Raw genomic sequence first — 72089 nt, forward strand, 5'->3', positions numbered from 1 at the left:
TGAAAGAGTTTTAATATGTTGTTTATCATTGAAATCAAATAGATAAAAATAAATCTTGCATGGTGCATGTGACCCTAGGTGAAAATTTTTGAATTCAATGGTATAATCTTGTGTTTTTCACGCTTCCGTTCCTTCAATTGGTATCAAAGCCACTATATTTGCCATTTAGATTGTTGATTATATAATTTAATTGTGTGTTTGATCATGAGATCAAGAGATTCATTGCTGGTTGGATCATGAGGTGTGGCGGCACACATGGTGGAGCCACCATTGGTGGCAACAATGGTTCCATGGGTGGTTCAAGGTTTGGCTTTTAATTCTGCAATTGTTGTATGATCTAAGGCCTATTCTTTGACTAATTAAAGTGTTTAATTAGTTGTTTTAATCACACAATTAAATTATGATTCAAATCAGAATTTTAAAAATTGTTTGAATGTGATTCAAATCTGAATTTTAAAAGTTGTTTGAATGTGATTCAAATCTGAATTTTTAAAGTTGTTTGAATCATATTTAAATCTGATTTTTTAAAATTGATTCAATAAAATTCAGATCTGATTTTTTAAGAAATATTTGAATGTGATTCAAATCTGATTTTTTAAAAAATGTTTGAATGTGATTCAAATCTGAATTTTTGAAGTTGTTTGAATGTGATTCGAATCTGAATTTTTAAATTTGTTTGAATGAGATTCAAATCTGAATTTTTAAATTTATTTGAATCATATTCAAATCTGGATTTTTAAGTTGAATATGAGATATTCAATTTAATTTAAGTATGTATGTTTTATTTAATTGTTAAATAGTGATATGCATGATGGATGATCATGGACTATAAAAGACCAATGTGATTGGATTTATTTCTTTTATGTTTCTTTGGGATTGTAAATTAATTAATTTATTTTAATTTATTTTGGGCATGTATTATTAAGTTTGTAATAATTTTTGGGTTGTAATTTCATTTATTTAAGTTCTTGTAAATTCGCCTTGGTATGCTAAGGATTACTATGTAATATTGGATTGCAAGAAGTTCAAGGAGGTCAAGAGCATTAGTGGGACCAGTGGGAGGAATTCAAGATCAAGTGTTGATTATGTACTCCTTCAGCAACTCTTGTAAAATGAATGAATGAAATGCACCTAGAATGCCTGATTCAATTCTTGGTGGCTCGAATTGAATCCCTTAGAAAGTCCATGATCATACCATATTTATCGCTTATCCATGAATGCATGAGATGTATGGGAATGTATGCAATTATATGATATATGCATGCTAAATGGATAATGTGCAAAGTGAGACCTTAATAGTAATTAGGATGGCTATAAAATCTTCCAAACAAATGATTAAGTTGGAAATGGTATAATTAAAGTAATTATAACATAAGCCCTCCATTGGGGCAATTATTTTAAGAAATTTTAAATAGTTGCATGAGATGCAATTAATTTAAGAGATTTTCTTAAGAATAATTGTTAAGCATGAGATGTTGTAAATATGTAAATGGTTTGGTGGCCAATATTGGATGTACCTGAGGACATTAAAATTATTTGCATAATTACTGGCTCAATGGGATCAACTTAACTAATGCAAGATAAGTCAATAATGGATGTACCTGAGATTTTGAGCATTAGGGGCTAGGTAAAGGATTGAACCTCACATGAGATGTGATGGGCAAGGAGTTGCTCACTTATAGTTTATTGTAATTCCAATAATGGATGTACCTGAGGATGATCAATAGAATTATAAGAATTCAATCACCCACTAGAAATCCATCCAACTAGGATTTCCGTTTTCTACTTTGGAAGTGTAGGATTCTCTAAGTTAGTGGGAGGACCAATTTGATTAAAAGACCATAATCATTTTGGTTAATTACATGATATATTTACTAATTAATCTGGTTATTTTCTGCAGTTAATTTTCTGATAAAAATGAGCACAAAACAACCACCACCATCCAATATCCTTGCAAGCATACTTGATCACAACAGGTTGACAGGACCTAATCTGTCTGATTGGCTAAGAAATTTGAAACTTGTCTTGAACCTTGAACATATAGGATATGTTCTAGATTCAAATGTTCCTGGTCCCTTACCTCCAGAGGCCACTTGAGAGGAACATGAAACTTTGGATAAGTGGAAGGAGCATGATATGAGAGCTAAGTGTTACATGTTTGCTTCCATGAGTAATGAGTTACAGAAGCAGCATGAAAACTTGCAGAGTGCAAGTGAGATCCTTCTTCACCTACAAGAGTTGTATGGTGAGCACAGCAAGAATGCTAGGTATGAGATATCTAGACAGCTATTCCGTATGAGGATGTCTGAGGGACAGAATGTTGGAGATCACGTCTACAAGATGATTCGGCTGATTGAGCAGTTGGAACATCTTGACTTCCACATGGATTTCCAACTACTAACGGCTTTGATCCTTCAGTCCCTTCCTGAGTCTTTTGGGAATTTTGTGACAAATTTTCATATGACTAAACAGGAATGCACATTAGCTGAATTACTCAACATGCTGGTTATTGCCCAAAAGAATATGCCAGGCAATAAAGGAAAAGAGGTGGCTTTGGTTGCATCTTCTTCTGCTGGAAAGTCCAACAAGAAGAAGGGCAATAAGAAAAAGAAACCTCAGATTCCTAGTCCTTCTAAGAAAATAGCTAAATAAGAAAGAAAGACCAAAGCTGACAAAGGCAAAGGAAAGTATTCCCACTGCCAGTAAGAAAGTGTTTCCACTGGCAAGAGTATAGCAATCTAAATGAATGCAATGCCATGGTGAAAACCAACTCAAGTTCAAAATATATTTGGCACTTAAGGTTATGTCATGTTGCAGAAGATAGGATTGCAAAACTGGAGAAAATGGGGATTTTATCCTCATTGGGCTCTGAGCCTACTCCAACTTGTGAATCTTGCCTTCAGGGCAAAATGACTAAATCACCCTTTGTTGGACAAGGGCTAAGAGCTGAAAATATTTTGGAGCTAATACATAGTGATGTATGTGGTCCATTTAAAGAAATGGCTAGAGGGGGCTTTCATTATTTTATTACCTTTACTGATGATAAATCAAGGTTTGGGTATTTGTATTTTGATGAAATACAAACATGAATCTTTTGAAAAGTTCAAAGAATTTAAATCTGAAGTAGAAAATCAAACAGGAAAGAATATTAAAGCTCTTCGATCAGATCGTGGAGGTGAATATTTGAGTACTGAATTTGATGAATACTTGAGAGAGCATGGCATTGTTTCTCACCGACTCCTCCAGAACGCCATACACGAATGGTGTATCTGAAGGAGAAATCGTACCCTATTGGATATGGTGCGTAGTATGATGAGCTATCTTGATATGCCAATCTCCTTTTGGGATTTGCATTAGAATCGACTTTATATATTCGAATAGGATTCCATCAAAATCAGTTTCTTCCACACCTTATGAGATATGGCATGGAAGAAAACCAAGTCTTAAGCATGTTAAGATTTGGGGTTGTCCAACTTATATCAAAAAGTTGAACACTGATAAATTGGAGACCAGATCAGAAAAAGGTCGATTTGTTGGATATCCAAAAGATAGTTTTGGATATTATTTTTATTTGCCTACTTCACAAAAGGTTGTGATAAGTAGAGATGCCACATTTCTTGAACAACAGTTTGTTCAAGAAGGAGGCAAAGGAAGGCAAATAGAGTTAGAATTGGAGAATTCGACCAACCAAGCATCGATGGATATAGATCCATCTAGTCAACCAATACCCATTAATGAAACATCTACAGCTGTTCCTCGTAGAACAACCAGGGTATCTCACCCACCAGTGAGATATGGTTTTCTTCATGAAGAAGAACAAGAGTTGTCTACTCATGAAGAAGTAGATCATGGAGATGATCCACTTACCTATGAAGAAGCTATATCAGATATAGACTCTTCAAAATGGATTGATGCTATGAAATCCGAGATTGATTCCATGTATAAGAATCAAGTTTGGGATCTTGTTGACCCACCTGAAGGTATTGTACCTATAGGGAACAAATGGGTTTTCAAGAAGAAAATTGGTTCTGATGGAAAGGTAGAGACCTATAAGGCAAGGCTAGTAGCGAAAGGGTTTCGCCAAAGGCAAGGAATAGATTATGAGGAGACTTTCTCGCCTATTGCCATGCTTAAATCAATTAGGATTTTATTAGCAATAGCTGCATACTATGATTATGAGATTTGGCAGATGGATGTCAAAACAGCTTTTCTCAATGGATACATTGAAGAAAACATTTTCATGGAACAACCTAGGGGATTTGAATCCCAAAATGGTTCCAAGGTATGCAAGCTAAAGCGATCCATTTATGGGTTGAAACAAGCTTCGAGGAGTTGAAACATCCGTTTTGATGAAGCCATTAAATCTTTTGGTTTTATCAAAAATGAGGATGAGCCATGTGTATATAAGAAGGTTAGTGACAGTGCTATCACTTTCCTTGTCTTATATGTGGATGACATACTGTTGATGGGTAATGATACAGGTATGTTGACGACTATAAAGGTATGGTTGTCAAATACATTCTCCATGAAAGACTTAGGGGAGGCAACCTATATTCTTGGGATTCGCATCTATATAGATAGAGCGAAAAGAATAATTGGTTTATCCCAAAGTCTATACTTGGAAAAGGTGTTAAAGAGGTTTAACATGCTTGATTCCAAGAGAGGATTGTTACCAGTGAGACATGGTATACACCTTTCTAAAGAGATGTCTCCAAAGACACCAAGAAAGAGATAAGATGGCGTGATTCCATATGCTTGGCTATTGGAAGTTTAATGTATGCAATGTTGTGTACTAGGCCTGATATCGCATATGCTTTGTTAGTTTGACTAGCGGTATCAATCCAATCGAGTTTGGAACATCGATAGTATCAAGAATATCCTTAAGTACTTGAGAAGAACTAAGGATTTATTCTTGTTTTTTGGTTGTGTAGACTTTCTATTGGATGGTTATCGATTCGATTTCCAATCGGATATCGATGATAGAAAGTCTACCTCTGGATATGTGTTCATTTGTAATGGAGGTGCGATCGGTTGGAAGAGTTCCAAGCGAGCACGATCGCAGATTCCACTACAGAGGTGAGTATATTCTTTGCATCGAATCTTGCAAAGGAAGTCGTTGGATAAAGAAGTTCGTGACGAACTTACAGTAGTTCCTTCCATTGAGTCGCAGTTCCACTACCGTGACAATAATGGAGCAGCGATCATACTGAGCTAAGGAACTAAGGTCTCACACAAAATCCAAACACACAGAAAGGCACTACCACATTATCAGAGATATAGTTGGGCAAGGCGATATAGCCATGCAGAAAAATAACATCAGCTGAAAAATTCACCTGATCCATTCACTAAGCCTTTGTCATAAGCTCAGTTAGACTGACATCTTGAGAAGATGGGTCTAAGATATTATAATGAATGGCTCTAGTGCTAGTGGGAGATTGTTAGTAGTATGCCCTAGAGCATATCATTTAGTATGTATCTTGTACATATTTTTAATAATAAAAGGCATTTCCACTTTTCCGTTTACATAATATATTTATGTGTAATAGAAAAGGTCCATTGATATTTTGTTAGAAATATTATTCTTAAGTTGTTAAGAATATGAGTGACAATATTTCTAGCACAAAGTATCATAAATAGGTTCACAATCGAGGATACTTCATAATAAGGACATGACTTATCCAGAAAGATTGTATTTATGTTTGTTCCCAAGTTATTTATATGAGATATAAATAAGATGGAATGGTGAGTCTCATGCCATATAACAAACATGATAGGCACTTATAAATGATAAGTAGGCCGAACCAGTGACACTTATGACAAGCACATGGAGTTTACTCTTGTCAATGTTTTGTCATAAATCATATCGATGCATATAATCTTTAGACTGAGATAGCACGATTATCTTGTATATAGGTAGTTTGAGTTTGATCTTGCTTTCATACTTGTACTATGTATGGGTATATGGGCATGTGTTGGCTCTGCTAGTTATATATGGAGGTAGGTGTTGATCAAGAAGGAATCTGTTCCTCTAAGTAAATAGAGATAAAATCCTATGTTCATTTAATTGTTCTTGATGTTTCAAGTTCCTGGCAGACAGATAGATTTATTCAGAAAGAGTTTCGATGAGAAAAATCTTTTAATCAAGAACTGGAATTAAAAGAGAACATAATATTCATAGCAAATGGAGTTTGACATAAACCATGACTCGGCTTGAGTTGGGATTTTTATGTAGAGAGATTCTAGTGCATGGTAACATATGATTATAGGTTCATTTAAGGTAAATCTTATTACTAATTGGGTGGCCATGGCATGCTATGCTAGGTGTTAACCATGGTCTATGAGGTTCATAAAATGATTTAGAGAAATCATTTATGGTAAGAAAGAGTTCGATGATATTAAGAGTTGATATCATGTCTCATTGCCAATTAGTGATGAGCCTAGTAAGTCACACACATACACAAGTTATCACCTATTTAAATATGATTTAATTAATTAATTAAAGAGTTTAATTGATTAATTAAATAGATTTGGTTTGCAATAAAATTGCAAAGTCCCTAGCATGACTTGAAACCAAATCTAGATTATTGGATGTGTAGTATAAATTAAATTTATATTTAAAGTGTTTAAATATGAATTTAATTGATGAGAAATTAATTAATAGAGATTAATTAATTAATTTATATTTGATATAAATTAATTAGAAGAAGAAAATAATTATTTTGGGTTAAGAACTCAAAATTAAGACACAGGGGCATTTTGGTCATTTTGCAGTGTGACACGTGGCACCATGAGATGGTGACACATGGCATAACACATAAGCTTGCCAAATATTTTTAATCATGTAAGATGATTAAAATCAAGATTAAATATAGGTTTGACACTTGGCACAATGTGATTGGGTCACTTAAACCTAGAGCTAATCAAAAGGTGACATGTGGCTAGGGTTTAATGTGTTAACCTAGCTATTTAAGTGGGGTTATGAAAAGAAAACACAACCAGCAGCCTCTCCTCTCAATTGTCACGCCACTTTGAGCCTCTCCAGCTATTTCTTTTCATCTCTCATCAATTCAAAGAGATTAGCCATCAATCTCTTGAATTAAGAACACTAGAAATTGTTTCTAGTGTCCTGTTTGCATCTCTAATCTCTTAAAAGGCAGAACTTGAATTTCTAATTAATAGAAAAGGCTTTAGAAGCTGTTCAAGGGCTGCCATAGGTGTTCTTGGTGTGGACAAGCTAGAGGGACAACATCCGTGTCCTCAAGACGAATCTCAAAGGCGCACACGCCTGCGGACATCAAGAGGTTAGTGTAATCGTTCTTGATTTAATCTAGGGTTCTAAAATTAATCTGATTAATTTTAAAATCTTAAATGGCAAATACAGATCCAAAAACATATTGAAAGAGTTTTAATATGTTGTTTATCATTGAAATCAAATAGATAAAAATAAATCTTGCATGGTGCATGTGACCCTAGGTGAAAATTTTTGAATTCAATGGTATAATCTTGTGTTTTTCACGCTTCCGTTCCTTCAGAATTGTGCATAAGCAACTGCATAGCTTATACAATCCTGCATAACCACAATTCTTGCCATTTTCATCTCTGTTGCAAACTGCATAAGGTAGTGCATAGCTTATGCAACTCTGCATAGCCACATTTTTGTCAAATTTCATACCTACCGAGACTTGCATAAGTGTGTGCATGACTTATGCACATTTGCATGACTTCAAATCCTGCATTTTCTCTCTCTGCCGAAGTCTGCATAAGGAAGGTGCATGACTTATGCACTTCCGCATAACCAGAAACTCTGAAATCCAAAATCTGCCAAGAGGTGCATAAGCAGAGTGCATGACTTATGCACAACTGCATAACCACCAAGCCCAAATTCCAAAACCTGCCGAGAGGTGCATAAGCAGAGTGCATGACTTATGCACTTCTGCATAACCACAAACCCTGAAAATCAAAACCCACCGCAAAGTGCATAAGCAGAGTGCATAGCTTATGCACAACTGCATGACCACATTTTCCAAACACCAAAATCTGTCGAGACCTGCATAAGGAGAGTGCATGACTTATGCACTTCTGCATAACCACAAACCCTGAAAATCAAAACCCACCGAAAGGTGATAAGCAGAGTGCATGACTTATGCACTTTTGCATGACCTATTTCTCTAAAATCCAAAACAAGCCGAAACTTGCATAAGTTAGTGCATAAGCTATGCACTCTTGCATAATCAGTTTTTCACCCAACGAACCATGCATAAGAGGGTGCATAAGTTATGCACAACTCACTTTTCACTTATGCAGTTTTTACACAAACCCTGTTCAAATTAAAATTTCTTTTCAGCAACCATTTTTTCCCACCTCCACTTCCCGACTTTTCTGTTCACGACGTCCTTCCACTTCCATTTCTCCCGGCATTTTCCCTCTTATTCTTCTCCACTCATCTTTCTGCCGCATTAACCCTAGTTACCATCTACATCTTTCATCCTCTCCCTCACCTCCTCCATCCTCACTATCGGGAACCAATGGAGTCGCCTCCCTATTCCCCTCAAACTTCTCCTCTCCAAGTTTCGCCATTGTCAATGCGACCTCCTAACCCCGATTCCCCTCCACAAGAGACACCTCCACCACCTCCCAAAGCCACCTATAAGCGGAAAATTAACTCGAAATCTACGCGACCCATTGCTTCTGTACCTCCTCTCTCAAAATGCAAAGAACCACCCACCACCCCAATGTCAGAGCCTCCACCCAAAAATCCAAAAACTTCAGCCTCCACACCCTCTTCCAGCAAAAAGCAAACATCAGTAGCATCCCAGGTATCAAAATTACCCTGGCCCCTTCAGGATACAACTCACAAGGCAACCTTTAAGAGACTTAAAGAAAGGAGGGTGCAACCCACTAGGTATATTTCTGTAGACTCTCTCCAATCACTTGGTTTATTTGACAATGTGGTTGCCTATCTTGATGGTATGGGTTGGATGGAATTTGTGCACAAGCAAGAAATTGTTTATCCAGCTTTAGTTTTGGAATTTATTTCCTCATTCTCTGCCACCCTGAAATTGCATGATGTAGATTTTAAGCCAACTATGAAATTTAGATATTTGGGGCAAAATAGAGAGTTATCATTGGACCAATTTCATAGCATTTTTGGTTTTGCAATTGATGGGCTATTTAGAGTGCCATATACAAGGGTAGAGGTAGCAAACAAAGGTATTTGGAATGCTGCTCAATTTTGGAGAATTATCACAAACCAACCTCAGAATTTTTCTGCTGGCAGATCAAAAACCTCTCAAATACTTGACCCTGCACTTAGGTTTATTCATAAACTGATTGCTAGCACTATCTTGGGCAGAGGGACTAGTTCTGGTGCTGTGGGGAAATCTGAATTATTCATGTTATGGTGTGCTTTTCACAAGGTCAAGGTTTCTCCTGGTTATTTCTTTTGTGAGCATGTGTTACATATTGCCACTAAATCCATAGGTGACATTGTCTTAGGTGGGCTCATAACTGTCATAGCCAAGCATTTTGGTCTTAATCCTGAAGAGCATCCAATAGCAGCACTTGTAGACACCTTATATTTTGATGCTACACACCTATCCAAAACAGGATTCAACCTGCCACATTCTGACATTGCACAACCAGCAACAGAAACTGAACCCATTGCACAACCAGAAGCCCAACCTGTCCCATCACCCCACGGACTCTCTGAACCTACCCCACCCCTCAATCGCACAGACACCCCAAAGCCTTCGCACACCCCACACTCTGCATTCAACACTAAAACCTTATTCACCTATCTTGAAAGGCTTAGTGATGATATATACTTTGTGGATAGGAAGCTTGACACTGGTCTTGATACCCTCAAGGATCGTCATGATCACCTATTTGACCTTGTCATGGAAACCAGGGACAAGCAGAAAGAATTGAAGGAGATGATGAAGAAACTCATGATCTTTCTGGGAATGCCACCTCCACCTCCATCACCTCCTCCAGCACCATCATTTCGACAACAGCCAGATGCAACCAGCCCCTTAGCAACATCTATGGACAAGGGCAAAACAATAGAACTAGATTAGTTTTTGTTTTACTTTTGTTCAAACTTGTAGGACTTTTTCTTTGTACATATGTTCAAACAATTATAGTTTGTTTTGAATTAGTTTGTTTTGAATTCTGTTTTTCTTAAAGTTCTATTGGATGGCCATTACATTAGTTTTTCATTGATTTTCACTGCCTTTACTGCCCTTTTGTGCATAATTGTCCATATATTGTATATTTTTGCATGCTTCTACTGGTGGTTGCACATTTTTCCTTGCTAATTATCATGCAGCAGCTTTTGAATATACTGCACAGGCTGTGAATTCCCTTATGCAATTATTTTGCATAGCCTGTGCAGCCCTTTTATGCCACTTATGCAGAACTGCACAGGCTGTAATTCCCTTATGCAAATGTCCTGCATAGCCTGTGTAGTCCTTATTGCCACTCATGCAGAACCGCACGGCCTATGCACCCTACTTATGCACATGTTCTGGACAGCACTTTGCTCTGCATAACCTGTGCAGCTTCTTATGCATCCCTTTATATCTTGAATTCTCATCTGCTCTATACCAGGTAACTCCTTCTTTTTGCTCTTAAATCTCACAATTCCTGGTAACTTTGAGTTTTGATATTGCATTGCTTGAGACATTGAGGACAATGTCTAATTTTGAGTTTGGGGGTGCACATTTTGATTTTTGCTTCATTTTTCACATTTTGAGTATAGGAGCATCTCATCCCATTCCATTTACATATATTGTAAATATTTTACATATACATCCTTACATACATATACATAACACATTTACACACACATTATACATCACTTAGAAATTGTACACATTGCACATAAATAGACAAATAGATTTCCTCCATTTAGTTAATACATTGCTCATTTTTAGAAATCATGCATCATGCATTAAAATCTTTTGCCAAATCCCTAGAGTATTGAAAAGTTATCTGTGAGAGTGATTTGACTTACCTTTAGTTGGGTTTGTGGATTGAAAGTTTCCTAAAAGGGTGCAAGGTTTCGAAGTGTCTATCCCTTGCCTATATCTTCTTAGCCAAAAAGCCACCCAACTAGTCATTTGGAGATTGGAATGTTTAGAGGGAGTTATTGGATATAAGGTAGTCAAATGATGTCTCACCAATCCTAGAACAAATTTTCTAAACCTTTCAAGGCGAAATACCAGCTTGTACTTGAAAAGAGAGATGATTAGGCATTCTTTGATTTAAACCTTCTCATTTTAAGCCTTTGCCCCTTTTCCTAATTAAATTGACCCTTGAAAACCCCTTTGAGCCTTTTTGTCCCTAATTTTTCTTAAAACCCTAATTACTACCTAGCCAATGAACCAAACACTCTAACCCTTTTCATGAGAATAATTATTTACAACATTAGGTACATATATATATATATATAAAAAAATAAAAAAAAGAAAAAAAAGAAAAAAAAATACAATAAAAGGGAGAAATACTTGTCATCTTGTAAAAGTGCTAGTATGTGTGCTTTTCACCATTGCCATTCAAAATGAAAGAAATCCACCCAAAGTATTAAAAGAAATGAGTTTGGGGGTGGCAATTTTAGGGACAATCATCAAAAGAAAATGCAAGATACAAGTTAAAGTATAAAAATGTCCCTCCATTTTTATGTGTTTTGTAAAATATGCTAGCACTTGACAATTCTCATTGTGTATTTCTCTCCCCCATATAAATATATATATATATATATATATATAATAAAATAAGAAGTGTACCTTATGTTGTTAAGATTGGAAATATTCTCATGCTTTGAATCCTTTTTACCCATTCTTCTTCTTAGCCTCATTTTGAACCCCATGGCCCCATTACACCCCTAAAAAGACCTTTGATTTCTTGATAGTACTTGCTACATTAGTGGAGATGGGAGTAGGGAATTTGCCTATGGGATTGGAAAACTATTCATTCATTCATTCAATTCCATCATTCCATATAGAGACACTTTGACTATTGATTGTTCTAGAATTCCTTTTGAGCATGACTCTCTCTTTTGATTGGTTGGTTTGGGGATTTTGAATGATAATTGACTTGATGGCTAAGCGGTGAAAGCTTGGATAAGCACTAGATTCTTTGCATTTTGAAGGATGGGTATATGGATTGTTGGTATGGCTAAAGGGGTGTTAAGTTACTTTAATAGGTGATTTTCATAGCTCTTTGGATAAGGCACCCCTAAAAATTTTTGCATCACATTTTAAAGTTTGCTTGAGGACAAGCAAAAGCTTGAGCTTTGGGGTATTTGATGCATACATTTTGCATAGTCATTTAGGTTTAATTTTCTAGCCATTTTATTTGATTATTAGTCAATTTTTAGCTAATTTCATTAGTTAATTAGTTAGTTTTTCATAATTGTCAATTTTAGATTAATTTGTAATTTTTACTTTGTTTTGTAGGAAAAATGATGTTTTTGAAGGACTGAAGAGAAATTTTGCTATTGAGGAGTGACTTCTACAGCCAAAGATGTCAAAAACAAGTTTTCACGCTGAAATATGCATTGACCAAATTGTGCATAACTTGCCGCATAAGCCATGCAGATCTGCATAAGGAGAAAAATCACTGTTCCAATACCTGCCGAATTGTGCATAAGGAGAGTGCATGGCTTATGCAGATTCACGCCTCCCTTATGCACTCTCACGGAATTGTGCATAACCTATGCGCCAAGTCATGCAGTTTCGCATAAGTGAACCAGAATTAAAATCGCATAAGGGACTGCATAACTTATGCAGTCCACTTATGCAGTCCCACAAAGGTTACATTAATGAGCTAGCAGAAGATTCCCTCAGAAAATTCCTCCTAGAACTCACCATTTTAGGGCTCCATGTCAGAGAATGCTATAAATAGTCCCATTTCCCATTTTAGAAGGGAGGAGAAAAGGAAAGGAAGAGGAGAAAAAGGGCAGCTGAAGAGTCACAAATCTCTCCCACACCATTTTCAATCAGATTTGAAGATTTCTTTCTTTTCTTACATTTTTCCTACATTTCTAGTGTTTAGTTTCTTGTTTCTTAGCTTAGATTAAAGCTTTATTTCCATTTAAACTCAATATATCTTGTAAGCATTATGGATAGTGAGTAGTTTTAATTAGATTCTGGAGTAAGGGTTGTAATATTTGAGATATTTTGTGAATTTTGATTGGGTAATCCATATTTTGTAGTCTTAGTGAGTTTTATTCATTTCTTGTGTGCTTAATGACATGCTTAGTGTAGGATCCCATTAAGTAATGTTCTTAATCCATGGTTGAGGCACCGAAAGGAGAAGGCCTTGTGATAGATAATCAAGAAATTGGACTTAATTAACTTAGATCTAGAAATAGACTAAGGATTAAGAGGATTCACAGATTAATTAAAGAACCTAATGGGTCTTAATTAACTCTAACTCCACGAAAGTAGGATTAGATTGATTAAGGCACTCTTTGTCTCACTCGAAAGGGTATTCAAAGGATTTAAGAATTAATCTCCTTAAAACCTGTAAGTTCCACAAGATTGGATAACCAATTTGAAATCCCAAAATAGCTCGAATATGAAATCCCGAACTCCGGAATCGCCCTTTTTATAATTGTCAATTTCTAATTGAATTTAATTGCTTGCCGTTTTAAATATTGCCATATTTGAATTTGCTTATTTTAATTTGATGCAAATTTAGTTAAATCATTACATAATTGAATAAATTATTAATTTTGCACATATAGATTTCATACTCCAATACCCATCAATTTATTGCCTTAATTTCAAAAATAGTTCAATTTAGTCAACTTTTTATATCAAAAATTCAATCATTAACACAACTCCTCGTGGGAACGATATCTTTTCTATATTACTTGTAAGACCCGTGCACTTGCAGTTGGGCCACATCAACCAGCAATTGATGCAGATCATAGAAAGAGTACAGTAAGGTGAAGGTGGTGAGTTTGGATTTTCCAATAATGGCGCCCTTATGCAAGGTTCCAGTATATGTGTGCCCGACATGGACAATCTCAAAAACGAAATAATGTGAGAGGCACACTATACACTGTACAATGTCCACCCAGGCTCCACCAAGATGTACCATGACGTGAAAAATAGCTATTGGTGGAATGGCATGAAGACAAAAATAGCAGACTTTGTGTCCAAGTGCTTGACTTGTCAGAAGGTGAAGTTTGAACACCAGAGGCCGTCAGGAAAGCTGCAAGAGCTCCCTATTCCAGAAAGGAAGTGGGAAATAATTACTATGGATTTTGTGACAGGGTTGCCTCGTACCACGCAGGGATATGAATAGATATGAATAATTGTAGACCGTCTAACTAAATCAGCTCATTTCTTGCCTGTAAAGACCACATATTCTATTGCACAGTGCGCCCGGTTCTATATTCGAAAAATAGTCAGATTGCATGGAGTTCCTGCTTCCATAATATCTGACAGAGGGCCCCAGTTCACTTCTCTATTTTGGAGAAAGTTGCAGGAGGCACTTGGCATATAGTTGAACTTTAGTACCGCTTTCCATCCTCAGACAGATGGGCAGTCCGAAAGGACAATCCAAACACTGGAAGATATGCTTCGCATGTGTGTTTTGGATTTTGAATGTCAATGGGATGATCAGCTACCCTTGGTGGAGTTTGCCTACAACAACAGTTATCATTCCAACATAAGGATGGCACCCTATGAGGCACCATATGGCAGAAAGTGTAGGTCTCCTCTGTGTTGGACGGAAGTGGGAGAAGCGAAGGTGCATGATATAGACCTAGTGCAGTACACTTCAGAGATAATTCTTTTAATCAGGGACTACAACAACAGTTATCATTCCAGCACAGGGATGGCACCCTATGAGGTACTATATAGCAGAAAATGTAGGTCTCCTCTGTGCTGGACAGAAGTGGAAGAAGCGAAGGTGCATGATATAGACCTAGTGCAATACACTTCAGAGATAATTCCTTTAATCAAGGAATGATTGAAAACAACTTTCAGTAGTCATAAAAGTTATGCAGACCCTAGACGGAGGGACGAAGAGTTTGCAGTAGGTGATTACGTATTCCTGAAGGTTTCTCTGATGAAGGGAGTCATGAGATTTGAAAAGAATGGCAAGTTGGCACCTCGATATATTGGACCTTTTGAGGTTACTGATAGAGTTGAAGCAGTTGCCTACAGGTTGGAGTTACCACCCAACCTTTCTCATTTTAATCATGTATTTCACATCTCCATGTTCAGGAAATACATACCTGATCCTTCTCATGTATTACAGCCAGATGTAATAGAGCTGAAAGAAGACCTGACGTTTGAGGAGCAACCTGTAGGCATAGTGGACTTCCAAGTGAGGCAGCTAAGATCAAAATAGATCTCTATGATTAAGGTTTTGTGGAGGAGCCAGTTAGTGAAAGAGTGCACCTGGGAGTCAGAGCGGGACATGCGTAGCAAGTATCCTTATCTATTCAATATGTAATTCTGTACTTTATTCTGCCTTGTGTAAAAATTCGAGGATGAATTTTCTATAAGGGGGGAAGAATGTAAAACCCCTAATTTTTAAATTTATTATTTTGTGGGTAAATATTAATATTTTATTTTATTTAAATTTTAGAAAATTATTTGAAATTTTTCGAATTTTCGAAATCGGGTTCGATTTTCCAAAAATATAAAACTTTGATGATTTTTAAAAATTAATTTAAAGACCACGTGGTAAAACTAAAAATATATTTGGACTCTACGAATTTTTCTGAGTTTTTTAGAATTTTTTCAGAATTTTTGGGCTTTATTTTTTGTCCTAAGGCAGAGTAAAAATTCAAATTTTTGTATCCTGAATCGGATCGGCCAAATCAAACCGGACAGGATCGGACCGATTGAATCGGACCAGCCTTCTTCTTCTTTTTCCTTTCTCCCCACGCGTTCCCGTCCCTCTTTCTCTCTCTCTCTCTCTCCTATTTTCTCTCTCCTCCCTCCTCCCCACACCAGCCAGCAGCCACCCAGCCCTCCTCCCGGCCACACCACCTCGCCTCCTCCCCGCCACGCCACCAAACGCCTAAAAGGAGCGTGAAAACTACCCAAGTATTTCACTCTTCTCGGCCAAAATTCAGCCAATTCAGCCACTGTTTGGGCCGAGTCTTATGCCAAAATACATATACACCTCGAATGCTTTCCATAGACACCAAGAACACCAAAATTCATAGAGCGGTTTGCCTAATTTTTGTCCGGGAAGTTTTAGCCCATTTCGATTTTTGAGCTAGATTTCTCACAAACCGTGAACCTCACGAGAAAACCGAGAGTACCGGAGCGCTCCACTCGTCGAGAGCTTCGCGGCAATATAAATTTCAAAATTTTTCGACACTGTTTTTCGATGAGTCGCACGAAACTTCGTAGTATTTTTCGAGCATTAAATGAGCTTAGAAAATTCCGTAAAAATTTTGTACTAACTCCCGTATTGTGAGCTTCGTGTAGGTACTTTAAATTCGTGAAAATTCAATGGTTGCCTGGGTCTGTAAATTTCTGGCCAGACAGACAGGCTACCGAAAAAGTCTTGAAATTAGGTCTAGATTTTAGCTACCCCACCGTTGTCAGACGTCCCGAGCGCGTCCTAGAGGTCGAAATTGACATAGGTAAACCCAAACCTTACTTTTTCTTAATTGTCTAGTGCTTGAATTGGATTAAAAAATCATACAATATTCATGGTAGCTCAGAAAATTATAATTCCTTTTGCATTAGCTTAGTAATAATACTAAGGACCGCGGGCAAAGTTTTAGAATTTTTAGAGCTCATTTGGGTAGTTTTTGCAAAAGGGTCAATTACAAGGACTAAACTATAATTTTACATATTGTGATTGATAACTGTTTAGATGGGCCCAGGAGAGGCTATGTGATGTGATTGAGTTATTGGTGTATAGTTTGTGGATATAGAAGTGCATTTTTAGCCCTTTTACAGGTTGGGTAGGTCCTAGGTATAGGAGATACTCTGCTGAATTTTTAGCACGACTTAGGACATCTTTGGTCTTTTCTTAGTTTGTATTGAGTCAAATGTATTAAACAATTATAATAAAATTGTTAGGTGAGCCGGGACAGCCTTCCTCCTCCGCCCAGCCGCCACAGTGATTACGGTTAAGTCTGTGAGTAAAATATTAATTTTAATTATAATTTCAATATTATTATATATTCAGGTATGCTCATGCATCACTTATATGTATATATCTATGTAGTTAAATACTAGGCACGTTTTATATTGCATTCTTAATTGATGAATTGCCATGGGTATTAGTTGTGATAATTTGAAGCAGTGTGCGTGCGTTGGCGTGCGTGTGGTATGGTGTTGGTTATGGACAGGACGGGTAGACACGGCTTGAGGGATGCTTGTTAGGACCCGGTCCTTCGGGGTAGACACGGCTTGAGAGATTCACTAGGACCCCGTATTTGGTGTATTAAGCGAAAGTCCGGCTTGTGATCTTCGCTGACAGAGGTTGGATTAAGAGGGCTGTATAGGGGATCAGCTCCCATATATGTATTGTTTAACATTATCGGGTGTGTGAGTGCTCCAAATTTTCTTTTTGCTGTTATAATATGAAAATATTGACGACATTGCATTTCACTCCACATAGTGCATTAGCTTTAGATAACTATAGAGATTATGGTTAAAATTAATATTTTACTCTCTGAGTCGAACGCTCGCTCCTGTTCACCTATTTTTTCAGGATACAGGAGATTTATTTTTGAGTTTTAACTTGTTCTCATCCCTCGCAGGTTGCCTATTTATGTTATGATATTGTATAATTTTTATTTACTCCTATAATTCCGCACGTGTTAGAAACATTTATTTGATTGGGTCTGTAATATAATTGTCATGTTGGACCTATAAACTTATTAAATGCATGTATGGTTGGATTGGATGAGGGAGCCGAGCTCCTATTTATTTTTATAACATTTGATTATGTGGAGGGTGAGCTAAGCTCCCCAGTTTATTATATATATTGTGTTTACAGGTCGGGCGAGTCAAAAAAAAAAACTCCCCGTTAAATGGTCCATGTTACGGGCGGACTCTATCCTGTTGAATTCTTGAAATTGGGCCCAAATGGGCCTTAGGATTGGGTTAAGGAATAGTTAGACTTACTACGGGCCTCAGGGGATTTAGGCTAGCTCAGGTCCTAGTGCCGGTCCAGCCTATAGATTGGGTCATGACATCTGAAGCTCAGAAGAGAGCCTGAACTAAAGAGACGAGCTCGAAAGTTCTAATCCAAGATCAACCTATCCTAGAGGGGCAAATCCTTGCCGTGGAGCCTCCCACCCAATCTGAAACTCCTCCCAGACCTCCGATCACTTCGACTCCATAGGGCAGATCCTCATGGCAGGGAGTTTCATCCGGACGACCTCTTTCAGAAGCCGCTAGAATACTACTCCAATCATTGGAGAAGAACAAATCGGTGCGGGGCAATCTTGATTTGGCAAAAGTAATGAGCGACATGATCTGTTTCCTTGAGAATCGGACCAGAATGGGTCCTGAAAATATTGATGATCTTCTCAGCCTTTCAATGAGCTTGAGTTCGGAAGCAATGGCGACCCAGCACGCGGTCAAAGAGAAGGTTTATCTCATGAAGAAGGAGATGTCGAGGCTGTCTCAAGACATGGCATCAATGCAGAACCAACTCTTTGCCGCGAATGCCTGGATCATCGAGCTAGAAGAACAAACGAAGTCTTACAAGGAGAAGGCAGCTCGGCTAGAAAGGAGCTTGACAATGTCCGGGTTAAGTTCTCCGAAGAGATTCAAGCGAAGGATGAGGAGGCTCTAACAAAAGAAGCTAGGGCTTTTGTGAAAGCTCATAGTGATCTCCTTGCCGAGCTTGTCAAATGTTATCCCAATGAGGACTTCGCCTGGCTTGAGGAACTTGCTCCGGGTGCTGAAGCTGAGAGTAAGCGCGAACAAGGGAGAGAGGAGGGAGTAAATGTTGAAGATGTAACTGAAGAGCAGGCTAGGGAAGATACTCCTGCCGAATGACTTGTGTTTTTTTATTTCCTAGGATGAATTTTAAAGTTTTTTTTTTGTTTGTGATTAAATCTTGGTAAGATCAAAAAATATTAAATTAAGTATGGATGAATATTCAATCAACCCCCACTTGATTGGATAAGCTCATACAAGGAACTTAAGATCGGTTATTAATTATGAAACAACTGTTTAAAGGGATCAGATAAATTTAATCGCGAGTGCGAGATTGAAAAGCCTTGTGACCGAGAACCGATTAAAACTTGGACGCATATATAAAAATGATTTGAGAACAGGTCTTAGTTTGAATTTGATGAGTTCGGGACCACCTATTAAAGATCGGTTAAAACATTAACTTGATTAAACACTTGAACATTTCGGACGAGGTAACTAATCACAAGACGTCCCAGAATTTAGAATCTTGAACATAAGGAGATCGAAAAACAAAATACAAAATCAAATGATCCGAAAATTAATCAAAACGAGTTGGAGAGATCGGAAAACACTTAGTTTGAGCGCATTTTGAAGTTTATCATTTATTTGGGAGGTTACTAGCTCAAAGAAAATGACTCCGGGTCGGATAACTAGTTGAGATCGATTAAACGCCTATTAGGGGGATCAACATAATTGCAATTATTTGAACTACGATTTTGAAGAATGACCAAAATATGGTGTCTACAAACATCCACCATTTTATTCCAAATATTGTTACAGCCTAGTGCCTTAATCATCAAGGAATGATGGATTCGATAATAGGTCCTTCCTGTGGATTTGGAAAGAGTATTGATGGTGGCAGTGGCGGAAGTGGTTGAGCTTGGGGAGCATTTGTCCTCTCCTCAGTTTTTGTCTTTGATACCCCAGCATTCTCCCTGAGCTTTTCGAGCTTCTGCATTATCTTTTTCTTCATATCAAGTCTCCCAACACGAGCTTCCGCTGGTTCTACCGCAGAGAGAACGATGATTCCACCTAAAGTTTCAGCTGTAAGATATAGCAATGCATCTCTCCGTGAAACGTTCAGTGTTTTTGGTGCTTGCAGTGTCTCCTCTTTCAATCTTACCACCTACAACAGAGGCGAAAAAAGAAAAGAACCTCAGATACAAGGGGATAGATCATGTGAAAATGAATCCAGCATCCAGCACAAGCTTGATACTCATTCCACTACACTATCCATATTTTTTTCTTTACAATTATATTTATAATTTAAATTGGGACAAATAAGGACCCTTTTTACTTTCACGAACGCAGTTCAAAGGTGTTATGATTCCCATAAAGAAGACAACTAATGGTACTGAATCTTGACAAGATCACATTTCATGCGACCCATCTGTTACAATAATCTTGCAATCAAATAGAAAATAGTTCCTTGGAACTCAAGACCATATACAGCTTCAATAATAGAATACCAGCAGCCAATCAAACCTAAGGTAAAAGCTCTTCAATCAACATGCATTTATAGGCAAAAAGAAATCAACTTGAGCAATCCAAATATTTTGAAAACTCAAAATAAAATCAACTGAGCAACCCAAATATGGCATATTCTATTTCTAGAACTGGGTTTCAAAGTGAAGCAAAAACACCTGAATCACTGGCCGCTTGATGGCAGGTAATCTTCCTTCTGTAGTTATGTGGTGGAGTGGGTTCCTTACGCCCTTCGAATTTGAGAATGCCATGAGTTACGGCGGAGATCGCTGGGAAAACCACCTGAGCTGAGCTAATCTTCTCTTCTTGCACTCAGGTCAGAAACACAGGGGCGGAGGACTTTTCTTGGTGGGATTGGTTTGGAGAGATCACACTGACAAAACCCACAAATAATTTGGATTTCAGAGGTAGAAGTTGGGCTGGGCTAGCCTTACCAGTTACCAGGCTTTCCGCATGAAATGAAAGGGATCATACCTGTGGAAATCTTCAGCCAATTATTTTCTTCTTTTTACTCTACAATTGCCCATATTAATCTTATTGATTTTTCTCCAGAATATTGCAGATTGTAGGTTATATTCAGAGGGTGTTTCTTTAATTTATAAACTGATCAAATTAATTTATAAATTATAATTTTAAATAAATTTGTTTATACTCTACCTTCATGAAAATTGTGTTTAATTAAAGTGATTTCTTAATTGAAATAACTGTATTTATTATTATATTTTTATTATAAAAAAATAAGAAAAACATAAATAAATCAAACAATCCCTCAAGTTAAATGCTAGTGATATAGAAAATGGATTGAACCTAACTTTATCTCAAAGCTAATCGAGGAGGTTTGTCTAAATTTTATAATTAACTCAAATATTTTATTTCCAACAACGTAGTACAACACACTCTCTATGTTCAAGTATGAATATCTAGAATATGAAATTTAAAGATAGCTCAAGAAAAAAATTTATTTAAATAATATTTAGCTCAAATATTTTATTTCAAATCAATGTAGTACAACATTGGCAGCAATTAGACTTGCTTGGTGGGTTGCCTAATTTATCTTGGCAATTTTGTAAAGAGAATATCATTATTCAAGGCATTATTATATAACAACTTCGATAGACCACATGCGTATTTTGTTTTGCTTAAGAAAATAAAAACTAAACAATTTATCATATTTTTAAAATAAATTTGCATCAAGAATAAAATCTTTAATTTATACTACATTAATATATTTAAAATATTATTTTTTAAACAACTGTTCAATCAATAATAACAAATTGACTTATAATAATTTATTTCAAAATTCATATATATTCTTGACAATTTAGGGTAAATACATATTAAATTTGTCTTTTCCCATCATCTGTGAGAGAAAACTCATTTCTATATTGAGAAAATTACATTGTTATAGAAATGTGAAGTAAGAAAAGACATATTTATTCTTTAATTATAATATTTATTTTAAGAGTGATTAGATGATAACAAAATTGAAAAGAACAATGATGAAAAAAATCCCAAAGGGAAAGAAGTCGAGTCATATAAATAATTGTAATTACAGTAATCAAGAAGTGAATTAAGTCTCCAGAATAAGAGACTGTTTAGTTCAAAACTGAAAGCTAGACCAGCGTCAGAAACTAATCCAGTTTTCTTTAATTTTTATAAAAACAATAGGTATTTTATGCATGTAATTGAAGAAAAGTTGACAAAGGAAAATAGTAGTGGATCCTTCTATGAAATATGATGGATTGTATTATAAAATATAATTTTTTTGGATTAAAATTGATTAGGCGTATAAATTAATTTACATATACAGGTAATAATTTTTCTTTTTTTTAAGCTTCTATCAATTATATTTCAATATGTACGAATGAATGTGCTAATTGGCTTGCTCAGTCTGTTAGAGTAGGCATCTTGTATCTAGGTTGGAGTTATAATCCATCTTATCAGTTAGAAGCTCTTTTATTATTTTTTTTTTTATAAGCAAAGAAAAATTTTATTAAATGAAGAAAAAGAGAAATATAAAGGTACAATTCAAAGAAAATAGGTCGAGAAATAGAGTTCAAAATACATAGGCTAAAACACAGAAATAAGATAACCCACATAATGCTACATGTCCCTAGCTGCTGATAGATGGAAGAAGCTTTTTTACTTAAAAATATAATTTATGGATTTTCTAGTTCATGAATGATATTCTCTTATTCTTATTAAATGAAAAATAAAAAAATTACATTCTGTGTTTTATGGAAAAACAATGTCCCTAGACTTATTTTTTAAATATATTAATTTTTTTTTATTTTAATTTTAATTTTAACTTTTAAATATAAAATTATTTAATTAATATATCACATTAAAGATATTATTAATTTAAATAAAAATTATTATTTGAATATGAGAGAGATATAATAAAAATAAAGGAAAAGCTTTCAAAAATAAATAAAAGCATTGTCATTACTTTTAGGTCAATTGGATAAAAAATAATAAATATTTTTGTTAATTTATAATTTTATCTTAAAATTTTAATTTTACTTTTAATATTTTAATTTTTGACATTGGTTTCAATTGTATTCAATTTTTAAAATTAAATTTATAATTAAACAAAAAAAAACTGATAATTTATAATTAGAATACTTATTATTTGTGATTTCATGCAATGTAAAATTATATATTAAAATATTATAATGAATTATTACAATACAAAATTAATTATGTTTGATTACAATAAAAAATTAAGAATTAAATATAATATTCAAATTTAAAATACGTGTTATAATATTTTTATTTTTTAATATACATCAAATTTTTATTAATTTGTATAAATACCAATGCCTCATTAAAAAAAATTGGAGTCTCACATTAGTCAATCAAAAAAATCAGTAAAGAATATATAGTAATGAGAATCAAATCAAACTGATCAATCCCAATTTCAAACCCCAAACTTTGTTCACAATCATTCACTATTTTCAGTCAAAAAATTTCAAAAGAAAATAATAAAAAACTGAATTTTGTCTCGAGGGGACAAAAAATACAACTGATTGCACAATTAAGGGAAAAAAAAGTATTTGCAATAACCTTAAATTATTATTATTATTATTATTTTGATAAATTTCAATAATATTTTACTATCATCCAATTAATTTATAATTTTAAAATTTATTTTCTGTATATTATTTTAAATATCTATTTAATTATTGTATTAATTATTATTATTATTTAAAAAAATTATTATCATGAAGTATATTATTTACATAATTTAATGGGAATATTTTAAGTTTGTTAGCATGTTATATATATTAGTCAAAGAAGTACATCAAAAGATTTGATTGTTGAAAGAAAACTTTTCTTTGGGCAGTGTACCTGATATGTGCAGGGAAAGACAAAAAAAAAAAAAAATTCCAAATCAACAGAACCCACCGCCCCCCTTTTTTCTCCCTCACGTTTCTCCCTCTTTTCTTCCTCTTACTTCTTTCCTTTTCCTCCATATTTTCTTACCATAAGCTCCACCCACCGCTGGTGAGGCTCCCGACAGCCAGCACAAGTGCCGGTGAAGTCTTGGACGGCGAGATTGATGGCGACAGACGACGAATGGTGTCCATTTTCTGGCAACACACGCGAATGTGTAGGCAAACAGTTTTTCACTATTTTTCGGTGGTCCTGACATTGGATCGGACCCAAACCAGTGGAGTTCAATTCCTCTTCCTCTTGGCTACCAGATTTGACCAACCCCGCTTCCTATCGTTGTCAAAATTCGATGAAACGAGGAGAGAGAAGCATAAAATTTTGGGGCTGATTCCGGCCAATCCAATCATCGGATTGATAATCTGAGACTATCAATGGACTCAGAGCGATGAAATATTCGAGATAGAACTAACCAAGCTCTGATCGGACACCATTTAGAAAAGACGATCAGATGATCCAAATCACTTAATGAGATTTTATAGACCTTTTGATTCTCGTAAATTAAAGATAATTATATGATAATTATTAACAATTTATAGACTTTTTTTTAGGTGTGATCGGATCGATAATGGCTTATCGAACTTTAGACCGAGTTTTTGACCCTGTCTGGGTGTACGACGGGCTGTCTTAGAAGGTAGTTATATTTAAAGTCATTCTTAGCATTTTTAGACGTTTCGGATACGTTTTAAGTATCAGAATTTGTATAGGTAGTTCCTAACTCAAATTTTGTAATTTGTGTCTTGATGAAGTTAGCTAGTTAAATCTGTAAAATATTCTTACCTTAGAAAAATTAAGTAAAATGACTTTAATTAATACAATGATGACGTAGAGGACCTCCAAAAATATTTTTTAATTTTTGAAGTGCTGAAAATAATTATTTAGACTGTAGAGGAGCTAGGGGCCCGAACTAGAGTTTGAAGGATTTGACCTAGATTAGGATTTTTGTAAGCCCCGGATAGGCATTATAATTACTGTTGTGGGCCTAAGGCCCTGTGTTGTTACTTTTGGTTGAATTTTTTTGCAGGAGGGTTTGGTCCAGTTATAGGGGAGGCTCTACCAAAATTTTGGTAAAATTTTAAGAAATTATTCTTGCTTCTTTGATTAAACTAATTAATTAATTTTGCTAAATAATTTAATAGAGGTCAATGTCTCTATTTAGATAATCGATGTCTGCTAGCCTTTCTTCTCCTCTCAGTCAGACCAGTTGCAATCTAGTTGATTAGTCTGTAAGTTGGATATTGATTATTTTTGTAATTTCAATATTAATTATATATCTGGCATGCTTATGCATTTTATAAATATTTAATTATGTACATAAATAGTTAATATATTACTAGTAATATAGTTTATTCTTGCTCCTTTGATTAAACTAATTAATTAATTTTGCTAGATAATTTAATAGATGTCAATATGTCTGTTTAGATAATCGATACCTGCTAGCATTTTTTCTCCTTTCAGTCAGACCAGCTGCAATCGAGTCAATCAGTCTGTAAGTTGGATATTGATTATTTTTATAATTTCAATATTAATTATATATCTGGCATGCTCATACATTTTATAAATATTTAATTATGCACATAAATAGTTAATATATTAGTAATAATATAGTTGCTGCATATTTAATTATTGTTATTTATTTGTGATTGCTGCCCTAAGGATAATTTAGAGCTACGTGTGTGTGTTAGCGTGAGTATGGTGTAGATATGGATATGAGTAGGATAGGTAGTCATTACTGGAGCTTGACTCGCTGGGACCCGATCCTTATATATGGATAATTTGGGGTGAGCACGACTTTGAGTTGATCTCGCTGGCCTCTGAATTGGGATTATTAAGCGAAAGTCCAGTTTGAGTTGATTTCGCTAGCAATTATTGGATTGAGAGAGCTGTACAATAGATCAACTCCTATATATATATATATATATATATATATATATATATATATATATATATATATATATATATATATATATATATATATTAATGTGATACACAGAGTGTATGAGTAGCTTCAAATTAATTTCTCATGTGAATATTGAGTGAATTATTTATTTTATGTTTTATTTGTTTTATGCTAGATAGTTATAGAGATTATATCTATTATAAATATTTAAACTCTTTGAGTCGAATGTTTATTCCTGTTCAAATATTTTTTTTCTCAAATTTCAGGAGAAACGAGTTTATTTTTTAAGTTTAACCTGTATTTTCTTCCACAAGTTATGCTTCATAGTTTAATAGCTTTTATTGTGTCTATTTATTTATTTATTTATTTATTTATTTATCTATTTATTTAATTATTAAAACTCCACTGTGACACTAATATATTTATGTACTACATTAATTAATGAAGATTAAATAGTTTGTGTATGATAAGTATTAGGGTAGAGCTAAGCTCCCCTAATTTTGGTTTTTCTTATAGTTATTGAGTTGGGTTTGCACAAATAAATTTATTATATTTTATTTTATTTTGTTAGCATGTTGGACCCTGATTGTGGTCCTGGTTAAGGATTTGGAAACAGTAAGGCTTAGTATGAGCCTCAAGGGCTTTATGCCAGCCCAGGTCCTAGTGTCGAACTGACCCGTGGGATCGAGTCGTGACAAAGTTGGTATCAAAGTTTAGGCTCTAGATTCATAGGAAAGTGCGTACTTGGAGTTGTCACATGCAGAGTATAGGTTCTTGTTTCGTATTTTTCTATAATTCCTTATTTCTAGACTCTGCATTTTTCTTTGGGTAGTGTAAAAGTGCTTCAGTTTAGTGTTTTGATTTTTGCGGAGTACATGGTGATATAGGTTAGAGTTAGCAAACGTGTTGAGGTTTGCCTTAGGAATACATACTCCAAGAAATGTTGTATCTTTATCATAGTGATCAAAGTGGGGCTAAATGGTGTGCCTATCTAATGTAAGGCACGAGTAAATAAAGGTGAGTTATGGCAGTATAGTTACCTTAAATAAGGGTGGGGGTATCACTGCTGGCAGTCATCAGTGGATAGACTAGTTAGAGTAAGTTTATGGTATTAGTGTATTCAAGAGAGATAAGAAATTAGGAAACCTGGTCTGTTGGGACATACGGTAGTAATTATGCAACATTCTCGAGGTTTGTGCTGTAAGCTGCAGATTATAATACCGACATAGGATTATTATGTAGAGCTGCATGATTCCCCGTTATGTTTCATGATGAGGGTGTTTGCAGATAATATTTGGTTTGATATAGATATACCAAAACAGAGTTCTATATTATAGAGGAGTTGGAAACTCCTAGTTAGCGGTTTAAAACCCTTGAGCTATAATATCAAAGGTCACAACTGGGCAGCAACTAGAGTCATTGACTCGGTTATCCTAACATGAGTTAGAGTTATATCAAGAGTTACTATGAGACTAGAGGTTTCAATATAGTCAAAAAGTAAAGGTAACACCTACAAAGTGAGGCAATCTGATCTCTAATATAGGTCTTACCAGTTACTAGGCTTTCCGCATAAAATGAAAGGGGATCATACCTGTGAAAATTTTCAGCCAATTTTAGGATTATTTTCTTCTTTTTACTCTACTATTGCCTATATTAATCTTATTGATTTTTCTCCAGAATACCCTTCTCAAAATTGTATGTTGTAGGTTAAATTTAGAGGGTGTTTGTTTAATTTATAAACTGGTCAAATTAATTTATGAACTATAATTTTAAACAAATTTTTTATATCATTAATTTAAATAAAAATTATTATTTGAATATGAGAGAGATATGAGAGATATAATAAAAGTAAAGTAAAAGCTTGCAAAAATAAATAAAAGCATTATCATTACTTTTAGGTCAATTGGATAAAAAATACTAAATATTTTCATTAATTTACAATTTTATTTTAAAGTTTTAATTTTAGTTTTAGTATCCTAATTTTTTATATTGGGAGCAATTGTATTCAATTTTTAAAATTAAATTTATAATTGGACATAAAAACCAATAATTTTCATGCAATGTAAAATTATATATGAAAATATTATAATGAAATGTTACAATACAAAATTAATTATGTTTGATTACAATACAAAATTAAGAATTAAATATAATATTGAAATTTAAAATACGTGTTATAATATTTTTATTTTTTAATATATGTCAAATTTTTATTAATTTGTATAAATGCCAATGCCTCATTAAAAAAAAAAAATTGGAGTCTCACATTAGTCAATCGAAAAAATCAGTAAAGAATATATAGTAATGAGAATCAAATCAAATTGATTTATCCCAATTTCAAACCCTAAACTTTGTTCACAGTCATTCACTATTTTCAGTCAAAAAATTTCAAAAGAAAATAATAAAAAACTGAATTTTGTCTCGAGGGGACAAAAAATACAACTGATTGCACAATTAAGGAAAAAAAAAAAGTATTTCACCCCACCTACCCCTGAGTTTGCACGAGCAATGGTCACACAGCCACTCTCTTCAAAGTTCATCTGTCCACATAGAGACCTAATTCAGAGCACAGTGCTCTGAGCACGCTTTTGATTATGGCCCAGCATGACTAATTACTTGTGATCCTGGTATTTAAATCATACGTGAAGGGGTCAATGCTGCTGTGTTATAATACATGAATTATAATACATGAAGAGTTTATCTTCTGTGGAGAATTGGAATTGTTCTATTTTACATAGAATCCACAATTTTAACACAATTAATTGATTTATATTTCATTCCATTTTTATATAAAATTTGAAAATTAACCTGATTAATAATTCGAATGATTCGAACTAAAACTAATCTATTTAAGTTTAAATAATATCCTTAAGTTTATACGTTATTTCCTTCGATCGGCCAATGATATATCAATGCGGCGGACCCATATGCCCATCACCTTCCCACCAAGCCTTAACTCAAACGGTCCGCGAAAAGAACAAAGCCATGTTGAAATATGGTTGCTCCAGCCGACAGACCCACATCACAAGAAACTCAAGGAGCCCTCTCCACATGACAGCCGAGAGAAGGGGCCTGTGTCCTCAAGAAAAACGAAAGACATGAAAAAATAAATAAATAAATAAAAAATAAACTCTCTCTAGAAGGCTAGAGAGAAGAAATTTTTGCATCAAGAATCAAGATCATGAGAGAGAGAGAGAGAGAGAGAGAGATCCTCAATGTATTCATATATTCCTGGAGTTTTGCAACCTAGTATTTTCCCACTGAAAAGTTGACGTGTTTCTTACCTTCTCTTCTTGTTCAAGTCTGACAAAAACAAGAGCGATGGAAGGATCCTTGGGAAGTCGAATTCCATGCAAATAGCCTTGTCAAATGAGCAGTCTCTTAGCCAATACCTAGCGTCCACTGTCTATTCGACCTTAAAATATATCTACGTTTGTATTTCACATGCACGGATATCACATAGCCCTAAGCCTATTTTTGTACAAAAATAACTAAACTTGATTTGAACAGGGACCAACACAGCATGGATATTCTATCGAAACCCAACTCAATAAACCTTCAACACAAACATTCCAAGTGGCTTATGCAGATAGATGGCACACACACATGTCGATACATAGAAGAAATTAAGAATCGAATGCATTAGTGTACAAAAATCTTTCAATATAGAGAAAGAAATCAAATCATGCATAGATTGGTTATCCGAATAACTAAATAATGTGTATAGATAGAGCAAGACCAATCGCTACAGCTGCACAGAAACTTACATATATATTTGCTTTTTCTCAAAACGATGGTAATTTTTTGGATGTAATTAGAGGAAGTCGGATCATGGACACTCAAAGTAATTAATCAAAACTGATTAAGATAAGGTTTTATTAGGTGCTCTAGCTAGGGTTTTCCTTTTTTTTTTCTGAGTGCTAAACCTATATATATTAATTTCAGGTCGAACAGACAATGAAAGAAAGGTTAATCTGCAAAAAGACTGCTCCCTTGACCAGCATATAACATGGAACACACTCACCTGGCCGCCGACCGCCACTCGTCGCATCTGATCAATCTGTATTTTTATTGCTTCCTTTCCTCTACGATATCTTCTTTTTGTTGCAGAGAAACCTGGAATATAAATATTTATTAACAATATTATCATATGGTTAATTCAACTGCTTAATTAATTTCCCCTTGAAAGGCAATATTAATTTATAAAGAATCAAAACTCAATCAAGAGGAAGAGGAAGTGGAAGCGGAAGCACCTATCTATGTAGAGGAGATTTCTCAGCTCAAAGCCGTATATGCTAGCTGGTGTTCTTTCTCTGCTAATCTGATTTTATGGAGATACAGATACAACGGTGGTTTTGAATTTTCTTTGTTCTTTAAAAAAAAAAATCTAAGTTTTTTTTTTAATTGGACAGTCTAAAGTAGGAGGATATGAATTTCGGACATTATTGCTTAGGTTTGACTTGTTGGTGCTATAGTTCTTCATTATCTACTTTAACAGCCATCTTTGATGTGTGAGAGAGACATATACCATCTATGTTTCCCAATCATTCACTTGTGGACTACTACAAAGAATTGGGGAACAAAAAAATTAAATACCATCAATTTTTTCGGTATTAATTAAGATTGAAAATTATTTTTATAGAAAATATATTTTTTAAATATTTAGAATTTTTATAATTAAAATATATCAAATTCATTTTAAAATAATAACCTTTAATCATTTCTAAAAGCATATTTTACTTTGCTTTTCTGTGCAACAATTTGAAAAAAATTAATGGCTATATCAACATAATGGATGAGACAAGGTTTTAAAATATTGACACCCCATCAATTTTTTTTCACATAAATCAAAAAATAGTAAGTGTATGAAACTTCAAATTAAAATTAAACCAACAGAACCAATAAGTTTTAGTTGAGTGATACTATAATTCATTTTCAAAATTAAAATTAGGACAACACTTTTAGGGTTGCATAACTGACATGATTTAATGCTGCCTAATCCTCTAAGGTCAAGATGAAGTTTGGAGCTCTGTCGATTGACTCTCTCCATAAGTTCATGGATTCATTTGTGGTTTTGCTCTTGAGTTCCTTTACTGGTTTTGGAAGAATGGTTTCTATTAGTGCTGATGGCTTCTTAAGCTTGGGCTAATGCTCCTTCTTCAAGAGCTTAGATGATCTTCTCCCAAACGGCGAATGAAACTCGGCAGCACGATGACTCTACCAATTTTTCTTTGCTGTTCTCTTGTTAGCTCTAGGGTTTTGATTTTGAGTCTTGGGGTCCTTTGCTTGATTAGGGCTAAATTTTTTTTTTTTTTAATAATTTGGTGAACCTTGAGCTTTTAACTTGTGCTTGCAATGTTTACTCTCTCTTAATGGATTTTACCTTAAAAAAAAAAAAAAAAAAAAAAACCTCTTTTCTTTTTATGCAAATGCAATATCTATCGGTTCCAAGTTTCCGACTTGATTAAGTTATTGATTGTTGACAAGCAAACATAATCATTATACTTTAGGTTAAAAAAATTATACTTTAGGTGGGATTTTCTGCCTTAGAGTATGATAACAAAATTTAATTAATAATTTAGAAGTTAAGCAACTTTGAATAATTGTAAAAGGAAAAAAAAAAACTTTGAATAAAACCTCAAAACTAAAATTAATGTAATGTGAGAGGCATTGGGGAGGATTTTTTTTAATTAAAGATAAAAAATTATATTAATTACAATGTTTACAATTAAAATTAATCAAATTCATTGGGAGGCATACTTTATCTCTGCACGATTATTTATTTAATTAACTCGTCGATTTGTGAGTTAATTGATTGAAGATTATTTATAACCCGTTTTAAATTTGTACATATTTGAATTTTATACCATTCATTAAATATTGTTATTAAAACTAAACGAATAAAATTAATCATCTTTGATCTAAAATAATTTGTAAATCATAAATTAATCCTTTTTTTTTCTTACACAGCGACTTATCAAGTAATGAATTTCAATCCAACATGTATTATTATTATTATTATTATTATTATTATAGAGTGCAATGATATGGACTACATAATATATGGATACTCAAACCTCAGGCCCTTCATTCCTCGTAAACGGCATGAGATTTATTTAATTAACTTAATATTATTTTAATAAAAAATTAAGTTATTATCTTTTTAAAATAAAAAAAATTATTTTTATTTTTTAAATTTTAATAATTTTATTAAAATATAAAAACACTTATATATATATAATATAAATACATATCATTAGTTTAATTTTACAATTAAAAAGTATAAAATATTTTTATAAAAAATAATTTTTTTAAAAAAATATTTTATATATATATAAATTATTTTGTACAAAATAAACAGAGTTTAAAATTCAATCCAATGACTGAATAACTCATATAATTTCATTGAGATGAACTCAATTGACTCAAATTTTGATATGAAAAATTAATTAATAGAAATTATATTTTTATAAAATTTAATATTTTGACTCAAAATGATATGCAATTTGTAAATTCACCCGAATTTAAATATAAATCCTTTTTATTAAGCGATTCGACGAGTAACTTTAATTTATATATAATCTAAATTGATTTTTCCCTATATTATCTTTTTCAAATGAAATCTAAAATTTCTGACAATTCAAAATAATCCAAAATAACTCATTCAACTAATTCATTTGCCACCTTTAATAATCGCAATATTAGTTTTTAATGAGAATAAAAACTTTCATTACTCCATTTGAATGATCAACTAGAAGAGCATTCCAAGAGTTTGGAAGCACTTCATTTTTAATTAGACACGATTATAAAAAAAAAAAAAAAAATTAATTAGTCAAACAGCTAAATTCTAATGAATTCCTAGTTGGGACCCTATAAAATGACATGCAAGAGTAATCTTCTTCGATAATATTGCCTGTAGTTGATCACCAGAAGAGAAGGGGAAAAAATGTTCAATATTTCCGACTGTTCTTTATAATTTCTTCAGGATAATACCCCTTCTTACTTTCAAATTTCTAAGTCCAAAAAGGAGGATGAAAATTATTTTAAAAAATGAAAAATAATATATTAATTAAATTATTTGAAATCTATTTTGAAATTTTCAAAATACATATCTAACCCTCAAATTTGAAAATTTTCTGATATAATTCGTTACAACCAACCATTAAAAATGAAGATTATCTGAATGATTATATGCTAAAATACAAAGCCATTTCTATCTGTTCTTGATAGAATCGCTATTTGATATAATGATTATTAAAAGACATTATACTATTACATTCTTATGAAAAATATTTAAAAATTTAACAAATGAAAATTTAAAAGAAGACAGAGTGGTAGCATGCACATGATCAGATTAATCTCATTATTCATTAATGAAAACTTCAAATAGTAATATTATCATTCATATTAGTACCCACTATTATTATGTTTATTTGTTCTTTCGTATTCTATATTTTTTAAAAAAATTTATGTGGAATTTTTTATATTTGCATCTAAATATGGATTTATTGTTTTTTTTTTTTTAATTTTTGAGAAATTCAAGAGCATAGATGAATGATTAGATAAGACCCAATCATTTCATGCTGTTTAATTTCTTGACATTACAAGATCTCCTTTGGTAGTTGAAGTAGTGAGAGAGAAAGAGGGTAGGTATAATGGGCGGTTGGAAGAATAAGCTTGCTCACTGTGGTTTTCTTTTATTTAATTTTTTTTTTCTCCTGAGCATTTTGAGAAAGAATAATTCTGATCTGATTTATCGATTAAGAAAAAAACAGGCATCACCTGCAGAAGGCTGATTAAGAGATTTAAGTTTAATTTGATCAGTAATATGATTGGCTGAAAAACGAAATTAAACCCAATTAAAATGAAATATAAGGTTTTTTCATAATTTATTCTAATGGAAGCATAAAATCATTTTGAGTGGGTAGCCATAGCTGCAAAATGCATATATATATTCATGAATTTGTGTGTACATAAGTGGTTGAATATGGTTCAGGCATTTATTGTTCTTGGATTCTTTGTAAAGAGACAAATCCGACTGGAACAGGAAAGTTAGATTTTGACCTTCTGGACTCCATTTTTTTTATCATTTGACTTTAATTCAAACTCAAATTAAAGAATTTGAAATATTAAAAATGATTTTAATACTACTAATTAAAGGTTATTAGCACTTTTAATTTCGATTTAGTGTCATGTGTAATGATTTTCAAACTTCATGTGCTGCTCTAACTGGTAATTCAAATGTAGATTACAATTCAAAGTGAGATTTTGACAGCATTTAAAAAGTAAACAATTATATAAAACTAGCATTCCATTTAACAAAAAAAAAAAAAAAAGATTTCCAAGAATGAAAAATGCTTTCATTATTAACATATAGGAAAAGAAATGATTAATCAATCAAATGTAGATACTAAGTAAACAAGCCAGCTAGCTAGAGGGTGATTTACTGGTTTTGAATGGTGGGTGAATCCAACAGTGGAGCACCAAGAAATTTATGCATACGAGTGGACATGTTAATCAGGACTTGCTTGTCATGGGAGAAGAATTACCTGAAACTTACCAAGCAAATTAAGAAAAAAAAAACAAAAGAATAATGGTAACTTACCTGATACTCATCCAAGTATACCTTTGTCAAGCGACAACGTACCTTAGAATAAGCTTCTCAAGCGACAACGTACCTTTCTTCCAGCACTGAATTGAATATATATGAAGATTTTAGGCGTTGAATTCCATGCAAAGCCTTGTCAAGTAAGTAGTCTTTTGCTCAATACCTCGCATTCGCAGCATGTTCGACCTTCAAAACTTTTATTTAGAACTACCCTTTTCTAATTTTCTTGGTTAATCGCATGTACTATTATATATAACTAAAATTTTTCTTTTTTTAAAAAAAAAAAAGAAAAAGTTAATAAAAGAGGAGATTTCCAAATTTATACTCTTAACAGCCACATTCTGATCACCTGATCAACCAATGTTCATTATTATTGTTATAATTAATCTAGTATTTTTATTACATTTGATTTCCCTCTATCCGTCTAGTGCATGGTCTTAAGTATAGTATATAGATATTAAGGCAATTCTTTAGCTTTAACCATTAACTGTGACCTGTGAATAAAGGAAAAATTATTGTCTAGATCTTCAAGTGTATATAAAGCTTATACATCTAGCCGCCCATTCTCAATAAATAAAAGAAAAAAGAGTTATGGCCCTAAATGGGTTTCGTGTAAAAAAGGTTATGGTCCCTCACAAGTGTCAAACACTCCTCACGGGAAGGAACAGTACAAGCTTAACCCAAACAAGAAAAATAATAAAAATGTACAAAAATGTAATCAGGCCATTTCAGAATAAAGGGATATCTTCTTCTTCTTCCAAACTCTAAAAGTTGATGACTTAATTTATTGAACTTTGTAATCAAGAATACCTAAACTTTTTCAGTTCTTTATGTGTAAGGCTCTGGCTATATATCGTGAATCATAATTGTACATACTTTACAAGGAATTTATTGTGCAATAAACTTCTCTTTTTCACTTCTTTCATGGAAAAGAAAACTTTTACAGAGGATATAACGGACATTGATGAGATCATGAGAAGGAAATCTTAGTATATATATATATCTCATTTCATCTAGCTAGTTCTATCGTTCTAGGAAATCCATTAGGAATTCACAGAGATATAGAAACAAACATGTATTTCTTCCTCTTCTATGAACCACTACCTATAACTTGGTATTGACAAATATATATTTCATTGCAGATATGAAAATCTAATATATTTGGATTGTATTTATGTTGAAACCCTTAATCACTATTTCCTTTCCTTCTTATGGTAATTACATTATTCCATAACTTAATTCCTCATAAGATACATGGGTTATGTGGTGCATAAGATGCATGTGCATATGCATGGCATACCAATAGAGGAAGGACCAAAACTAATACATTATATTTTGAGATCTTATTATTCCATCATAGAAGACGCTAATTAACCAGGGTTGTTTTCATTACATCTTGATCTTGTTCGTGTTAAACCCATCTAAATTGGAGGTTTGATAGTCCTAAATATATATGCTTTTGAACAAGGTCGAACAGACAACGAAGCCCAGACTAATTCGCAAAAGACTGATCACTTGACAAGAATAGCAAGGAAACCACTCACCCGGATGATGAACATCTGGTTGATAGCTTGTTTAAATTTGTTTGCTAGATATAGGAAAAAGGGTTCTCATCAAGTATGTTAGTTCCATGGTGGAAGTGCAAGTAATCGCCCCACACAGAAAACCCACCTGAAAATAATACCAAAACAAATTAGTTGTTGTTGAAATCACTGAATCAAGCCTTAAAAAGAGAGAGAGAATCATATAGCTAGCAAGAAAGCTATAGAGCTAAAGAAGATGAAGAACAACAAACCAGCAGCTGCAGGGTCCTCATAGACCTTGGATTGAGAACCCATCTACCATCGGTGTGTATGTTGGGCAACAAGAGCTTTGATTTTTATAGAGATTGAGATTAAATAAAAAAAAATTAAAACAAAAAAAAGGTAATAGCTAGAGGTGGGTTGAAGCGTCTGGATATGTAGGTATTCCTGTGTATCTGCTACTTTGACACGTGAGAAAGGTTTGACCCACGGGTGAGACATTGGTTTTGAAGAGAAACCCGAATCAAAAGAGTAAGGTTGACTCTTCAAACATTACAAATTTTATAATTTTTTTTACAATGGTAATAGAATAATTGACACGTTATTTTTTTATTATTATAAATTGCTTAATCCATTGAACTCGGACTGTATGGATCAATTTATCAAGTAATAAAAAAATTATGCTGAATAAATCCGACTGATGAAAGAATTGATATCTGATTTTTTTTATTGAACCGATGGAACTGGTCCAGATTTAATTGATTGCGTAATCCAGAGAGGAAAGACTATGAAGAGGGATCTATTGACCTGGATTTAATTCGTCAATATTATATTAGGTTTTTTCTTTTTTTATTATTTTTAATATAATTTTGAAAAAAAAAAAAAAAGTAAGAAGAGAGAGTAGTAGGGAGATGAAGATGACCGGATGAACAAATTAAACTAGTGAGGTGAAGTGGAGGGTAGTTGTAGTCTTGTGCTTCTTGAAATGCTGATGGACCGCAATTCATCGTACAAATTGTTTGCAACCCAAACCCACATGATCCCCACTTCCATCTACCTTCCAACCCCCACACCCCACCCTAAAAAAAAAAAAAATCCATTTCTCTCTGTTATTAATTAATTATTTGAGCAGATATTAAAATAAATTATTCTTAATCCCTTCTCTCACATCCTCTACTTATACACCTTAAGAGGTCTTCTGCTACATCTTCCACTTTGAGATTTTAGGAGGCTTTCTCACTTCAACTTTTGAATTTTAAATTTAGATTTGTAATATAATATCAAAGTCAAAATATTTTTTATAAAAAGTTTTCTTTTAATTTTTATTAATATTTTATTTCACATTGCATGATTAATTATTTTTAGTTTTTTTTTTATAATATCTTACATATTTTAATCTCAATACTTGAATTTTCAATAAAACTATTTCTTTTGAATTAATTAGTATATATTTTTTAACTTCCATTCATGTATACTATTTTTTTCCCTTCTCTTTGGCTCCTTTTGATAATTCCGTATACTTATATTGATATATAATGTTGCTGTGAATTATTGGATTACCGGATGGACTTTGTTACATCTCGAATTGCTTAAAAATTTAAAAAGATATGAGATTGAGAGTCTAACAGCAGTTACTCCAATACTGAAATTCGCAAGTGCACGGGTCACAGTAGTATAGTTTTAAAAATGATATAGAACCCACAGGGAATTGTGTTTAAATTGGAAATAAAAGTATAAACTAATTAGAATGACAAAATTTAAAGATGTAAAATAAAATTTGAAATTAAAATTGATATTTGAGGAGTTTAAACTAAATTAAACAATTAACTAAATTAATTAAACTAGATTACTAAGATTTAAATTGAAATTTGCTATTTATGAAATTTGGAGGAATTAAATCTAAATTCAATAAAAATTAAAATGATTCTAGAGATTGGATTTTCAATATTGTTTGCATGTGGTTTTGAACTGATTTAGCCAAACACATGAGAATTGCAATTTTGAGGGAAATCAATTCTTAAATTTTTGAAACCTTTTTCAAGCATCTCAAAGTTGGTTTTCATTAAATCAAACCCTGTTTTCACGGTATTTCAAACCTAACAAAAACCCAATTAATGCTCTAATTGATTTTGGAAAGTCCCCTTAATTCTCTTAGCTTATCTCTAACACCAAGAAAACTAAGTTTATTGCAAGATTATCTATCCCTAATATTCACTTTTCAGTCCATCTATTAAGGATTAAAACTTAACTTAATGAGGGCTCATTCATCAAGCAAGGCAACAAGCTCACAAGCAATAAATCAAAATGAAACAATCTTCATTTGAATGGCTAAATCAGTTCAAAACCACAATCCAAAACAATATTTACAAACCCATCTCTAGAATCTCAAACAACTACTCACTAATCATAGTTTCAATACAAACCCAAATGTATAAATGAAGAAATAATGGAAATCTAAGTTAAGGAATAGAAAAACCCAGAAAAATGCAGCAGAAGCTGCTGCTGGAAAGTGCAGAAAACGAGTTCTGCAGCTGCTGGAAAATAGCTTCACGTGTTCTTCTCTTCCTCTCCTTCTTTTCTTGCTAAAAATGCCTCCCTTGCTCCTTATGGAAAGAAAATGATAAAGGGGACTTTATATAGGTGAGGGGACTGCCCTAGAATGGGTAAAAAGGTGGAAGATTCCAGAGAAAGTGAGGTATAAAATCAGAGTAACGGAAATGTAACACCCTAGGCAAATCCCACATCGACAAAACACGGGAGAGATGCTGGGTTCATAAGTTGACAGTTCGTAACCCCTATTGACGCGTTTTAAAACCGTGAGGGCTTCAGCCCAGAGCGGACAATATCACTAGTGGGCCGGGCCATTACATTTGTGGTATCAGAGCGGCTTCGCGTGCAACCTTGAACGGTGGTGGGGCAAACCTCAGCGAGGACGCTGAGTCCCATAAGGGGGGTGGATTGTAACACCCTAATCAAATCCCACATCGACAAAACACGGGAGAGATGCTAGGTTCATAAGATGATGGTTCTTAACCCCTATTGACGCGTTTTAAAACCGTGAGGGTTTCGACCCAGAGCGGACAATATCACTAGTGGGCCGGGCCATTACATTTGTGGTATCAGAGCTGGACTCCCTCTAGTACGGTGTGTGGTGCGAGGACGCACCAGGCGGAAGCTGGTGGGCTTGTCACGACCCAGGGATGGGGTTGGGACGTGCTTGTTCAACCAGCTACGCACTGGGGTGGAAACTTCGTGTCCCACATCGGAAATGAGAAGGAAAGACTTGGGCCATATATGTGGGAGCCTTCCTCACCTGGTCAGCGCGCTTTTGGGAATGAAACCTCCCAAGGGAAAAATCCATGAGGCCCATGGGCCAAAGCGGACAATACTAACCGGAGAAGGATCGGGCTGTTACAGGAAATGCCACGTCAGCCATTTCCAGTAAAAATGACATAAGCTGAATCGGTTATGTCGCGGGTTGTGTCGCGGGTTGTGTAACAATCTGCCTGAATATCTGACGCTCGACACAACCTGCGACATAAGCTAAATTGGTTGTGCTGTAGGTTGTGTAACTCTCGACCATTTTTTTTGCTCAACTTCAAAAATTTTTGCAATTCAACTCTAATCTCCTCCAAATGGCTACTCTGATCAAAATACATCAAATTTCTCCAAATTTAACCTACAAAACAAATAAATTCCAAAAATTAAACTAAGAAGTGTGAAGATTATAAAATTGACTAAATATATGCTAATATCTATAATAATAGCTATGAACAAGGGTAAATTATGTGCAAAAATTACACCTAAATGATGATCTAAAATGCATGCATCAAATTCCCCCATACTCAAACTCTTGCTTGTCCCCAAGCAAAATTTCATTAAAACTCATTTGGAAGGGAATAGAGTCAGCCTTTGAAAATACAAAAATCACAAATCCAAACCACCAACTTACCCCTAGCCACCAACATTCCAAGTTCCCGCCAGCGAAGCACAAAGAATGAAGCAATCACTCTCAACAATTACAAAATAGCTAAGAATTAACCAATCAACCCAAGCAACAAATACCAACCAGCTACAAGAGTCAATTGTGCCAAAACAAACCTAAATGAAATAGATAGCCAATGTGTCTCAAATAGATGGTGAGTAATATATGAAAGATTATATTGCCAAACCCATATGCAAGCATAAAAGATATAACTCTACTAATGTAACAAGCATTTTTTAAAGAATCATTAGGTCTTTTTAAGGGTTATAATGGGGTCAAAATAGGGTAAAATTGTGTTAACAAAAAAAGGGAATAAGGAAAACAAAATATGAGAATAATATTAATCATGAAACTCGAAGTGCATCCATTTTTTTTTAATAGAATTTTTTTTATCAAGAGGAAAGAAATTCACAATGAATCTCAAGTGCTATCACAATAAAGGGACTACTTTTATAATATATTTTTTTTATTTTGTATGCGTCCCTATTTCATGTCACACCCAAAATTACCTTTGGGATATTTTGGTGACCATTTTTTTTTTATATATCATTATTTATTTTATTTTTTTTATGCACTTAATTGCTAAAATATTATTCTCATAATAGGTGGTAGTGTTTAGGTTTAATGGCTAGGTAAAAGATTTGGGTTCCAAAGAAATTAGGGAATTAAGGTTCAAGGGGGTTTGCAAGGGTTGAAATGAGATTAAGGTAGGTTAAGGCTAAATGTGAGGTTTAAAATATGAAGGAATGCCTAAATCATATTCTTATCAAATGCAAGTTAAAAATTTCGCTTTGAAAGATCTAAGATGCTTGTTCTAGGAATGGTGAGACGACAATGACCATTTTCTTCCTTAAAGGCTTATTCGGACACTCAAAACTCAAAATAACTAATCAGAATCTGCATACCTAGATGAATGTATTAATTTTCAGCTATTAAGTAAGAGAAAGAATAATGCTTAAAACTTTGTACCCAGCTGGAACTTTCATTCCACTAACCATCTAAAGGCAAGTTGGATTGCTTGAATAAGCAACTTATGGAATTCAAAGACTGGTTTAAAAATTCAAAAATTTTAAATGAATAAATGAAATGCATGAGTGTAAATGTATAGTCAACCTATATGTAACTAAGTATGCATAACTAAGTGTATGAAGCTATATGCAAGTGTATGTATGTGAATATGTACAAGTATGAAGTAATGAATGAGTATGTCACTATATGCAAGTAAAAAAGGAAAAATAATTTTGCAAAAAATTTACCCTCTCCCCCATACTCAGAATGAACATTGTCCTCAATGTTAAAAGAGTGCAAGGAATGGGATAATTTGGCTATATGTACAGAAAATGGGTGGCTCATATGTGCATAAAGAATTATTACCCTGTTGCATAAGCGATAGCACAACTTGTGTTGAAAGTGACACAAGTTGAGATGAGAATTGTTACCTCATTGAAGTGCAGCCAATTTAATTAAGTAAAATTTGGACAGCTGCTGCACTCATTGCAAAAGAAACAGTGCAATGGAATTCATTAAATCAATTAAATTCAAAAATTTGGAATAGGGAAGTTAAGCTCAAAAATATAACCATGAAGTGTAAATCCGAAATAGTAAATCAAAGCAAGTGAGCAAAGTGCTAAAGATTCAAAAGACAAATGTACTTTATGAGGAACTAAAAAAAATACTGAAGAAGTAAATGGTTCAAGTAAAATAAAGACAACACAAGCAAAATATTAACTAAATAAGTTCAAAACATTAATTAATTAAGCAACGAAATTAAAGACATGAAATGTAAATGGAGAATAAAAGCTAGTCAGTCAGGTATGAGAACTCCTTTGCCCTTGCCATCTTGAGGAGGTGGTGGTGCGTTTGGCGGTTGCTGTGGAGAGATGATTCTCAAAATCAGTGCCTCGTTTGTTTCGATCTTCTCCAGCTTAGCTCGCATGACTTTCAACTCGTCTTGCATTTCAGCACTTCTATCCAAATATATATCAGCTAAATCCCGCAATGTTTGAAAAGAGACATCCGTCATTTGTCGAAAAGAATAGATCTCATCACTGAGATTCTCCATGAATGTTAGAAGGGTTGCCATGGATGGTCCAGAAGCTGTTGATGAAGCAGGTTGGGCAGCTGGTGGAGCCTGGCATGAAGGCTGCTCGGATGGTTTCTCAGATGCTGAGGAGGAGCTAATTGCAGTGGGAGAGCCAGGTGGTGGTGCGGTGGATGCAGGAATTTCATACAGCTTGGTAGCCTCATTCTTGATACAAAATTTTTGGTTAGCCAAATGAGGTGCATCCAAAAATAGCAAACCAGTTGGAACAGCAGCACACTTGTGAACTTGAGGATTAAAGCCAAAATAGTGAGCAATGGGTGTGACCAAACCTCCAAACACAATGTTACCAGTACCCCTAGTAGTCTGGCGGATCACATGACGGCAAAAATAGTAACCAGGTGAAGCTTTTTTACCAGTTTTTGCACACCACAAAAAGAATAAATCATACTGAGACATTGTGCCAACACTAGTTCCCCTTCCTAAAACTGTATTTGCAATTAATCTCTGAAGCAATCTCAAGGCATGACTCTCAATCTTGGAGGCCTTACTGTGCCCCGGTTTGAAAGTACCTGCTGAAGGTGCAATTTGCTGCCAAAATTCATACCCATTATAGTCCCTTTGGCTAGTAGGTATTTTGAACAAACCATCAGGTGGAAAGCCGAATATATGGTGAAAATTATCCATAGACAACACCCTATCTTGACCAAGGCATCTAAAATTGATTGTCAAGTCATTATCCAAGGTATTTTTATGCTCACTAGTGGACAGGGAGGCCATAAATTCCTGCACTAGAATGGGGTAAACCAGTTCCTGTTTATGTGCAAATCGCACCCAACCTAAAGCATCTAACAGAGTCTGCATTTCATCATATATCTTCAAAGATTTAAGTGTAGACACATCCAAATACTGAGTTTGAACCATTTTTCGAGCTTCGACTCTTGCCTTGTTTCTTTTCATTTCAGCAGTAGGTAATACCCAATGTCGAGCAGCAAGCAAAGAGGAAGGAATTGCGAAGTTACCTTTTGATTTACCCGGGCGCTTGACTGCCGATTTCGGGATTCCACGGCGGACAGAAAAGTGCAGACATTGGGGCGAATCGGGAGTTCTTGTGTGGCCGGTTCGGGTCGCTTCCGCTTGGCGCCGCTTGTTGATTTGTGCGGCTTTATGCTTTTTGCCTTTTTCTTCTTGAATGTAGCGATAGGGGTGTCACCAGAATGGGCCGGCGATGGGTTGGCATTCATGGGTGGAGTGGTTTGGGGTTGCGGCGGCTGTGAGGAGTGGGGAGGTGAGTTTTCAAAAGAGAGTGGGGAGTCGGGCATGGCGAAATGGAGGGAAGGGACGGAAATAGAAGAAGAAGAAGTAGAAGAGGAATGGTGGGTTGTGGAGGGGAATGTGAAGACGAAGGTGACGGTGAAGCGGGGGTGGTCGGGGCTAAGCCGAGAGGAAGAAGGTGAAGGTGTGGGCTATGGGTTTGGGTTTTAGTCGGTTGGGCTATGGGTTATGGGTTTTGGTCGGTTGGGCTATGGGTTATGGTTTTTGGGCTTTGGGTTTTAGGTTTGGTTTCGGGCTTTGGATTTGGTTTAGTTATTATTATTATTTTTTTTTATGGTTAAAAAAAAATAATTTTCTTATTAAACCAAGGTGACAAGGTTTGAAAAAATTTTCTCTTAAAATTAACAAAAAGGGCAATGAATCCAGCAAGATCCACCAGCAAATACTCAACAAAAGAAAGATAAAAATTATAAGTAAACAAATTTGAAACTAAAATTTAAAGCTAAAAATTTAAAGCTAACACTAAAATAAAATTTTTATGCTCATTTGCTTGCAATGCATTGCATCCCATCTGCACAAGGAAATTAGAACAATGTTAAACTCTGAATAAGGAGTATAAAAAAAAAAAAACAAACAAATATATATATGAAAGAAATAGAGAATCAATGAAAAATTATGAGTTATGCCCAAAAAATGCTAAGTTTAGGTCTTTAGCTTGACCATACTCACTCAAGATTTTATGGAGAATGAGAGAGATAGCAAGTTGCTATCTTCTCAATTGGCTCACCAACTGAATAGTGCCTTAAGCTTTGTCCATTTACCTTGAAATTACCAGATTTTTCACCAAAAATTTCCACAGCACCATGAGTTAAAACTTTCACAATTTTGAATGGACCTGACCACCTTGATTTTAATTTTCCTGGAAAAAATTTTAACCTTGAATTGAATAAGAGAACCAAATCTCCTTCTTTAAAGTCCTTTTTCTTGATATGCTTATTATGCCATTTTTTAGTTCTTTCTTTATAGATCCTAGCATTTTCATAAGCATAAAGTCTCAATTCTTCTAACTCATCAAGTTGTAAAAGTCTTTTGTGCCCAGCAGTTTGTAAATCAAAATTGATTGCTCTAATGGCCCAATAAGCTTTATGTTCTAACTCTACGGGCAAATGGCATGATTTCCCAAAAACTAACCTATAAGGTGTAGTTCCTATGGGGGTTTTAAATGCTGTTCTATATGCCCAAAGAGTGTCATCTAATTTAAGGGACCAATCTTTTCTGGACTTATTGACAGTTTTCTCCAAGATTTGCTTAATTTCTCTATTTGTGATTTCTACTTGGCCATTTGTTTGAGGGTGATATGGTGTGGCAATCCTATGCTTTACCCCATACTTTCTCATCAATTTTTCAAATTGGTGGTTGCAAAAATGGCTACCACCATCACTGATTATGGCACGTGGGGCACCAAATCTAGTTAAAACAAATTTTTTCAGAAATTTCACCACAACTTTTGCATCATTGGTAGGTGTAGCAATAGCTTCTACCCATTTAGATACATAGTCCACCCCTACCAAGATATATTTATTCCCATAAGAAGATGGAAATGGCCCCATGAAATCAATTCCCCACACATCAAACAATTCAACTTCTAATATGGACTGTTGGGGCATCTCATCTCTCTTGGAAATGTTGCCTACCCTTTGGCACCTATCACACTTGCTTACAAGGTCTCGCACATGTTTAAACATATTAGGCCAATAGAAACCTGATGTCAAGACTTTTTCAACAGTTTTTGAGACACTAAAATGACCACCATATTCAGAGGAATGACAATGGTAAATAACATTATTTATTTCTTCCTCTGGTATACATCTCCTAATTATTCCATCATTACATCTTCTAAACAAAAGAGGTTCTTCCCAAGAATAAAATTTAACATCATGCAAGAATCTTTTCTTTTGCTGCCAAGACAAATCAGGTGGCAAGACACCACAAGACAAGAAATTCACAATATCAGCAAACCATGGAAGTGAAGATTTCAACACATACAACTGCTCATTCATAAAAAACTCATCAATTGGCACAATTTCATCATCTTTATTTTCAGTTTTTATCCTAGAATGGTGATCAGCCACCACATTCTCAACACTTTTTTTATCTCTTATTTCCAAATCAAATTCTTGAAGTAACAAAATCCATCTAATCAACCTAGATTTAGCTTCTTTCTTGCTCATTAAATACCTTATTGCTGCATGATCAGTGAAAACTATTACCTTTGAGTTGACCAAATAAGAACGAAATTTATTGAGTGCAAATACTACTGCAAGGAACTCCTTTTCAGTTGTGGCATAATTAACTTGAGCTTCATCAAGGGTTCGACTTGCATAGTAAATGGCATAAGGTTTTCTATCTTTTCACGCTGGCCAGGCTCAACAAAGAAACTCGCTTGCATCACACATGATTTCGAATGGCAAAGTCCAATCCGGGGGTTGCATGATAGGAGCCGTTGTCAATGCCGTCTTCAACCTGCAAAAAGCAACCATACAATCTTGATTAAAATCAAATTTAACATCATGATTCAAAAGATTTGTTAAGGGTTTAGCAAGTTTAGAAAAATCCTGAATAAATCACCGGTAAAACCCAGCATGTCCAAGAAAACTCCGCACTCCTTTGATAGTGGTTGGAGGGGGCATTTTTTCAATAATTTCTATTTTAGCTCTATCCACTTCAATTCCCCTATTTGAGATTAAATGCCCTAAAACGATTCCCTCTTGGACCATAAAGTGGCATTTCTCCCAATTCAACACCAAATCATTATCAACACATCTCTGTAAGATTTTAGATAAATTAGTCAAGCATGAATCAAAATTAGTGCCATATACTGAAAAGTCATCCATGAAGACCTCCATAATTTCTTCAATAAAATCAGAAAAAATGGCCATCATGCACCTTTGAAATGTTCCAGGCGCATTACACAATCCGAATGGCATCCTTCGATAGGCAAAGGTGCCATAGGGACAGGTAAAGGTAGTTTTTTCTTGGTCATCAAGATGGATTGGAATTTGAAAGAAACCAGAATATCCATCTAAGTAACAAAAGAATGAATGCTTGGCTAATATTTCTAACATTTGATCCATAAAAGGAAGGGGAAAATGGTCTTTTCTTGTAGCATTATTCAACTTCCTATAGTCTATGCATATTCTCCAACCTGTAACAGTTCTAGTGGGTATCAACTCATTATTCTCATTTTTAACAACTGTCACCCCACCTTTTTTTGGTACAACATGCACAGGACTCACCCACTCACTGTCAGAAATGGGGTAAATAATTCCAGCAGCTAGTAATTTTAGGATTTCCTTTTTCACAACATCCTTCATTGTAGGATTCAATCTTCTTTGGTGTTCAATGGAAGGTTTACTATTTGGCTCTAGGAAAATCCTATGCATACAAACTGTTGAACTAATTCCCTTTATATCATCAATTGCATAACTCAAAACTCTTCTATATTTTCTCAAAACTCTCAACAATTTTTCATTCTCAATATCAGTCAAAGATGCATTAATTATAACAGGATATGTTCCATTGGGTCCAAGAAAAGCATACCTGAGGTTGGAAGGAAGAGGTTTAAGATCTACCTTTGGGGCATCCTCTACCTTTAATGATGGTTGTTTGATTTCCAAATTTTGCACTTCTTCAAGTTGAAAAATTGTGGCTTCAGGATGTGGTGGAGAGCTCCCCAAGTGTTGTGCAAAAGTAGCTATGTTGTGATTGTCATCATCAATGCTCCCACCATGGACTAAGCAATTTTCAAGTGGGTCTTGTGGATAGCTTTTTCTGAAATGCTCTTGAACAATCTCATCGATAATGTCTTCCCGCAAACAAGACTCAACTTCTTCATGTTTCCTTTTCATGGCAGGATTGATGTTGAATATCATTTGATCATCTCCCACTCTAAGTGTCAATTTCTCACCCTTCACATCAATTAATGCACCAGCTGTTGCCAAAAAGGGTCTTCCCAATAAGATAGGAACTTTTGTGTCTTCTTCTATATCTAGAATGACAAAGTCCACCGGAATGTAGAATTTCCCAACCTTGATAGGCACATTTTCTAAAATGCCTTCTGGATACTTAATTGAACGGTCAGCCAATGAAAGATACATATTTGTGGGCTTCAACTCTCCCATATTCAACTTCTCATACATTGAAAGAGGCATTAGGCTGACACTAGCTCCAAGGTCACATAAGGCATTTACCACACAATTATCACCAATATGACAAGAAATGGAAAACACACCCGGATCTTTGAGTTTGGGAGGTAACTTCTTCTGAATTATAGCACTGCATTGCTCTCCCAAGTTGATGGTGTCATAATCTTCTAATCTTCTCTTGTTGGAAAGAATCTCCTTCAAAAACTTGGCATAACTTGGCATTTGGGATAGTGCCTCAGTGAATGGCACATTGATATACAACTTCTTTAGCACTTCAAGGAATTTGCCAAATTGTTTGTCTAGCATATGCTTGATGAATCTTTGAGGTTAGTTAAGGGTGGGCTTGTAAGGTTCAGGTGGGATGTATGGTTTTTCTCCCTCATCTTGCTCACTTTTGCTTTTTTCTTCTTTTTCATTTTTCTTGCTCTCAACTGAATTTTCTTCTTTTGTGCTCTCTTTTTCTTCTCTCTTGTTTTCACTCTCTTGACCAACTTTCTTACCACTTCTCAAGGTTACAACCTTACATTGTTCATGAGGGTTTTGTGGTTGGCTAGGTAATTTCCCAAAGGATTTGCTTCCTGATGAGCTTGCTTGTTGAGCCAATTGAGTCTCCAACATGCGGTTGTGGACTTGTAATTGATCCATGGTTTGTCTCATGTGTTGCATTTCTTCCTCCAATTTGCTATTCATCTTACTTTGTTCAGCAAAAAATTTCTCCATCATGCTTTCCAAGGTTGGTTTCGGTTCATGAGATGGAAGGGATTTTTGTGCTCTTGCTTGATATCCAGGTTGTGGCTGCCTTGTGGGCTGAAATTGAGGCTGAAATTGAGGCCTATTCTGCTGCATATACTGCTGGTTATGAGCATAATTTGAGCTTTGGCCTTGTTGAGCAAAAGTTGCTTGTGGTCTCCATGTTGAGTTGTTCACATTAGAGTAAGAATTTCCCATAGGTTTTTGTTGATAACCTCCTGCATAAGCAGCTTGTTCTTGCAAATAATCATCACCATAAGAAGAGTAATCAACTCCACAACTTTGAGTTCCATCTGTGAAGGCAACTTGTTGCATAGTTGTAGGAGTTGAGGTTGTTGCCTTTGTGCAAAAATCACTAAGAAGCTGAGTCAACTGATCAAATCTTGCATTCATGTAGCTAACTGAGTCAAGTTCATAAATCCCAGCCTTCTTTGGCTCAAGTGCTCTAGGATTTCCCCATAAGTGGGTATTATGAGCAATCTTCTCTAATAGATCATAGCATTCTTCACTTGTCATTCTCATGAAATCTCCTCCTGCTTGTGAATCAATTGTGTTTCTTATGGTTAGAGTAACTCTGGTGTAGAAATTCTGAACAATCATCCATTTGGGTATTTCATGATGAGGACATTGCCTTTCAAGCTCCTTAAATCTCATCCAAGACTCATACAAAGTTTCATCATCTCTTGGCTTAAAAGCTACCATCAAATTCCTCAAATGAGTGGTCTTCCCAGGTGGGAAAAATTGAGATAGAAAAGCTTGAGATAACTGCTCCCAAGTAGCTATAATAGCTTGTGGAAGTGAGTCATACCACTCCAATGCTGAATCCCGAAGAGAGAATGGAAATAAGGTGAGTCGAATCACTTCATCTGAAACTCCAGGTTGTCTTTGTGTACCACATATCATCAAAAATTTCTTCAAATGAGAATGAGGATTTTCAAGTGGACTACCTCCAAATTGTGAATTCTGAACCATTTGAATGAGACCAGTCTTCAACTCAAATTGATTAGCTCCAATAATAGGTCTGTTATCTCTTACATCTGCACATCTAGGAAAAGCATAGTCTAACATGGATCTTCTCTGAGGATCATTTTGATTAATAACTACATTTTGCCCGTTGTGATCATTTCCTCCATTGTTTCCACCAATAGCTCTATTTTGATTCTCCATATTTTCAATTGTCTCCTCTTGCCCAAATCTTTGTTGTTCTTCTTTTTCTGCTTCTTTTCTTCTTTTGTGTTCCTTTTTGTTGGCTCGACAGAATTTTTCAATTTCAGGATTGAACAACAATTCGGTATCACTTGTGCTTTTCGATCGTCTCATAAACAATTAAAGTACCTGAAAAACACAAGGAGTAGTAGTGAAAATAAAAGAAAATAAAAATTCTAATTAGCTTAAAACAATTAAAATCCAACTTAAAAACAAACAATTCTCCGGCAACGGCGCCAAAAACTTGATACGGTGTGTAATCCGCAAGTGCACGGGTCACAGTAGTATAGTTTTAAAAATGATATCGATCCCACAGGGAATTGTGCTTAAATTGGAAATAAAAGTATAAGCTAATTAGAATGACAAAATTTAAAGATGTAAAATGAAATTTGAAATTAAAATTGGTATTTGAGGAGTTTAAACTAAATTAAACAATTAACTAAATTAATTAAACTAGATTACTAAGATTTAAATTGAAATTTGCTATTTATGAAATTTGGAGGAATTAAATCTAAATTCAATAAAAATTAAAGTGATTCTAGAGATTGGATTTTCAATATTGTTTGCATGTGGTTTTGAACTGATTTAGCCAAACACATGAGAATTGCAATTTTGAGGGAAATCAATTCTTAAATTTTTGAAACCTTTTTCAAGCATCTCAAAGTTGGTTTTCATTAAATCAAACCCTGTTTTCACTGTATTTCAAACCTAACAAAAACTCAATTAATGCTCTAATTGATTTTGGAAAGTCCCCTTAATTCTCTTAGCTTATCTCTAACACCAAGAAAACTAAGTTTATTGCAAGATTATCTATCCCTAATATTCACTTTTCAGTCCATCTATTAAGGATTAAAACTTAACTTAATGAGGGCCCATTCATCAAGCAAGGCAACAAGCTCACAAGCAATAAATCAAAATGTAACAATCTTCATTTGAATGGGTAAATTAGTTCAAAACCACAATCCAAAACAATATTTACAAACCCATCTCTAGAATCTCAAACAACTACTCACTAATCATAGTTTCAATACAAACCCAAATGTTTAAATGAAGAAATAATGGAAATCTAAGTTAAGGAATAGAAAAACCCAGAAAAATGCAGCAGAAGCTGCTGCTGGAAAGTGCAGAAAACGAGTTCTGCAGCTGCTGGAAAATAGCTTCACATGTTCTTCTCTTCCTCTCCTTCTTTTCTTGCCAAAAATGCCTCCCTTGCTCCTTATGGAAAGAAAATGATAAAGGGGACTTTATATAGGTGAGGGGACTGCCCTAGAATGGGTAAAAAGGTGGAAGATTCCAGAGAAAGTGAGGTATAAAATCAGAGTAACGGAAATGCCACGTCAGCCATTTCCAGTAAAAATGACATAAGCTGAATCGGTTATGTCGCGGGTTGTGTCGCGGGTTGTGTAACAATCTGCCTGAATATCTGACGCTCGACACAACCTGCGACATAAGCTAAATTGGTTGTGCTGCAGGTTGTGTAACTCTCGGCCATTTTTTTTTGCTCAACTTCAAAAATTTTTGCAATTCAACTCTAATCTCCTCCAAATGGCTACTCTGATCAAAATACATCAAATTTCTCCAAATTTAACCTACAAAACAAATAAATTTCAAAAATTAAACTAAGAAGTGTGAAGATTATAAAATTGACTAAATATATGCTAATATCTATAATAATAGCTATGAACAAGGGTAAATTATGTGTAAAAATTACACTTAAATGATTATCTAAAATGCATGCATCAAATACTCAAGTTAAAGGATATTTTAGAGTGCTTCAAGAGCAAAATAACAATGAAAATATAAAAGTGTGTGTAAACATACCTGAATAAGCGTATGAGACCTTTTATATTGTGATAGAAAACAATTGGTGCTAAAATTTCTGAATTTTTTGAGTCGATTCCAATCTCTTCAATTCTAATCTCTTCGCTTGTCGTATATAACAAAATCGTATTGTGTCAACATGATACATGATAAGAATCACACTAAACATACTCAATGACATTTGTCTCGAGGCCACGTAAATTCAAACTTAATTTTGTAGTATTGATCTCCATGTTCACTGGTTTGTCATTGTATCAGTTATACGTAGTAAAATCGATCTTTTTGAACCCAATGAGATGAAGATGACCTGACTTGAACTGATGCTATATTTAGGCTAATTTGTAACTAGGTTCGATACACTTCAAATTGAGATTAGATTTAGTAAGTCTAACCCAACTACCCTCGTAGATGAATGTATTAATTAATTATATTAGTTAAGGAGTCAATCTGTTAATTATATAATTTATTTAAAAAAAAAAAGGTTAGTAGTTCCAAATCTCATTTTATAAATTATATTAAAAAATAAATTTGATTAAATTAAATATATGAAGTAATTAATTATATGAAAATTTTTCGTTTAAACTTTATTCATAGTGGGCTTAAGATACAACAAATGTAACGGGACCTATATACAAAGTAGATTTGAGCTTATAGTGATAAAAATAATTTTTTTTTTTTATAATTATACATATTAAACTATTTTAAATAAATTGTGTATATATCATTAAAGATATTTTATCTTTCATCTGTCCTGTATTTTTTTTTTCTCTTTAATGTATAAAAGGCATGAAATTATCTTCTTATTTTTCACTCTTTTTTTTGTTCAACATTATTAACTCTTTAAGCATGTAAAATATATTTAAAAAGTTTCACATGATTAAAATGCCAAAATGTAAATAGAGTGGATCACAGGAAATGAACACATCACAAGAAGATCAGCTCACCCCTTTAAATTGAAAATCACATCGATGCACATGATCAGAACACGAATGAATGAAATTTCTAAAGCTTAGACTTAGACAATGAATTATTGTTCAAAAGTGAAAAGTTTGAATCTCAAATTTCTTTAGTGGAAGCGAAGAATTGAAGCTTCTGATCTGATACATTTTCTTTTTAGTTGGGATCGACAGCTGTATGTGTGTGGGGATACTTGCACCCAACAACCCACCCTCAAAACCCAACCTCACCAAACAATGGAGGTAAGGTAACCCACACACCCGCTCTCTCTGCGTTTGTTTTGGCGTCTCCATCCAAAACAGTTGAAGTGTACGTCTCTGTTGCAAGAAATCACAGGATACTGGAATTACTCCACCACCCCACCTATCTGTAATACCTAGCTTCGTGTCAAGTCAGAAAAAAAATATCACACTGTTCCCTCTCACAAAAAAACAATTCTTTTATTAATTAATTAATCCTTAAAATTTGGCTACATTTTACCATAATGATGATTACATCAAGGGGAATTATATATATATATATATATATATATATATATATATATATATATATATATTTTTTTTTTTTTTTTTTTTTTTTCATTCATTACAAATACGGGACAGTATGACCCTCAACTAATATTGTCCATAATAAATAGTTAATACAATTTTAACTCATTTTTATTAAGAAAGATTATAGAATACTCTTATTATATAAAAATAGTGTTATCTCTTATAAAAAATAATCAGTCTTATAATATAAAAAATAAATCCACATGATTATGAGAGATAATGCATGTACACCGGATATATTTAATAATCTTTTTAATATTATAAGAGTTATTAAATCTCAAATTTAAATATCAACCGGTTCCATTAGTTATTTTGTTCACGCAATGTACAAATTATTTAATAATATAATATAATATATATTTTATATTTTTTATAATTATACTATAAATTTTTAATAATAATAAAATTTTAATTATTTTTAATTTTCTTTGAAATTTAATAAATAAATAAGTTAATGAATAGATATTTTAAAAATTATTTGACATATAAATAAAATAAAATAAACACATAAACCACTTAGTGATCTTTAAAATATAATTATTAAAATTCTTATATTTTAAATAATCTTTTAGTGAATAATTATATACACATATATTTAAAAAATATCCTTTTTTCTAATGCAATTAAAATTTTAATTAAAAATAATTAATTTTAATAATATTTATAATGAATATAGTAATTTGTAAACTTTAAAAAATTTCAAAATTCTTAAAAAAAGTAATAAAAAGAAGTTTAGATTTTACTAACTGAGATAAGATTTTAATAGTTGTAATTTAAAATTATTTAGATAAAAATAAATATTTAATATGATAAGTTAATTTTTACATATAAATTTTAAAATAAAAAAAAAAAGATGTCATACGTTAATTTTTTAAAATATTTTTATTAATTTATATGGCATATTCTTATGAAATTTTTTTTTAACACTATACCTTCCATGGTGAAAAGGGTGTCAACTTTAGGAAGCAATTCAAACTTGGCAGTCTGTTGGGCCATCCGCCCAATGAGAGACCATTGTGGTTGTTTTCTAACCATATGCGACACCAACTTGCCAAATTAGAAACTCAGCCGTTCTACTTGCCTTTCCTTTTTCATTCATTCAAGGCAAGAATTTTGTCCCTTCATTTTATTTTTCTTTTTCTTTCGTCTTCTCCTTCTTTTTCATTTATTTTCGATGGTGTGGTCCATTAATCTAACAGTCATGATAGTATATAGTTATCAAGGAAAAAACAAAAAAATATTATTGCTGTGTCCCAATTAGCTCGACCTTGACTCTCTGCTTCCTCCCAGATTTGTACACCTGTGTATGGTCCTTTTAGTCATGGATGGTTTCAGACTTTCAGTACTGAGCCACTGATAATATACATATGGTTGGCAGATTTGCTATGGGAGCAGTAGTGATTGGAGATTGCGTCAATTATTGATGGTTTGTGACACTGAAAGGAGAATTATCGTTTTTATCCTAAATCAAGATAAGCTTAATCCTGTGGAAAAAGATTGCTCCCTAACCTTCCTTCAGTTTGAAAATGATTTTTTAATGCCGGATGATTGATCCTTATCCATTCCCAAGTAACTATACATATGCAGACTTATACATATACATATACATACCCATCTATTATAAAGTCTTTGAAAAGTGAGGCACTTTTAATATTTTTTAATATTTAACTGAGTGTTTTTTTTTTTTTTGGTTGATTCATCTCGCCTACTATTTTTGAAAACTTATTAGAAAATAAAATAATATTCTAAGACTTTGCCATGAAAGAGAATTAAAGATTTCTTGTTACCTTCCATTTTTAAAAAAGAAAATAAAAATGACAAATCTCCAATTTTGTAAAACTATAAATTATGATTAGCTTATTTGTAATTAACTGTGCTTTGCATAATAATTTTTTATTAAAAAATAAAAAAAATGAAAAGCGAAGCTCCTCCGGCCTGCATATATATATATATATATATATATATATATATATATATATATATATATATATATATATATATATAAAGCCTTATGTTTAGTTTAAGAGCTAGCAAAGGGCTGTTGGACATGGCAGACACCAATGGGCTACGAAACAGACCAATGGGTCAGTGTTGTCACTCGACAATGTGTAGCTATTATTATAGGTTTTTTTTTTTTTTAAATAATTTATTTTTTTACTGTGCTTCTCACTTGACATTTTTTGAATTCTATATTAAAATTTAAAAAAATTATCAAAACTTTAAATATGATATCTTACTTTTATATAATTAAATAAATAAATGTTTTATATTAAATTAATTAATAATATAATAATTTAAATTTCCAATTTAATATAAAAAATTAACATAATATAAAAAATTAATTAGATATGAAACACTTCTATACCTATATATATAAAGTATGCATGTTTTTTTATGTTGATGTCATATGGCACTCTCTATAAAAAAAAATTACCACATACAATTATGAATATATGTCAAGTGTGTATTAATTTTTTTAAATTTTAAATAAATTGCCACATAAGAATATTTAATAACTACTCTCATAATATTACAATAAGTAGCTCTTATTATAACATATATCTATAATTTTATATATTACATACATATAATATTATTAAAATTATCAAATGAGATATTATTTAAATCTAGTACATTTCTTTAATATATTTAAGGATATAAAAAAATGTTAACATTGAAAAGTGATTAAAATGATCATATTATTTAATACATTTAAAATTATTTTATATTTTTAATTAACATTTTTATTATTTTGTTATATTTTATTATAAAATTTTTATTAAAAAAAATGGAAAAAGCAAAAGTGTTTAGTTTACATAAAGTAATAAAAATATAATATAGAGTAATTAATAATAAACTTAAAATATTATTTTATTTATATAAGTTAAATTAAAAAATATATAAATTAAAATTATTTTTAACCACGTGCAAAAAGCATGGTAACTGCTAGTGGATACATATTGGTGGAATTAGCAATAGCTGGAATTGTGATTAATATGCTTCCAGCCGTCCATTTGGAAGATCCCCGTGAAAGTCTATGCGTGCGTTTCAGCCCCTCAGAAGTCAAACAATGCACAGATCTTTTCTTTAAATTATTAACTGCATGTTTGAAACTTTTTCCTTCCATTTTGATGAGTTAGACTTTCCATTTTTATTTTACTTAAAATAAAATTTATTATATAAATCAAGCACAGCCTAAGAAACTTACTAATAAAAAAGAGGCATTGCAAATGGGTTTCTTGACCAAGAATTACAAAGACCCAAATTAAATTAAGCCTAAACCAAATTAAAACTACCTAATCCACCTAAAACCCAATACAAAGACCCATGACCAAGAACCAATTAAACCTTTGGTTTAGGTGGATCTGACCATGAACCCAGTTGACATGGTTTGGAGAGCAGAGGGAGACGCCCCCCTAAGAAATTGCTTCATCAGGTACAGAACGGAGAGATGAAAGCCACTAAAAAAAGTACATGCAGAGTCCTAACTTCACACATAAAGGTGAAGAGCAAGATACTCAAAGGAACCCTTGCTCTAAAAAGATCAACATCCACTGCTGCACAGCCAAAGTCGGAAACCTAGTAGCTCAAACGTTTCGATGAGACGGAGCTTAAGACCCTCTAGGCCATAAAAGGACCGGATGCAACTGGAGGCGTCGGTACTATCCCGCGAGATGTCCAACACCCATCCGTCGAGCAAATGCTCCCAAGCACAAAGATACACAGCAGAAGGACATAGCCTTTGCATTACAACGAGGAAAAACACAACAGTTTACAATAACCACTCTCTCATATATCCTCAAACCTACAATCCAACAAAACTATATACATTCCGACCCACTGAGGGGAGAGCATGAAACCCACAGCCGTTCAAGAGGAACCCCCCTGGAAAAGTTGCAAAGACCGGCAGTTAAGGGAGACTAGCTCCTAGAAAAAAAAAAAAAAAGTCTCATTTCTCCATGTTAAACTTGAATTTTGTATATTGCATGTAACCATTCAATTAAATTAATTGCTAAAATTTAAACTAATTTGAATGTTTGAGGATTATACTGATAAAATTAAAAAATTTGACTGAAAAAACTTAGAAAGATTAGGATTTTTTTAGTCATTGTCTTAAAAAACATGTAGATTTGATTTTCAAATTATTAGTAATATAAAAATACACACACAAAGTATATGGACAGTAATTTTAATATTTTACTTAATCAAAATAAATAAAAAAAATTCAATAGATAGATTTTTATTAAAAAAAATAAGGTGCAAAACTAAGGAATTGAAACATAATTGAAATTAAAGATTCGATTGTCAAAATTATAGACAATAATGGCTGACGATAAGAATAATTTTGTAAAAATTTGTGATTAAAGCAAAAGAGGTCCTATGAGATGTTAAAAGTTTGAGAAGTCAATCAGCTGAATTTGAAGATTCGATTATTAAAATTATGAACAATAGTGGTTGACAGTAAGATAGATTAATCTTATAAAAATTTGTGATTGAAACAAAGGCGGTACTATGAGAGCTTGAAGATTTAAGAAGTCACCAAATTGAGGTATAAAATGAAGGAAAACGGAGGGATACATCCAATATATGGTCGAAAAGCTTGAGTTTAGTGAAGATAGAGATAGGAGGAATATTGAATGAAGAGCCAAAAAGAACAACTACAACCTTGAGGATAAGTAATGAGAACTTGAAGAAAGGAGAGATCGGGTGGAGGCATACAAGAGAAGGGAGAGTTTAGAGGGTAGAGAGACCATGGACAAGAACAGTGATAGAGGAAGGTAGAAAATTTAAAATAAAGGCAATACAATCTTTTCATGACAGACTAACAGTAAAAAAAAAATTAATTTGGATAGAATTATTAATTAATTGATGAAATAAAAAGTTAAAGACTTTTAAATATAATTATTAAAATACAAAGACGAATTAATGAATAATGACAAATCGTATGAATGCTTAAAAAAAATCAATGAATGTAGCTCTGCCCATTATTTTCATTAATGATAAATATATTTTTCTTTTATTTTTTAATAAAATATAATTTTTTACTTAATTTATTTAGTTAAGTATTCATTTTAATTTTTTGATTATTTTCTTTTTTTTACAAAGTTTTTTGTTCTTTTTATTATGAGAGATTTTGATATTGATATATATATATATATATATATCGATTACAGTGTTTTTTAATACTATATAATTTGATACAATTTTTAGATCGAGTTAATCTAATATATCAGATGACTTTGATGAACTCTCAAAACACTAAAACATTTTCAATTAATATAATAAAATGCAATGCCAGTAAAGTATTTTCATAATAAAAATAATTAATATTATAACTTCAAAACTGAATTAAATTGTAATTATTGTAGTATGAAAATAATTTATTTTGATATTTTAAATTTAAAAAATAAAATAAATATGTATGGTTATTTATGAATGAAATTATTTTTTTTTTCATTTTGATTTGAAAGGAATGATAAAATGAGAAAATAACAAATTTTTCAGTTTATTCGGGCTTGCCCATCCGCTTGCTAAAGAAGTTTTTCTTTTCGACCCTTGATGCCATATATGTGTTTCACCTTATATTACACTTTAATTTATAAATTTTAAGAAATTAATCTTTAATTTTCATATTTTACATTATATTATATATTAATCTATATCATTTTAATATATAAAGTAATTTAATTTTTATATCAATAGATAAAGTTATTGTAAATATTAAAATTATAAGAATTAAATAATTTATTTTTTAAAATTTAAAAATTAAAATATAATATATTATAAAATTCACAGATTAAATAATTAAGTTCTTAAAACCTAATATAGGCCAAAAGTTATGGATCAAATTGTAAATTTCCAAGTTCTAACAGTATTTGCTTTTTATTGAGAGGGTGATAAGAGTCTGATATAATAATATAAATGACCTAATCAACTGCGTACAAAATGCGGTCCAAAACAAAATAATGCTTCTGTAGACTGCCATGATTGCTTCCTATTTTATATATATATATATATATATATATGACATAAATTAATTAAGCTACCTCTTGGCAGTGACGGAGCCAGATGGCCGCCTAGCTTTATAAAAGAATTTACTCATATTTTTTTATTAAAAAAAGGACTATAAATAGATATATTTTGAACCCAGGAAATCAATCCAACACCGGCATAAGGTGGGCTCTTGCGTACCTAAAGAAGAAAAACAACGTTAAAATTTTGTCTTTGTTTAATTACATAGAAAAATCAATTTGATGAAGAAATGTGAACACTGCAGGCCCTCCACTGAAATTAACCCAAATATTATAGCATGGGGATAAGTAATTTAACTTTAATATGAACTCAGAAAATTAATTTAAAAAATAAAAACAGAATAATGGCTGATCCCAAGAGAGAAAAATCCCTTGCACATTCAGAATTATGCATTGTTGTTATTAAGTTAAAGATATATAGAAATGACAGAATAAAGCGTATGGCTATTAGCTATTATCTTCACAAAAAAAATAAATGAAGATCGAACAAAAAATACAGAGGCAAAAAAATGTGAGAAGATGTTATTGATTTCTCTTCTGAGGTTTAAAAGATTGAAAAAAAAAAAAAGTCCTATATATATTATGGGCATATAACATAATCCCTTGTATCAAGTGTATGGCTTTGGCTGAACTTGTTATGGCAAGGAGACGGCCCTGAAGGTGGCACTGGCCCTCGCGGAAAGCGGTTTTGAAGCAAGAAACTGAACTCTGCAGCCTTCGAAGGTCTGGCACAACCACCCGTGGAAGCCATTGTGAAAACTAGAAGAAGAAGAAGCACAAAAACAAACCTCAAACGCAGCCAAAATCTCTCCATCGATGACATGATATGAAAGCTTTCTTGGTGTTATAAATTATAAAGCAATCGCTATATAACTGGGAGGAAGAAAGGGAAGAGATGGCGGTTGAATTGAAATGCCGTTTGTATTGGACCAGAGGAAGAATATGTAGTTGGAATCTTATTATATACTAAAAAATTTTGAAGGGTAAAGAAAATTCTTGAGGTTGGTTTAATTTGAAGATGTAGAGCAGTGCAACTATAATTAATTTGCCCCTTTGAAGTTTGAACATGAAGTAGCTCGTTAAAATGAAAGTCATAAGTTGGAATATAGCAGCCAATATAGAAACAAAGCAAGGAATTGGTCATCTTTAATTTCTGGTTTTCGTCTATTGCCCACTCTCTCCCCTGTGTGCAATTCTTGAAAACTACCAAGTCTACTTCTTTTTAAAAATTTAAAACCCATTTGACTTTCATTAATTACTTTTGAAAATGTTTTATATAATCGTAAATCACTTTTTCATCTATGTTGTACATTATAATTAACACTTTGAACTTTTTTAATATTAATATATAAATACTCATGTTACATGACCCTATATAAGAATGTAAAAGAAGAAAATGGAAAACATGGATTCTTTGTTTTAAAATAATAGTCTAATTCAAAATTGCGGAGAAATATATAGAACGTGAAAATTTGTATATTCAATTTCCTGAAACTTTGGTTAAAAAAAAATAAAAATAAAAATTCCTGAAACAGCCTAAGTTCTGCTGGCTCTCCTTATATGAAGCTAATAAGCTATGTTTCCAAGAAACTCCCAAAACTTGTAAGCTTATGATTTGGAGCTTTCTTTTTGTCCTCTTCAAGACATGATTTACATGCAACATATATATATATATATATATTCAAAGAGATTATTCTTGTGATTTTTTTTTTATTTTCAAATATTTGACAATTAACAGATATGGTCCATGTGGATGCACAAAATTTCCTGCAAAGCTATGCATAAATTATGCTTGTTTATAGGAAGACTGAATCTTGCGTGGATTATGCGGTCAATTTTGTTAATTAGGAAATCACACTTGAACAGGCATTGAGTAGATAAGACACACATATTTATGTCCTTATTATAATTAAACAAATGCAATAAGGTCTTTTTTTTTCTCTCATTTATATGTAGTACGAAAATGAATATTTAGTTTAATGCATGCCGTGGAAAATAATTACTACAAACAAGTGTTTTTTTTTTTAAATTTCCTTTTTTTCTTTAATAAAAAAATCAAATTTCAGCCTTTGTTAGCTATGACCTCAATGCTCAGTTTATACTTACGTATTGTGAAATTGATTTGTGGTTTAGCTTTTTGGAGACAAGATTTCGAGAAAGTCAAGAAATGACCTGCAATCCTTCAAAAAGCAGAAATGACTGCTAATTTAATAAGAAAAATAATAATCATATATAATATTTGAATAAAATTTTTTTTATTATTCTTAATTTTTTTAGAATATTATTATTCTTGAATTTAGAATGATATAACAAAGTAATATCTAGATTTTCATTTATAATATAAATTTCTCTGAATTTTAATTTAAATAACATAAACACTCTTTTATCCTCTATTGTCAATTTATAGGCAATCAAATGACTTGAAGCATACGCCATGGCAAAGGATTTCTCTCTCTCTTCTTTCCTCTATCCACGTTGATCATGTTTTCTCTCTCTTCTTTCTCTCTCTCTCCACGTCTATGTCTCGTTCATCTGAACCCAACCAGTTATCCTTGAAGACTCAATCACCTTTTTATCTGGGAAAACATATGGTATCGTGTGAGTCTTAGTTTTGATCTTGGACAGCTTCATGGTTTTGCAGATGAGTATGTTATCGTCTTGTATCTTCTTCTTATATGAGTCTAACCTGCGATTGTTGTCAAAGAAGAAAGTTTAACAAAGAAAATGCTGAATGGCTAGAACAAGAAGCTTGCATCTTCAAACTATACAAAGAAGAGAGGAAATCAAGCACATCCGCTCAAACCAGCTATATTTTATATTATCAAATGCATTTTAAATTTCAATATTAAGGTGAAAGAACAAATATCATAGCATTCAGTCCATTCCAATCAATGGTGGTGTTAGCAGCTTGTATTTTGTATAACAAAAACATGGAAAAGGACGTAACGTAGTGGCTTGACTACATCTTTCTCTTTTGGCATTCTCTTCCTGATTCTCCCTTCAATATATAACACAGTTTTATGTTAGATGTTTCAGGAACTCAACCCTGATTTGATTCCTGGGGCTCATTTTCTTTCTTTCTGTCCCTGACGGAGAAGAAGAGGAGGCAAACTACATAACATTTATGTTGAAAATCACTTGCTTGAAACCACCATATACAATAAACTCGCATTGTAATCAGCTCATTTAGCTGTGAATGTGAGCTGGGCTTAGGCTTGAGTTTGGGTTTACCAAGTTGCAAATTGAAAGTAAAGTTGGGCTTGGGTTTCAGGTCTTACCGTATTCCATATTATCTGACTGCAATTCGACTGAACTCAACAAGTGAAGCCTACTATGGCAAAATCCATATTTACCCTGCTTTTTCAAAATATCCCCTCTCACACATTAATTTTTAAAAAATTAAATTAGTGAACATTACTATCATAGTCAGCATGAAAATTGAAAGAAAAATTAAACTAGTTGAAAATGTTATTAAATTCTTTTTATAAAAAGTCATAAGTTAATTTATTTATTAATATTCTTAAATTTATTAAATTATAAATATTTATAAGTTAAATCGAGACTTTTGAAATTTAAAAGTATCACTAAACTTTTTTTTAATAAAGGTTATTGATTAATTTATAATACATTCTATTCTTTGTTTGATAATATTAATGATGTGTCTTTGACATTGATATGATATATTTAATGTTATTATTTTCCAAATATTTCTATTAAAAGTGAATCGTAATTATATAGAATGAGTGCGGACTTCAATTTTTATAAATATATTAATGAGTATTTCTCTCTCTTTTTTAGAGAGAATTTTCTCTCAAACAGCAATTTGCATTTTCAGTTTCTTGGTAGAGCCAAGTATTTTCACCTCTTTGCTTACCCTGCCCAAAGGGCAAGGGAGGACGTCTGATTGGATTTCTGGCCTGGTTCGGAGCAGCTCTCCCTCAACTAGATTTGGTGTATATTGGCATTTTGTGTTATGGTTTTTTGCAGGTAGTGCATTATTTGTGGGAGCCTTCAAGAACCTATTGAGATGTGATTCAAAGGTTGACCAAGTTTTGGAGTCATGGGTTGTTAGTAGTTTCTGAGAATTGTGAGTTTGTTTTGGTTAAATGCATAGTGAATTATGTTGCTAATAAAACTCATAGTGTAGTGGACCTCTGAAAATTTTGTTTTCTTAGTTTCCATGTAAACCTATATATAAGCACATCACAATTGTTTTTTTGGAGTACTCTCTGATATAAGCAATAAGGCATCTGCAAACTTTATTTTTATTTTTTTTTTGTTGTCTCTTTATCATTTTTTCTGCAACAAATTTGGTATCAGAGCCAGGTTTGGTCCTTTGGGCAATTGAGTGAAACGTGATGCTTTGGTCCTTTGGGCAATTGAGTGAAACATGAGACTTGGGTCCATTGGGTATTGAGTGAAACACTTTTGAGTGCTTGAGGGAAACACGAGAGTGAGTATTATTTTATTTTTGAAGAAAGCTATGCAAGAATGGCAGCAGCAGCAGGTTTTTCTTCCTCTCAACCACTCATACCAATTTTCAATGGTGAGAAATATGAGTGGTGGAGCATCAAGGTGAAGACATTGCTCAGATCGCAGGAGCTATGGGACTTGGTGGAGTATGGGTTTGTTGATATACTAGAACCCAACGAAGAAGAGGAGGAAAGGCTGAGAGAAACCAAGAAGAGGGATGCCAAAGCCTTGTTCATTCTCCAACAAGCAGTCCATGAGACTATTTTCTCATGAATTGCAGCGTCAACCACATCGAAGCAAGCATGGTCAATTCTGCAGAAGGAGTTTCAAGGTGATTCAAAGGTCATAGTGGTGAAATTGCAATCACTAAGACGTGACTTTGAAACTTTGGTTATGAAAAATGGTGAATCAATTGCTGATTTTTTGTCAAGAGAAATGGCAATAGTCAGTAAAATGCGGTCCTACGGTGAGCAGATTTTGGATGAGACAATTGTTGCAAAAGTGTTGAGAAGCTTGACTCCAAAATTTGACCATGTGGTAGCTGCCATAGAAGAAGCTAAGGATTTGTCAGTTCTTTCCGTTGATGAACTGATGGGATCCCTTCAAGCTCATGAGTCAAGAATCAATAGGTCGTTAGAAAAGAACGAAGAGAAGGCATTTCAAGTGAAGGAGACAGTCACCAAACATGGAAAAAATGACCGTTCAGCAAGTAGAAGTCAAGGAAAAGGAGGATTTCGCAGTAGTCGTGGTCATAGTAACGGCAGAGGCAGAGGAAGAAATGATGGACAAAGGCAGTCTAATGAACAAAGTAACACGAAAAGTGGCATTCAATGTTATCATTGCAAAGAATATGGACATATAAAGGTTGATTGTTGGTACAAAGATCAAAAGATGAATTTTGCAGCAGAGAATGATGAAGAAAACAAGCTTTTTATGGCTTGCATGGATACTAACCCTAAACCAAGTGATTTGTGGTTTGTAGACAGCGGCTGTTTGAACCATATGACAGCACTAAATCCTTGCTCTAGGAGCTTGATGAGACACAAAGGATAAAAGTGCAGCTTGGCAACAATAAGGAGATGCAAGTTGAAGGAAAAGGCATGGTGAAAGTTGACACTAGCCATGGTAAAGTAAAAGTATTGGACAACGTTCAATTTGTACCTGATTTAGAATACAATTTATTAAGCATTGAACAATTGATGGCTAGTGGATATTCCATTCTATTTGATGACAAAGCATGTGTCATTAAAAATAAGAAATCAGGCCAAAGGGTTCATATTAGCATGACTTCAAACAAGATGTTTCCGTTGGATGTTTCTAACATGGAGAATTTTGCCCTTGCTGCAAGTGTAAAGGATGACTTGAAGCTATGGCATTTAAGGTATGGGCATCTCAACATGAAGGGCCTGAAGCTGCTCAGTGATAAAGGTATGGTTCTCGGGTTACCGAAAATTGGCTTTATTGATTTATGTAAAGGGTGCATTTATGGAAAACAAATTAAGAAGTCATTTCCTATTGGAAAGGTTTGGAGAGCTTTAGAATGTTTAGAACTAATTCATGTTGATTTATGTGGGCCAATGCAAATTGAGTCCTTGGGTGGGAGTCGTTATTTCTTATTATTTACTGATGATTACAGTCGCATGAGCTGGGTTTATTTTCTGGAAAACAAGTCAGAAACTTTTGGTAGGTTCCAAAAATTTAAGGCTATGGTGGAGAACCAGAGTGGTTGTCATATCAAAGTTCTTTGCACAGATAGAGGTGGAGAGTTCATATCCAAAGAATTTAATTTGTTTTGTGAAGAAAATGGCATCCATAGGGAGTTAACAACTCCTTACACTCCGAAGCAAAACGGTGTCGTTGAACGAAAAAATCGAACCGTTGTGGAGATGGCAAGAAGCATGTTACAAGCAAGGGGACTTTCAAACCAATTTTGGGCAGAAGCTGTAGCAACATCCGTCTATTTGTTGAATCTCTCACCAATAAGGGCTGTCATAAATCAAACTCCATATGAAGTTTGGCGTGGAAGGAAACCATCTGTAAGTCATTTACGAGTCTTTGGGTGTGTTGCTTATGCTTTGGTAAATTCTCAAGATCGTCAAAAGCTTGATGAAAAATCTAAAAAATGCATTTTTATTGGTTATTGTACTCAATCCAAAGCATATAGATTGTATAACCCTATTAGTGGCAAGATTCAATTAGAAGGGATGTAATATTTGATGAAAGTGCAAGCTGGAATTGGGGTGAAGAGCAGGTGCGACAAGAGATTCCTATTGAAATTTCTCTATATGAAAGACAAGAGCCAACTCCTGCAAGTTCACTTACTGGTTCCTCCATAGCGTCACCAAGTTTGTCAACTTCAGCAACACCAAGTAGAAACCCGTCTCCTGAAGAGTCTTCAAATGAGAAACCACCAAGAAAGTATAGATCTTTGGCTGACATATATGCATCTTGTCAATTTGCTCTTATTGTTTCAGATCCTATACATTATGAAGAAGCAGCTGAAAAAGAAGAGTGGCAGAAAGCAATGGTGGAAGAGATGAAAGCTATCGAGAAGAATGGAACATGGGAGATGGTTGACTTACTGGAAGGCAAAAATGCAATTAACTTGAAGTGGGTGTTCAAGACAAAATTTGCTGTAGATGGAAGCATACAGAAGCACAGAGCTCGTCTTGTGGCAAAAGGGTATGAGCAACAACAAGGCGTTGATTTCGAAGAAACTTTTTCTCCAGTAGCTCGCTTTGAAACTGTAAGAACTATTCTAGCACTAGCAGCACAATTGCAGTGGCTTGTTTATCAATTTGATGTCAAGTCGGCTTTCCTCAATGGAGATTTACAAGAAGAGGTTTATGTAGCACAACCAGAGGGTTTCATAAAGAAGGGCGACGAAACAAAGGTGTACAAGCTGAAAAAGGCATTGTATGGATTGAAGCAGGCCCCTCGAGCTTGGTACAGCAAGATTGATGGGTATTTTCAGAAAAAAGGGTACATGAGAAGTGAGAACGAGCCCACCTTGTATGTGAAAAAGGAAGGTAAAAATGATTTCATCATTGTTTGCCTTTATGTTGATGATATCATTTACACTAGCTCCTCTGGCTCTCTTGTGGATAAATTTAAGTCTCAAATGATGAATGAATTTGAGATGTCGGATATGGGTTTATTGCACTATTTCTTTGGCCTTGAAGTCCATCAAACTGAAGATGGAATTTTTATTTCACAAAGGAAATACGCCAGAGACCTTCTCAATAAATTTGGCATGCTTATTTGCAAGCCTGCAGCTACACCCATGAATATTAATGAAAAATTGCAGCATGAAGATGGAGTCGAAATGGCAGATGCTGGAAGGTTTAGAAGCTTGGTTGGAGGCCTGATTTATTTAACACACACTCGACCCGACATTGCATTTCCTGTTGGTGTTATTTCCAAGTTTATGCAACAACCTTCAAAGGTTCATTATGGAGCGGCAAAGCGGGTCTTGTGTTATATTGCTGGAACTATGGAGTATGGAATTTGGTATTCTAAAACTTCCAATTTCAGATTATGTGGGTTCACGGATAGAGATTGGGCAGGTTCGTTAGATGATAGACGGAGTATTTCAGCAAATGTTTTCACTCTAGGATCAGGAGTGATCACTTGGAGCTCAAAGAAGCAAGCAACAGTGGCGTTGTCAACTTCGGAAGCTGAGTACATTGCAGCAACTTCAGCAGCTTGTCAAACCATCTGGCTAAGGAGATTATTAGCTGATCTTCAACAAGAGCAAAAGGGAGCAACGGAGATATTTTGTGACAACAAAACAACTATCTCTATGACCAACATTTCACAGCAGAACAAAGCATATCGAACTTCGTCACCATTTCATTCGTGACCTCGTTGCAAAAGAGGAGATAACCTTGAAGTATTGTAGCACCAATGAGCAGCTGGCAGACATACTTACAAAGGCTTTATCAAAAGAGAAGTTCTGCTACTTTAGGGGATTACTTGGTGTGTGCAACTTTGAATCAAGGGGGAGTGTTGAGATGTGATTCAAAGGTTGACCAAGTTTTGGGGTCATGGGTTGTTAGTAGTTTCCAAGAATTGTGAGTTTGTTTTGGTCAAATGCATAGTGGATTCTATTGCTAATAAAACTCTGATAGTGTAGTGGACCTCTGAAAATTTTGTTTTTTTAGTTTCCATGTAAGCCTATATATAGGCACATCACAATTGTTTTTTTGGGGTACTCTCTAATATAAGCAATAAAGCATCTGTAAACTTTATTTATATTTTCTTTGTGTTGTCTCTTTATCATTTTTTCCTCAACAGAATCTGGTTTGTTTGTGGGCTAGGCATGGTGTTTTGAGTTTCTAAGTAGAGAGAGGTTTTCTAGGGAGTCCACCTGCATGATGCTTTTTGGCTGATCCAGGGCTGTACCAGACTAAAACACCCTGGACCTTAGAGTTTCACGCATCCTTTCCCTGTCATAAGCGCTATTGCTGATGAGCTTATTATCTACGAGGTCTAGCAGAAACTTGAAGTCTTTTTTTCTTCGTTTCTTGGAAGTTAGTTGCTTCTGGTTTTGTTCTTCAATATTTGCACCAAATCCTGACTTTAAGAGGCTCGATGTTGCTGCTTTTGTGTCTCAGTTGGCTTCAGCTGCATGTGTGTTCCAAACCATCGGAAACGCTATTAGGTGGCTAGGGCAGTTTTGATTTTTGTGTGCCTAAGGGTGCTAGGCGGTTTTGTAGCGATGAGTTGGGTTTTAGCTTAGTTGGGTCTAGGTTGAGACTGGTTTTAGGTCTTAGTTCCTTGTAATCAATCTCATGTACTCTTACCTTTTGAATCTTGGCAAAACAATATCAGCATATTTTAAAAAAGAAAGTGCTTACATCTTTATTAATTAAGTTAAATATATTGAATTTAGTTTAATATTGTCTCATTAATCATCAATATTATTAAATATAAAGGGATTTGTCCAATAAAACTTAAAGAATATCTAGCATATTAGAAGTGTCTAAGATTTAAATTCTCTCTCTATATGTATAAGTTCAAAAAGACATGACATCATATTAAACAATTATACAATTCAAAAATTTTAACTTACAAATAAAAAGCTCAAAAATAGATTTTAATATGCATAATAAAATTATTACTCGAGACAAGGAATTGTATTACCTAAGACAAAGTAACCACAATTTTGATTCCATGTGATAATTTTATAATGTCCAAACCATCTTGGGTGTCTAAATAATTACTATATGGAAATTATATATATAACCCTAATTGATACATTAAATTTGTAATTCAATGTTGTGGGAAATGTGTGAACTTCATTTTATGTTAATTAAATAAGCTTCATCTGTACTTTTAAAAAAATCATAACTTTAGACAGACACAGGGCAAGGAATTTGTCATCTAATGAGACAAGACAAGACCAAACACATATATGTGTGTGTTGCAGACCCACTGGCTTCTGATTTCATAATATAGACCAATACTAATTAATCCGAATTTTATTATTATTTTTCCTCATGTCAGCATCCTACATTGAAAATTATTCCATCTCAATAAATAAACAAATATTATTCTTAATCAATTTTTTTTTTCATTTTAATTATAGCCTCCTTTAAATAATTTTTATTGTGATATAAATATTGTGAAATATTTAAATTTTTTATTTTTATTATATATTATTTAAATTTTTATAATATTATCACCGTCAAATTCTTTTAATTTAATTATACTTTATTATAATATTTTTTAATAATTTTTTTAAAATACATAAACTGGTAGTTATTTTTTTAATTAATTTTATATTTAAAATTAACTTAGTGATAAAGCTAACATTTTATTTAATAAATTCATTTATTTAAGTAGTTAATTTTAAGTTTTGAATTTTTAATAATTAAAATGATGATTACAAATTGAATATTTTTCTTATTATTTATGCTACTAATGGAATTGAAACATATTTTTATGTATCTCTTAAATTTTTATATACCATTTAAAATATTAAAATTAAAATTTAATAAATAAATGAAATAATTTTTTTTAGAAAAATAAATTACATAGTGTGAGAATCCCACATGAAAAGATATGAAGTAAAATGGCAATATATAAGTGTTTAAATTGTAACATTAACTTGACTAGTCATTTTGATGTGTAAAGCAATATAATCACTTATATAAGCTCAAATTAAAATAAATTAATTATAATTTGGCCAATACTCTCTCCAAATTTAACACATAGTTATATATATATTAATTTAAAATATAAATTTAATCCAATTTTTTTAATTAATTTTAATGAAAATTTATTAAAAATTATTAAAAATATTTTATATATTTTAAAAGTTTATCAATTAGCACATTCAATAGCATGTAGCTCCATTATTATATTAGACCCCTTCAGAAAAATTTTCATACACACATATATATAAAGCATGTTGCTAAGCTTGACTAATTGACAAGTAACCAAAAACAATAAATTTATAGAATTTTTTTTAAAAAAAAAAAAGGAAATTAAAAGAAAAGAAATCCTTCAAGGCAATGCATTGATTTCTACCAGACTGTAACTAAAAATGGGGTGGTTTTTAATGGCAATTACTACCCAATAGCAAATTCCTATCCCTAGCATTTATGTTACCTGTGCTTGCAAGTAATATTGCCTGCCAATACTTTCCTTGTGAAAAAAAAAATAATTCTATAAATTTATTATTGAATGTCGTAATTGATACTTAATAGTCATGTTGAAACAAGTTTTACACTCAATCCCATCAAACAAAGTTGCAAGGATTTAATTGACAAAAATATTAAAATTCAGGGACAAAAAAATGTTTTCCTTAAAACTTTTTCATAAGGGCTTCATAATTTGAAAAGAATTTTATGTATTAATTGAAAATATAAAATATACTAAATGATATATTCCCATAGTTAATGCAAAAGGCTCTAAATCAAAGGCATTAGGCAGTCATTATCAGGTTTGAAAGTGAAGGAGGGTATTTATGTTGAAAAGAACATTTCATCTTTCGTTCTTACAAATTCCAATGGACAAAATTAGATTATAAGAATGGGAATTATGGAGCTTTACTTGCTCTCAACTGCTTTCCCCCAGCCTCCAGAAAACCTCGTGCTCAGATATTAGTTTGGAAAATTTAAGAGGTTTCTTGCAGTTCTTGGCAAGCGGTGTAAAGAGACTTTTTTGTGCAATTAGTGCAAAGCTAAAGGTGGGTTTCAAAGGTGGCTGGCCACTTTCACTTGCCTAACATCCCTTTCTCCCTGGTCCTCAATGGAAGTAATGAAAGGTTTCAGAAAGATGAAACCTTTTTTTTTTTTTTATACTTTTTAATGCAATGAAATAATATTTTGTATTAAAGAAAATGCTAAACACAACTATAAATAATATGATTATACAATATGTATTATTAATATATGATGAGATTCATATTAATCAATTGTTTAAATTATATAATTGCATTATTTATGATTGTGCAGAGTTACTTTTTTTTTATTAATATTTTTTGCGAGTGGAGGTAGATTAAAAAGAGGGCTTAATTTGAATTAATTTCAATCAAAATGATAAAGTTGGTGGTGTTAATCAACCCTTAATTAATGTCATTTTAACCTAATAGTGACTATTAATCCCATATTTGACATTCTCCCATCTCATGACAACCTTTTGATGTGTCATTAGTAAGCAAAGGCAAAAAAATCAATTAAAACCTAGGAAACAGAAAGCCTTGTCAAACAACTTTTGCTTTAGCAAAATTCATCACCTTAATTGAGATATTTACCATTTGATTAGTGCTAAAAATCAAGAAGCTGATTAGACAATGAAGCTAAGTGGGTAGAGTTTATTATGCCCTTTCGCATCATCATCAAGAATATTATAGCAGACCAAATTATTGAAAATACATACATATCATAGGCCATAATACATGAAAAATCCCTAATTTTCTTGCAAAGGAACGATTAAAATAAGAGCACAATAACAAGCATTTCTTGAACTTGTATAGGGATGGCAACGCATTCCTTCATACCATCGAGAGATATCTTGAAAGAAACCAATTAATGACAAAACCTTTTGTAATTTGGCTAAATGTGTGATTACTTTTTGATCCAAAAGTTGGATGATGACACCATATATAACATCATGTTTAAACAAGTTTGCACTTCACTAGGCACAAAAATCTCATTGTATTTTGTTCAAGCCCTAGATGTTTGAGTTTTCTAGCAATATCCTAATGACAAATTTGACTATGGGTATTACTAAGATTCTCGAGGGACATAGATGTGTTTTCCAACTGAATTTATAATAAAATGGAGCAAATGGGTAAGTGTTATATTTTAATGGTTGTGGTGGAGAACGTGGTAATATAGAAGTGGGGCCACTTGTACCCTAAATTTGACAACAAACTAATTAAATTATTATACAATAAGAAGGAGAAAAAGAAAAGGGATCGAGAGAGGCCATGGATTCTCCAAAAACCATCCAAAAGTAATTCAAAAAAAAAAACAAAATCTCCTCACATGGAGATGAGTCATAGATGATGATGATGGAAATTTGTGTATAGAGGGGCGGCTCACTCCACTATTCTTATCCCCTTTGCGACTATACATGGGCAGCAATGATGTTACTTTCTTTTTTATTTGGGTGTCTCTGATCTTTATGCTTCATAAGCATTACCATGAGAAGAGAAACCTTCTGATTTCAATTTGGTCACAGTCCAAGAAAAAGAAATTGAGACACACAACTAGGGAATTTGGGAAATAATAATATCATTTTCTTTGGCCAAGAAAACGTCAAGGAGAAAAAGTATTTAGAGAAGAAAAGATAGAGCAAAAAAGCCCCCACTTTCGGCCTTCATTGGCTGCACACACCACCTTTGCAGATGTTGTCTTCTCACCAAACCAAATTCCTCCTAACATTTGCTGC

At 33.3% G+C, this 72089-nt stretch overlaps 1 protein-coding gene, 2 long non-coding RNA genes and 1 other non-coding gene across 4 annotated transcripts; 1 reads left to right on the top strand and 3 right to left on the bottom strand.

Moving 5' to 3' along the window:
• Window positions 1-19610: 19610 nt before the first annotated feature.
• Window positions 19611-20731, bottom strand: LOC110662823 (uncharacterized). The gene is made up of 2 exons (XM_021821957.2): window positions 20564-20731; window positions 19611-20046 (listed from the first exon to the last, which is right to left on the bottom strand). Exons 1-2 carry the CDS (start codon window positions 20654-20656, stop codon window positions 19717-19719), a joined length of 423 nt encoding a protein of 140 aa, XP_021677649.2. The 5' UTR covers window positions 20657-20731; the 3' UTR covers window positions 19611-19716.
• A 7233-nt stretch (window positions 20732-27964) lies between these two features.
• LOC110666305 (uncharacterized) lies at window positions 27965-31743 on the bottom strand. The gene is made up of 2 exons (XR_002497139.2): window positions 30012-31743; window positions 27965-29874 (listed from the first exon to the last, which is right to left on the bottom strand). It is a non-coding gene; the product is annotated as an uncharacterized LOC110666305 (long non-coding RNA).
• Window positions 31744-34650: 2907 nt separating this feature from the next.
• On the bottom strand, window positions 34651-36291 carry LOC110666304 (uncharacterized). Its single transcript, XR_002497138.2, has 2 exons — window positions 36162-36291; window positions 34651-36037 (listed from the first exon to the last, which is right to left on the bottom strand). It is a non-coding gene; the product is annotated as an uncharacterized LOC110666304 (long non-coding RNA).
• A 12464-nt stretch (window positions 36292-48755) lies between these two features.
• On the top strand, window positions 48756-48862 carry LOC131176217 (small nucleolar RNA R71). Its single transcript, XR_009146342.1, has one exon. It is a non-coding gene; the product is annotated as a small nucleolar RNA R71 (small nucleolar RNA).
• Window positions 48863-72089: the final 23227 nt, after the last annotated feature.

Source organism: Hevea brasiliensis, chromosome 18, assembly GCF_030052815.1.
Source record: "Hevea brasiliensis isolate MT/VB/25A 57/8 chromosome 18, ASM3005281v1, whole genome shotgun sequence".
Lineage (NCBI taxonomy): Eukaryota > Viridiplantae > Streptophyta > Magnoliopsida > Malpighiales > Euphorbiaceae > Hevea > Hevea brasiliensis.

Excerpts from the sequence above, each read along its gene's own strand:
- LOC110662823 (XM_021821957.2), bottom strand. The coding sequence starts at position 20,656 with ATGGCATTCTCAAATTCGAAGGGCGTAAGGAACCCACTCCACCACATA. Across the intron at positions 20,047-20,563 it reads TCAAGCGGCCAGTGATTCAG|GTGGTAAGATTGAAAGAGGA; the intron begins GTGTTTTTGCTT and ends CCTCTGTTGTAG.